The following is a 60,948-nucleotide window of genomic DNA, read 5'->3' on the forward strand; positions in this document are numbered from 1 at the left end:
TGAATTGTTGATGGAACAACACACTATAACAAGAATATTTATATTTGGGAAAAACTTATCCACTTTTATATGCATGCATCAAATCAAAGAATATATCCATCCTTTAATTTGAAATGATAAAGACACTGCATGATACATGTATAACATATTAACTTGTCATTGGTGCCACGTACTCTTCCATAAAATTCAATTTTTATTCCAAAGTTAATGGCTATAGGCATGGAATATAAGGATGCTCTCCTACGTAACCAAAATTCTTCAAACCCCACAGTTTCATTGCAGTTAAACCCTATATAATTTTGTCTCCTCATTCCAATTTTATCTTTTAAACAAACGAAACTTAATTTGCAATTAACCCGATTTGCAACACTTTTTATTTTTAATGCAGTAGCAGAAAGTATATATATAAGTAAAGAACAAATGGTACTTTAACACAATACACAAAGTAAAGAACAAAATAAAAAGAGGAACTCAGTTGTTAACATTATAAAAAAAAAATTAATTAAAACAGCAAAACTGATCGGCTAACATAAAGACATTACTCTACCCAGCGAAAACATTTAACCCCTCCCATCGGTTCTGCAACAGACACAAAGTGCAAAATGCTGGTAACCCATCTGCGGAGCCAAAACATACCAAGCAGAAAGTATATATGTATTAGTATCAGGCAGGTTTTGATTAATTAAGATGAACAAAGTAAATCATGAAATTTCCATATATAGCTAATTAACTTTTTATCTACAAATTATAGGTGGTCCATCTAAAAGTTGCCAGACTAACATATTGGGGTAAGTTGGTGAGAACAAGTTATTTTCCTTTAGAATTGGTTTGTGTGCTCAATTTTTGTTGTTAATGTGAGAGTTGTATCGTTAGGTAATTTATAAGTTGTCTATAAAAAAATGTAATTTGTATGTATTTCTATATATAAGCGGCTATGATCCTGGAGGCATGTGAAAATTAAAAAATGCCTCTAACTATTGGTAAGCGGATATGGTTCTCTAAGTATCTCAATAAGTAATCTAACATGTGGTAGTGGTCGAAGCTGATCTCGCCTAAATTTTTAATTTTTACCTATTGAAAAAATTAAAAATACTCACAAAATACACTTTCTTCCCAACGTTTCTTATTAATTGGTTAAAACTCAAGAGAATATAATGCAACTAAAAATATGTCATACTTCCAATTTAATTGACGCATATGAATTTCATCCAATCATTTAGAAATTGTATGAAAATCTGAAAATTACGTACCAATCAAGAATCAAGGAAGAGAGATTTCCTTTTCCCGATCGACATGGATCACTCAAAAAGCATTAATATAGTATTTTAAGTGAAAAATGGCACTAAAAAAGTATAAGATTCAAAATTAAACAGAGCACACTCTATAAAGATAAAGATTATTCCGGTACAATGGAGATTCTAAAAGCCGCCAGTAAAAAAAAGGGCTTTGGTTCATCAAAATACAACAAAATCAGCTTCTCGATCTTAAGGCTGTGTTTGGGTGTTCGCATTGTGCTAGATCATGAGCTCCATTTCATGTTGTCAATTAGAGCCAGAGAGCACCAGCATCTCTTAGCATTCTCTTCAGCGAGCCACTCAAGTGAAGGGTCATAACCGTGTTGGCTGAACCCACAAACTTTCCACCAATGAACACAGCAGGAACAGAAGGGTTGCACCCTAGTCTCATAAGAGCCCACTCCATTTCTTTCCCTCTCAACTCCTCATCAAGCTCATAGATTGCAGGGCCCACGCCTTGCTCGTAAAACAACCTCTTAATTGCATGGCTCATCCCGCATGAGCTCTTGCTGAATATCACCACCGCCTTCTGTGACGCCAATTTGGACACACGATCCATATCAAATAATAGTATATATGTTATATTTTTCAAAGCACTTGCTAAGCTAGCTAGCACTTAAATGTATGGTATGATGATATGGTTTTAGTTTGAGATGTTTGTGAAGGTTTAAAGGGTTGTGTGTGTTTATATACATGTGGAGTAAGGACATGGTTATGTTTTGATATGATATATCCTGAAGAAGTGAAGGGGGATATTGAAAAGTGAAGGTTCTTGTTCTTCCATGATGATGAGTTGATATGCCATAAATATCCTTGATTAGATTGGGACTTGTGTGGTGTTTGGTTACTCATGAGAATTTGGCTGCTAGTGTGACAAAGAATCTAGTTGGGTGTTTAGATAAGCCAAACATGGCCTAAAGTGGGACCACGGGAATTGGAGGGGGGAAATGGGGGAGGAATGTGAGGTAGTATATCGCATGTGGAGGAAAATGCCGTTGATTACGTGGGAATGATGGTGCGTAAAGAATGTCAACTTTATATAGCAGAAATTCTATTCTAAGATATTCAATTCCCACACTAATATTTTGATAAAAGGACTATTTTTTAAACAAAAAGGTTCCATTTTAAATTTTATGAGTAGAAAACAATAATTGAAAGAGTTTTTGTTTCCTTTACCAGTTTATTAACTTATTTGATTAGAATTGATTGAGACCTAAAGAAAATGCATGTATTGTACAATATTCTGACTTGTTCTTTACGTTTTAATGCGAGTATTCGCAATGAGAGGATTAGTCGGTAGTCCTCCTGTAACAAAAAAAAAGTCGGTAGTGGATAGTTTCATAGTGATACCCTAAACTCAAAGAAAATAATTAATATTTTTTTTTATCTAAACACAATAATTTTTTTTTGGTACAACACCGGAAAATAACACAATATTATTTTTAGTTTAATAATTAACATATATTTTTGGTACATAATAATTAACATATATATTATGTGACGTCGATTTTGCATTTTTAAGAGACAATTTTTTTAGCATTTTTGGAAGGAATCTCTTTAATTTTGGATAAGGGAATAATACATAACACGTGGGTTGCTCATGGAGGGACGTTGACACGCGGCGGATACGAATTGCTGCATTCCTTTTTCTTTGGTGTGAGTATCAGTGATTGAGATTTGGTTCGATTTATGTGGCAAGAACTGCAAAATAATTCTCACACCTAACAATATATATATATTTTTTAAACATCACGATATCCATTGACAATGGAGATTAGTTCTCTCATCATGAATGCTTGTATTGAGGGTAAATTTCTGTAGGCATGCACTAATCGAACTGTATAAGTAAGTCAGTAAGTGGGCTGATGTAACATAAAATGGGTGCCCATAAATTCAGGTGAATGTAGGCTACAGGAGTGAGATGTACCAGTAAAATAAGTATCTAAAATGACATGGATAAGTGAGTGATGACTGGACAATATTTTCTATTATACACTCATTCATTCAATATTTACTTAATGATCCCACATTTAATTAGTTAATTTAGTATTGACCCCACTATGTTATTCGTCTTCATACGTTTCTTCGTGTCCTTCATTTTTTTCCAACACTCATTATCAGAAATCAATGCATTCCATTTCCACTTTCAGACCCAGAAATCCTTGAAAAATCATTAAATCCCTTACTAAAAAGTAAAAACCATTGAAAATTCCCAAAGAATCTTAAGCTGTTGTAGAACTCCCAACCCACCGCCTGTGGGAACGAGAAGCAATTTGAAACAGATTAGATTAACAACAACAGATAAAAGGTTTCAACCGAATAATAGAGATCGAAAATAATTTACAATAGGATTGGGCGCAATTGAAAATAATTTCTCCTAATTCCATAAAAAAAAAATTCTCCTAATCGTACAGCTGCGCGCAACTCATGCTCCAACAACGGGCGGAGTCGAGAAGCCTCACCGCTACCGCCTTGGATCCGCCGCTCTACGATACTTCGGTCCCGTTTTCTCTGTGTTCACCTTCGAAGATCGTTGGATTCCTTGTTGATATAAGATTTCAGTGAGATCCGAAAATTCCAGAAGAGTACAGCTTGCGACTGCGAAATGTGAGGCAAAGTAGGATTGTCGAGGCAGAAATTAGTGTTGATTCGCACAGAAGGTGAGGCGAATTGATCACAATTGGAAAACCAGAGGCGAAGGGAACCCAGAACGTGATGCTAATTCGAACCCAGAAGGTGTGGCGGCCAAATCAGAAGAACAGATAGAACCCTAAAACCAGTGACAAAATGAAAAGAAGGTGAAAGAATTATCTCATTCAACATCCAAATTTTTCACCTAACATAAGGGCTGAATTTGAAAAATAGAAGGTTCTGGGTTTAGTTTATAGCTACAATAAACCTAAAAGGGTTGATTCAGAGTTTTAAGAAATTCAATATATAATTAATAAATAATCCAAGTGTAAATTTCCTACTGGTACACGTCACTCCTGTATTTGACCCAAGATTTTTTGCTTGTACCAGATCGAGGAAATGCCCATAAAATGATACACTAACAATACATTAAAATTAAACTCCAAAGAAAATGGGATGGAGAAAAAATATCTTATATGAAATCATAGAATAAATCCTTTATAGTTAGGGAACAATAAAATGTTTTTAAATGCAAAAAGCCCATAAATTTTGTTCCCCAAGCAATTATTATTTTAACATATTTATTATGTTTTGTTTTTCTTATTGTGGTTTTGGATACTGTATGAGAGGCCGGATTCTGTCTGTCTTGAATCTTAAAAAGCAATAGAAAAGGCAAAAAGAAATAACTAATTTTTATGGTTGTCCTTTCCCTTTAATTTTGAGAAGAAGAATATGTATGATGTTATGTATCTAAAAGACTTAAAAATTGTAAAATTTTGCACTTCTCCAACCCACAACACCCCTAGTTTGTAATGGCAGGATCCACCATCGCATTTATCTCAACCTTTTTCAGCTTATAGAGCCCACATTCTTTCAAAACTCTTACATCGCCTCTTCATATTCATTGGTAGTTTGGTACATTCTTTTCTCTGATTAATTATGTATGATTAGATTGCATTTTGGTCCTTTATTATACGTGATTGTAAAAATTGGGTCATGCATGGTGTTTTGAAATGAGTCATTAAGGTCCCTCACGTTTTTTTTTTGCCATTCCATCTGTATTTCACTAAAAATCTAATGTTTTTGCTTATGAGTCAATTTTGTAAGTGCTGACACGTGACTTGGTCGGCTGACCACAGCGCAACAACCCATATCCACTGTGACCCACCCCTTCTGAACCAAAACGAACCGTCCACGAACCTTTGCGGTGAAAAGATGCCGCCCCTTGCACCACCCTCATTTTCGTCACGAATGAGCCAACCAAAAACCCTTCAACTATAAACTATTAAAACCCTCGCGAACAAGCCAACGTACCCCAAAACCATCGCCCTGCCTTGACAGTGCCACAAATTAACATGAGAGATTTTTTGCACATACCCATTTATGGGCTTAGAGATTAAAAGAAAAGAACTTGCCTTCATTGATGGGTCCTATTCAAGGTGGGGTTTTGATTGGGGAGAGATTTTGGGGAAATTAGAATTTTGAGGTGTGATTGCTTCAACAATGATTATTGGTCATGAATAATCTGAATGTTTGGGTCGGTATGGAGGTGAGAAGAAGGGGTTGGAGTTCAGGTACTTTGAGGCAATGCTTCTCTGCGAAGATAGATTTTCCGATGAGCCTGTCGAGATTGAGCTTGCTGAGGTGGAAGGTGGCAACGATGAGGTTAACTTGTGAGTCAAGAAATTTGACGTCGGTAGGGGTGAAGTGAACGCGAGCAGACTGTTGGAGGGAAATGCTTGAGCATGACCTTACAAAAGCAAGGATAGTCGAACGGTGATGAACAATAGAACATGCAAACTATGAAGCAACTAGAATCAATCTTGAGACCGAGATTATCCACAGTGAGTCGCACGAAAGAGCAAGGATTTGTCACATGCAAGTTTGTATGGCTCTGAGAGGAAAGGAAAGAAGAATGATGATTGTTCGTCTCAGTCTTTCAAAAATATACATGTCCTGACTCATGATGGTGATTAGAAATAAATTTACCCAAACGTTTTCTTAAGAACAAATGATGATCAAGTAGTAGCTAGGGGCACTCATATTATATGTTTGAATTAAATTATTTATAATAAACTTTTAATTAAATTTTGTCAGGAAACTTTGTGGGAAAAAAACTTGCTGAAATATATCTTTTCTCCCAGACCCATTTGTTGCTATACATATATCATATATGTCTTGGACTCTTGGTGCGTGAGGTAGCTATGCAAGACGTGGCGCCATGTAAATATTACAAACGTGGTATTTATGTTTTGGACAAGAGAATCTAACTCTACTACACTAGTCGGTAAGAGAGGCAAGTAGCTTTTAAATTGACACAGCTAAGCATATATGCATTATGATGACATTTTCTTAGAATCTTATCATCGATCTTAATAAATAAGTTTAGAAGCTTCTAAAAATCTTTGTCGATAATCACCATCACAAAGTAAAAAATTGATGCGGATGGGCCAAGAGGGAGAGACAAGCCCAAATGCCCCATTACCAGACCAAGTTGGGTGAAGGATTATGTTTGAAGCAGGTCTTACATTTCAAATTAATGGAACAGAGCATTCATTAATTTTCCTTAATCTCTGTTTCTTGCTCTGCTAGAGTTTTACATTGGTAAGATTTCTCCTTACCATAATTACCGATTATAACAACCCAAAACTGTGGAATTGGCAAATTTTCAGTAGATTACCAAGGGTCACATAACGCCGGTAATCAGCAACTGTTTTTGATGATTCTTTGAAGAAGTTGTTGGTTTGTTTTGGGGCAGTTTTTATGCATTAGTGTTTAAACCACCACAAAATGTTTAGTGGGCGTTTAAACCGCCACAAAATGACACAAAAATGGATGAAGAGACTAAAATCAATAATTCGCTATTTTAGAGAGAACAATTCAATAAAAAAAAATTAAAGGCGGTCAAATTCAATAATTCACTATTTTAGAGGGACAAAAACATGTTTAACCTTATTTTTATATCTAAGTATTGATTTTCTCTCTCTCTCTCTCAAAAAAAATTTGCTATAAATTATATTTTAATTAATTAAAAAAATATTTTCCCGTAAATTAATTGCACAAACTAATTAAAAGAGAACAAGGGTTCTTTTACTTTGTAACCAAAAGAAAATAAAGAGAACAAGGGTGGACTATTGGATAATGTTTGGGACCCCTGGGGCATCTAAATTAATTTCTTGCAGGACTTTGCTCTCTACAACGTTTGATATAGAAGATTAATTAAGACACGGACTTTTTTAATATTCATGTCTATGTCTAGATATACAGTGAAAAATTAATATTGCGGTGGACAATCCCCAAAGCAAAGAAAATTGTTTCTGTATACTACAATTTAAGGTCAGCGTAATTTTCAATCAACACTTATCAATTGTCAGGTCTTGCTCCAAACATACATATGCAAATCCAGGATTGAAAACTGAAGTTTTCCTTATTTGTGTCCAAATACCATTTGGTTCTGGATTACCTTTTGAAGATTCGTCGACATGCATGAAATTTCAAAAAACTCAGAGATGAAGGAGACCATGTACATACCAACTCTGTAATTTCTGGGTTTTGCCATCATCTTATTGTCATTGAAATTCTGAACAAATTGTAGAGAAGTGTATTAACAGTTCTTCCAAAAAGCTTTTGCTTAAAGTAAGCTAGTGTTGTTAATTTTTCCTAGTCCTCTCTTCTCATTCCTTGGGAGAACTTGTAGTTTTATGTAGAACTATCTAGCTAGTCATCTCTTCACTACATTCATGTTTCCCTTTCTAGAATTAGATGCGAATCTTTGATATTGAAAAAGAGGTCCCGGCCAATTGGATAACTTCAACTTTTATTCCAACGCAGCAGATGCCTCCAAGATATATATAGCAGAATAAAAATATATTGATACATAAGGGCAGAAAAAACAATTATGGAAAAATGGAATATATAGAAAGGAGAAGTAAAAAGTAGCTAAGGTTAGTCTTAGAACAGAGCTATTTCTTATTCCCCATTTGGTTACTGGGGCAATACTGAAATGAAGATCATAAATAATCGAAAATGATTGTTGAAAATACAAAATTTTGCGGTCATAATTCATACATCAAACATATGCATTATCGGCGGTTAACCGCCACTAATCTTTGCTGTGGTTAAAAACCAACACTAATATATATGGCTATGAAATTTCTATGTCTACCTATAACAGCTGTTCATTAATTTTTCATACCAAGAATACATATATTACACTACAAGAAGCATGCATAAGCAACAATTTAAAAGGCTACAACCTTTTTTTTGGAAGCCGTACCAAAAGGATGCCCCTTTATTTCCGTATGCAAGCATGGAAGTTGATTCGTTGAAATGAAAAGAAAACTTGCACAAATCACTTTCAACTGAATGATGAAAGAAAATTTAGAAACCGACCCAATATCTAAAGGAACATTCTCCTCATCCACTCTTCTATCTCTTTTTTAATTTCTGTGTGATGCCAAAGAAAAAAACCGTACCTTCCTCAAACTCCTATATAAGCAAACTCCATTTGGCTCTAGAAGCACACACATCTAATATACATTTCTTGCTTTCAACTTCAACTTTTGGCATTAATTGTACTGTCCTTGATCATCAGAATATTTGTGTACTTAGCAACATAATGGACAGGGTAACAACATTGGCATCAGAGAGGTCAGTGGTGATCTTCAGCAAGAGCACATGTTGCATGTGTCACACCATCATAACCCTCTTCAGTGATTTTGGAGTTAATCCAACTGTTCATGAAATTGATGAGATGCCTAGAGGAAGAGACATTGAGCAAGCTCTTTCCAGGCTAGGGTGCAGCCCCGCCGTGCCGGCCGTGTTCATCGGTGGTGAGCTTGTAGGTGGAGCTAATGAAGTGATGAGTCTTCACCTGAACCGGTCCTTAATCCCAATGCTTAGGAGAGCAGGAGCCATTTGGGTTTAAGAAACTACCCATGAGTCATGACCTGCTTGCTTCTATTTTGGTACTAGTAATAAGTGAATAAGAGCTTTACACTCCTTTTACAATGAGTGTGATATGAAGAGAATAAAGAGATGCGGAAAGCAATGTACTTAAGAATAAAAAGAGAAGCAAATGCAGAGAAAAGTGTGAAATGGTTGTAAATTAAAAATGTATTGAGTGAGAATTTGGATACTCTTAATCAATCTTTTTTGGTTGCATGTAAAATGATGTGTGAAATTTATATACGGAGGCAGGAGAGGACTATTAACCTATAAGATCACATAACCCTATCTAAGTGGCTGATCAATAGTGTTATGTTCTAAAAATTAAGCAGAAAATTGAGTATTATTCTCAATCAACTTATCTTATGGAAATTATTGGTTAACACACACATTTAGACTTTAGCCGACATCTTTCTGACACATGCATTACCAGCGGTTTTAACCCCCCAAACTACCGTCGCTAATGTGTTTGTCTGATCGACCCTAATCTGCATGTCTATGTATAAGAACCTTATCTTAAACATTACTAGTCTAAAATGGAGTTATGATAATCTCATACTAGTTAATTAATGTGTAGTAACAAGGCACACAGCTGATCAAGGGTAGTATGATTTAGCTAGCCTTTTTAATTAGTATTGAATGTAGTGTTAGTATTTTTACTGATTATAATAGTTAAATTCAATGGAGTTGCAGATTTCATGAAGGTTTAATTCTAGAGCGTGTCTCCATACCAGTAAACAATGGTTTATCAGCAGTTTAGCAAGTTAAATTCAAAATAAGGCAGATATAGAGAAAAGGGGAAGATCTATACATGTTTTTCATACAGTAATATAATTGGATTCAAAGAACAGAGAAGAAAAGGGGAAAGCACAGAAATTGTTAGAGATTTGGGTATGATAATCCTGGATAACTTCGAAAATCGTGTTTGCACACTTTCCGAACAAAGTATTTCGACCCTATTCTTGTCTGGGTTCACGAAATCCTTGTTGGGATAATTTTGAAGATCAATCTGCTTCAGCCAGGGGCTCCGCCCCTTGGACCCCGGTTCGTATTCGCGGTCAATTATGCGTTGGCTCACCGAGCGTGCACTCCGCACTAACCTGACTCGATTCCGAGCCTAACGCGTAATTGCATCAGCCTATAGTAGATCACATTACTACTAAAATACATTGATGATTCTAAAATCACCAACAAATCCCCCCATTTTAGTGTAATCCTTGATCTACTCTGTTCATAACACACAGATATAACGATCAAACAAATGCATAAATGAAAATATCTTGCGATTGAATTTCCACTTTAGTACAAATACACATTCCAAATACTCGAGAATCGGGGTGTCTTTAAAGATTGAACCCGTCAACCCATTTGAATATCTAAAGATACTGTTGTTGAAAGGTTTTTACCACAACTACTTTCAAATCTCTTTCAAGATTCAATTGTAGTATAATAAAGGGTTTTTATCGTCCTCAGGGAATTGGAAATACAACGCCGTTCTTTAGTGAAAATACTTAAGCAATAAGTACAAGGAGTGTTTCGGTTGATTGTTTTGAGATTTGTTTGCAAACATAAAAGAAAAGCTGTAATGAAATGAGTTGTGAACAAGTTTAGAAAACAGTTGGAATTGGATTTCGCCGATTAACTTTTCAGTATCCTTATGATTTCACATATAAATTACTTCTTATGTTGGATTTCATCATATCATTTCTTATCCTTTTCACAGTTCCCTCATAAAAAGGATTATCACCTATCCTCACTTTCAAATAATCAATTCCTTGAATAAATTAGAAAATAAGTTGTTTTAAGCTTAGATATTTCTTGACTAATGAATTCCAATTTCATTCCTAAAACTGAAACTCACTAGATGATCTTATCTATTTCAGAATCAAAGGAATAGTTTCCACCATTCAATCAACTCCAAAATCAAGCTTTAGTTGATCAATCTAAAACTAGCATGAAGAACAAGACAAGATCATTGAAATCAACACATAGGAATATAAATTTATATATGAGAATCAAGTTGGATACATTCAAGATAAAAGACTACATCCAACCCCAACACAAGAAGTTTAGCTATCCATTTTCATGGAAGCTTAAAGCTTACAAGAGAATAGAGAAGATGGAGAAGATCCGTGCCGTCGTCGGCGTGTCCCCAGCTCAACGGAGGGTGCGAAAGCTCTCAATCTCCCTTTTCTTTCTTTCTTCCTTTGTGGGTTTGCTCTTTCTTCAAGTTCTGGTTCTCCAATATCCTTCCTGATGTGATTTTTTTGGCTCTTTTATATTAAATTCGTGTACAGGGTGCTGAGCATGTTTTCTGGGCGCTCAGCACCCTGATTCCTTCACTGATGGGTTTTGCCACCGCCCTAATCATGCTGAGCGCACTTTTCATGTGCTGAGCGCATTTTGCACAGATTACCCTATCTATTGAAAAGGTGCTGAGCACCTTTAAAGTGTGCTGGGCGCCCTTTTGACAGAACTTCCATTTTCCTCTTCTGTGGCAATGGTGCTGAGCGCTCTTCAAGGGTGCTGAGCGCTTTTTTGACAGAAGCCTTCAAAACTATCCACTTCTCTATCAACTCTGGTATTTCTTCCTAATCACCTTCCTACACCAACAATTGAGATTGGAATCATATATAAAACATCTTCTAAATCAAAACTCTCATTTCTATAAATTCTAATCAAAATGGGGTCAATTTGCAAGATAATTTCCATAAATCACATAGATAAGTGCCTTAATAACAATGGAAAACAACGTAAAATTGGCACTTATCAACTGTACACATATGTTTCTACAACACTCTACTATTCATACTTGACACTTTACAAGCCATGTGTCTTATCCATTAATAAGCATATAGGAAGCCAAGTCCAAGCTTCTTGAAGCGGCAAAACTTCATGCTTACATAGGTCATCCTTTTAATCTTGCACCTGCATTTACAATTTTCAAAAGAACCATTAAGAAGATATACTTCAACCTAGCCATCACTTGCAGGTCTGAGCACATACCTTGGGAAGATAAACACAAGTGCTCCAATCTCTAACTATGATCTTTCCACATTGAATTCAGCTTCTAACGTTGTATTAGAAGGGAATTGGGTATAACATAGGTAGTAGATTTAAATGGACTTTAATCCCATTCCAATTACCGACTTCTTCACTAAGTCTCTAGCTAACCCCTTCGTCAAGTGGTCAGCTAAGTTTTGTTGCGACCGAACAAACTCAATGGATATCACCCCATTCAAGATTAATTCCCTAATCATACTATGTCTAACACCCAAGTGTCTAGACTTTCCATTGTACATTTGACTATAAGCCTTGGCCAATGTGGCAGCACTGTCACAACGGATAGAAATTAGTGATATCGGTTTAGGCCATAACGGAATCTCATATACCAAGTTTCTTAGCCATTCCGCTTCTTTACCAGCAGCAGCTAATGCTACAAACTCTGATTCCATTGTAGAACTAGTTATACATGTTTGCTTCTTGGAAGCCCACGAGATGGCACCTCCCCCAAGCAAGAACACACAACCACTTGTAGAGGATGAGTCTTCAACATTATTTATCCAACTAGCATCCGAATAACCCTCTAATACCGAAGGAAATCCCACATATGACAATCCATAATTCATAGTACCCTTCAAGTACTTGAACACCCTAGTTATCGCATGCCAATGATGTCTACTAGGATTACTAGTAAATCTGCTCAACTTTCCAACCGCAAAAGCAATATCCGGTCTAGTGCTAATCATAGCATACATCAAAGAGCCTATAGCTCTTGAATATTCGAGCTGATCCACAGGTTTACCTGTATTTGACATAAGTTTTTCACTCGGATCCATGGGAGTACTAACCGGAGAACAACTTTCATGATTAAACTTCTTGAGTATTTTCTCAATGTAATGAGATTGCGTAATTACAATCCCCTTATTCTCCCGTTTAATCTTAATACCAAGAATAACATCCGCTTCTCCCATATCCTTCATGGAGAACTTTGATGACAAGAAATTCTTTGTTTTATCAACTTGATTTTGGTCCGTGCCAAAGATCAACATGTCATCCACATATAGACAAATAATAACTCCTTTACCGGATGTATCAAATTTGCTATATACACATTTGTCAGCTTGGTTTAGAATAAAACCACTAGACAAAACAACCTCATCAAATTTTTGATGCCATTGCTTCGGAGCTTGCTTCAACCCATACAACGACTTAACTAGCTTACACACCTTATGCTCATTACCAGGCATTACAAATCCTTCCGGTTGCTTCATATACACTTCTTCTTCCAAATCACCATTCAGGAATGTTGTTTTGACATCCATTTGATGGATCACTAGATTGTGAATAGCCGCTAAAGCAATCAACAATCTAATAGTAGTGATACGAGCAACTGGAGCATAGGTATCGAAGTAATCAATCCCTTCCTTCTGTCTAAAGCCTTGGATTACCAATCTAGCTTTAAACTTGTCAATTGTACCATCGACTTTCATCTTCTTTTTGAAGATCCATTTGCAACCCAATGGTTTACAGCCTGGTGGTAAATCAGATAATACCCAAGTATTATTTTCCATGATAGAACTCATCTCTTCATCAATTGCTTCTTTCCAAAAAGCAGAATCTCGAGATTTCACAGCTTCATCATACGTTCTTGGATCCTCCTCTATACTATAGCAATAATAGTATTGATTATCAATCTGATCCTTTGATCCCTCAACTAAATATAATTGAAAATCCGAACCATAAGATTTAAGTTTTCTAGCTCTTTTGCTTTTCCGAGGTTCGAGTGTCTCACTAGGTACATCAGTTGAATGATCATCCTTTGTAGGTTCATCCGACTTAGATATAAGGTCATTTGGTCTAGGTATAGAAGAGAAACAATTCTCATCAAATATGGCATCTCTTGATTCTATAATTGTGTTAATAGAAACCGAGTCATTAGGTTCTATAACATAGAACCTATAGGCTTTGGAATGTTCAACATATCCAACGAAGATGCAAGCTACACTCTTTTCACCCAAAGTTTTCCTTTTAGGATCCGGGAGTCTAACCACAGCCCTGCAACCCCAAACACGTAGAAATGTTAAGTTGGGTCGTTTCTTATACCAAAGTTCATATGGGGTAGTCTTGTTCCTTTTATTAGGAACCCTATTTAACAAATAGCAAGCCGTTAACATGGCTTCTCCCTAAAACCCTTCACTCAAACCAGAATAGGATAACATGGCGTTCACCATTTCTTTAAGAACTCTATTCTTCCTTTCAGCCACACCATTTTGTTGAGGTGTATAAGGTGCCGTAGTCTCATGAATGATTCCTACGGATTGGAAGAATTCAGGATCATAATATTCACCACCTCTATCCGTACGTAATGTTTTAATCATCACATTCTGTTGCAATTCAACTTTAGTTTTATAAACTCTAAATTTATCTAAGGCTTCATCTTTAGAATGCAACAAATAAACATAACAGAATCTAGATGCATCATCTATGAAAGTGACAAGATACTTTTTATGTCCTAATGATGGAGTAGCATGCAAATCACATAAATCACTATGTATCAATTCAAGTATGACAGATTTCCTTGTTATGCTTTTAAAAGGTTGCCTAGTAATCTTTGTTAACATGCAAGTTTTACACTTTTCTACATTTCCATCAAAGACAGGAATTAAATCATCTTTAGACATTTCAAGCATTCTTTTATAATGTACATGTCCTAGACGAGCATGCCATAAAGAAGATTTAATAACATTCGAATTGGTCATAAATACAGAACCAGAATCATTAGGAACTCCATTCAAATTCATCATAAACATACCATTATTATAATATCCAAATCCTACAAACACACCAGACTTTGATAATACATATTTATCGGATTCATACACTTGCTTGTATCCAAGCTTATTCAATACAGGACCAGAAACTAAGTTCTTACGTAGTTTAGGAACATACAAAACATTAAACAAAGTAATAGTTTTTCCAGAACTGAATTCTAACACCACGCTTCCTTTGCCTTCAACAAGATCAAAGTGATGATCTCCCATGTAGAGGACAGATCCATCTTCCACTGGAACAAAAGTCTTGAACCAGAAACGATCCTTGCAAACATGTGTTGTGGCGCCAGAATCAATCCACCACGCAATAGCATCATCCTGCACATAAAATGCTTCAGAAATTAATGAAACTGAATGTTTAATCAAAATATTCAAGTTATGAATTGATTTCTGGCCTTGTTCTTGGGATTGGTCCTTAGACCCTTTTCCCGAACCACTTGCATTCGCGTTATCATGCTTCTTTCCAGAACGGCAATCCCTCTTGAAGTGGCCTGTCTTACCACACTTCCAGCATTCTAGTTTCGGTTTCTTGTTAGAACCGAAACTTCCTTTGTTGTTCTTGAAAGCACGCTTCTTTCCTTTGTTTTTGTTGTTATTGTTCTTACTACCCTCCTCGATCATATTAACCGAGGGACCAGCAACTTCTTTTCCTTTTCCCTTGTCACTCTCCTGCGCTCTTAGAGATTCTTCTATGCGCAAATGACTTCCAAGTTGGACCAAAGACAGTTCGTCTTTTCCATGCTTCAAATTGTGTTTGAAATCCTTCCATGAAGGGGGCAACTTGTCTATGATACTTGAGACAGATATTGTTTCATCCATCTTCAATCCGTGCAGTGTGAATTGTCCAAGAATTCGTAGAAGTTCATTGTATTGTTCCATGACAGACCTTGATTCAACCATTTTGTAATTGTTGAAATCAGTCACCAAGAACTTCTTACTGGATGAGTCCTCTACCATGTACTTGGCTTCAAGACAATCCCACAATTCCTTTGCAGATTCCACATTTTGATAAATATCGAATAAAGGATCAGACATACCGTTAAGAATGTGTCCTCTGCATATGTAGTCGTCATTCTCCCACTTTGATCTGCTTCTTATATTTTCTACAGTTTCTTCCTCCAGAAGTTCAGGAATCGGTGTAGACAGGACGTATACCACCTTCAATGTTGTCAACAAGAAATGCATCTTCTTCTGCCAACGCCTGAAGTCTTGTCCTTGAAACTTGTCCAATTTCCCGAACTTAGTAGTCATCTCCTTGACAGCGCCTTCTCCAGCCATGATTATCAGAAAATACTTTGTTCGTTTGTTAGAGATTTGTGTATGATAATCTTGGATAACTTCGAAAATCGTGTTTGCACACTTTCCGAACAAAGTATTTCGACCCTATTCTTGCCTGGGTTCACGAAATCCTTGTTGGGATAATTTTGAAGATCAATCTGCTTCTGGCAATAGAGAACAGATCAGAAAGTAGAGAGCGATTATGGTTTTGTTTTTGTGTGTAGTTTCTTTAGGCTGCAAGCAACCTTATATAGAAGGTTGTGTTTGCACGAATGATCACAATTGTTCCGAAAAGTCACGATTCTTCAAACAATTTCAAACTAGGGTCACAACTGTTCAGAAAAAATTTCGAACGGGGCGCTGCCCCGCACCCAGCGGGACCCCAGCCAGGGGCTCCGCCCCTTGGACCCCGGTTCGTATTCGCGGTCAATTATGCGTTGGCTCACCGAGCGTGCACTCTGCACTAACCTGACTCGATTCCGAGCCTAACGCGTAATTGCATCAGCCTATAGTAGATAACATTACTACTAAAATACATTGATGATTCTAAAATCACCAAAAGAAATGAAACAGAACATAACTTGTTGGTTATCTAAGTGGAGCATACTCACGATGTGAACAGAAAACTAATCCTGTCCTTTAACAAAATAAGATTGTTAACTTTATTAAAATAGTACTCCCTCCGGTCCTATTTATAAGCATGAAAGAGAAGAAAAACCTTGGTCCTTTTTATAAGAACCAAATGAAAGTTTGAGCTATATTAATTAATTTTTTCCAATGATGCCCTTATTAATTCTAACTTGTAAAATGTGTCTCATTAATTATTCTCTCTCTTTCCCACTTTCCAACACTAATAACAAAGGGTAATTTTGGAAGTTTATTTTGATTTAAGACAAATTTAATGCATTTTATCTAGTTTAACTACATTTCTTAAACTATGTGAATTTTTTTTTTGTTGCTTATAAATAGGACCGGAGGGAGTAATGCGTTATGATTTCGGTACAATATCCAAATAAGATAAAAACCATTATCCCTATGATGATAAGTGGCATTAAATCCTGAAATCGTGTTTATTCTTTGACATAGTTGATGAGGGACAATGCACATAATGGAATAAATTTACTGGAATAAGTGAATGCAACATGTCTATAACATGGTTCCCCTGTCACCTCATCAGATAGTTACATACCTAAGTTGGACAGGAGACGAGAGAAAAAGAAACAGAGCATATCATAAACTCCTAAACATTATATATACACTTCATTTTTATATTTATCTCTATATGTTATGTGTGTATCACATTATATCATACTATCATATCAATTATTTTCACATTAATTTAGCTCAGGGGTGTGGGGAAGCTTTTGATAGTTGTTTGACGTTTGTAGCGATTAATGTATCATAAAAAAAAACCCAAAAATAAAGTCAGCACCCCCACAACAAAGACAGACACGTGTTTATTGATTTTTTTGTACAGTACTACTCCCTCCGTCCCTAATTATAAGCTATTGAGACTTTTTTGTGTCACTAAATATAAGCTAACCTTGCAAAAGTTAATATTTCTTTCCATATTCACCCTTGCATTTATTGATAGTGGAGCACCACCATTAGTAGTACAATGATGAAAAAGTGTTATCATAAATAGGGGTAAACATAGAAAGTTGTACATTTTTTTTGAAAACCAATGCATTAATTAAGGCTTTCTTAATAAGTGTGATTTTTACAACTTTAGCTTATAATTAGGGACGGAGGAAGTATATTTTTCTCCTCTGAGCCTGACTCAACTGGATCATCGACTGACTCAAGTCCCGAGGGGACACCCTATTCATGCATGCAAAATTGCAGGCCCTCACAGTACTGCTGCACTCATCAATGCACATGGGACCCCTTACCTTACCTTTTCTCTAAACTCCATTTAACCTTTTTTTTCCTTTTATTTTTCTCTTCTTCTAATTTTTATAAATAATTTCAATTTTTAAACACACTGATATTTTACTTACAACTTGTTTTCTTATTTCTCTTTATTTAATAAACAAGTTAGGCTCCCATAAAATTAATCAACTAATTACTTGATTCCTCTTAAACAAGGTTTTGAATATAAGTTTTGTGAATGGAAAAAACTTCTGTTTGGAGTTAATCCCACCATAATGTTAATGTTTCCGGCTCGAACAGTATTATCTTCGAATGAGGACACCTGTCTTAAAAAAAGTTCCCATAAAAGGGAAAATACAATTTCAAACCTAGAGAGACATTTATCAGAAAAAAGTCAAAAAAACAACTGCTCCAATCAGATACTACATTTTATTATCTCTCATTCCTCTTTTTGGTACATCTGAAAGATAAATTGCGCCCGTTAAGATGCGATAAGAAAATATTTATCTTCAACAAATGAAATTTTTAAAAATTACTATTGAGATAACAAATAATGTAGAAAAACAGGAAGTGTAATGATTAGCCTGAAGTGGGAATGGTGTTTTGCTATGCTTGGCTTCATCACAAACGGTCAATTCTTACACACAACACAATCATCTCATCTCATCTCGTCTCACCTTCACACAACAAGACAAAAAATCAGTGTTATAAAACTCGGACCGGACCGGCCGGTTCGACCGGTTGAACCGGACCCCTGACCGGTCCGAGCCATTTAATGGATCGGCCATGCAATTCAACCGGTATGAACCGGTTTGGACTGGCCGGTTCAGAGAATAAACCGGCGACTCGGCCGGTTTTTTATGAACCGATCAGTTTTTTTTTTCCTTTTCTCTGATTTTGCTTTTTTTTTCAAAACTGTTTTTAATGGTCAAACTGTAATTAATTTATATTTAATGTTAATTATTTGGTCAAATGATATTCAATTGAGAGTTATTTAAAAAAACTGTCATAGCTAGGACTTGAACACAGGACCTGGAGGGAAGAAAGCTAATCCAAATTTCCACTACACCACTTTGCTTCTTGTTAGGAAGAATGCATATTATTTTATATATATGATATACTAAATATTTTAAATTATTAAATTTTTTAATATAAACCGAGTCAAACAATCGAACCAATGACCCAGTGGTTGAACCATTGACTCATTGACCCAGTGTCTCGACCGAGTCGATCACCGGTCCGAGTCTGATAACACCGCAAAAAACTCCTCTCATTTGCTCCTAATGCTAATGTGCGCCTCCTCTCACTCCCTGCACTCCTCTGTTCTCTCTTCTCTTTCCTCTGTCTCTCTCTCTCTGACTCTGTCTTCACCGCTTCCACCTTTGATGTCTTGTTATACAGAGCAACCTTACCACTGACCACACTCCATTTTCAGTTCCTTTTTGTTTCCCAACAACTTTCTTAACAATCAAACAGCCTGAGATTTCTCATTACTACAACAATGTTGTTATTGTCATAGTTGCTTTCCTTTAGTTCCACCCCACAATTTTTCTTCCACCATCATTTTGATTTTTTGAGTGTGAACTAGCCAAGCTTAGTAGAATAGAAGAGCTTTTTTGATGTGCCCATGAAAAGTAGCAGTCAAAGTTGCATGCTTTAGAGGGAAAGTCTCTATCTTTGAGGATAATGTAGCATCCCCTTTGTGGGTTTAGGGTTTAGTTTCACTTTGTCTCTTGATCACTCAGTGTTCTTACATGATTTGAGCTTTGAAGAACAACAACAACAAGATGTTTGGTTTCTCTCGTAGGCACATGAAACTTGGCAGGTGGAGATTTTTCCCATTTTCATTGTTTCTTATGGAATTTGAGAGAGCTCTTTACAGTGTTGATGTTTGTTGTTGTGGCTGTGATGTGTTTAACTCAGCAGATTGAAGGTTCAGCTTTCTGACAATACCCAGGGAACTAGAAGTCCTGTGAGGCACCACAAGAGAAATGGAAACTCCAATGTAAGTTTTTTAGTTTCATTCCTTCATTTCCTTGTGTGGGGTTGAATTTGAACCTGTTTTGTGTGGCTGCTAAGTTTTTAACTTGTTTCAGGGTGATGGAGTTGGGAGGACTAGTGGTCATTCTCCTGAGGAAATTGATTCTGCTGCACCTGAGATTAGTGTCAGTACACCAGGTAGCTCAGAGAATTGGATGGTGTTGTCACTTGCAGGGGATAAGCCCACTCCTAGATCCTATGTATGTAATTCTGTGATTCTTTTTCATTTTATTTATTTGGTCATAGCTAGTTTTGTGGATGTGTTATGGCAAAATACTAAACTATAGTTCATTGTGAATAGCATGCAGCAGCTGTTATTGAGAATAAGATGATAGTGGTTGGCGGCGAATCTGGGAGTGGATTGTTAGATGATGTGCAGGTGAGAGAACGTTTCTAGTTTTGTAATTTAGAATTATATGGTTGGGAGATTGTTGTTTGTTGTTCTGTATTAACTAACTAATTATGATCTGGATATTATTCATTTTGTTTTCAGGTGCTTAATTTTGACACATTTTCATGGACCAAAGCATCGTCTAAGCTTTACTTATCACCAAGTAGTCTGCCACTAAAGATTCCAGCTTGCAAGGGTCACAGTTTGGTACTTCAATCTATCCATTTAGCAGTTTTTTTTGCACTTTTAGCAATAAATTCTCAGAAATGGGACACGACCAGTCAAGTTTTTTTTTGGGATTGACATTAGTATTCTCATTATTTTTAGCACAACATTGTTGTATTGGTGCCTGAGATGGAGTTATGTTTTGATTATCTTTTTCATCGCAAACAGATTTTTTTTTGTCAAGGAGAGAAAGACATTTTTGATTGTGCTGATGTATAGTTTCTATCTACAGTTGTAAACATTCCATTATGATCTATTCCATTCTGTTCCCCTCTCCATTAGATATCCAAACATAGTTGTTAGTCTTTTTATCATTGTATGCGTTCATAAAGTTAAGGCCTTGCATAACATAAGGTTCCGGAGAAAGTTGCAAGAATGAACCAGAAAAAAGAGAGGGGACATGATGAAAATTTATGCATGATATTGAAAATTTTCGACCTCCAACTTTGAACGTAAAGTTAATCAAAAGAATTCCAAGATATATGTGAGAAAGAATAACAAGAAAATGACACTGTTCTATCCTAAAAATCAGAGGAAAATTGGCCAGGAACACTGTTGAAAGTATGTGCTTGATAGGATTCACCAGGACTTTTCTGATGTGCTCTTATACTTGAGCTTACTTCAGTTTTGTTATGCTTCCCCTGAACTGGATTCATATCAACTAATGGTCTTCTGTTTTAAGTTTACGCCTGATAGGATTTATACCAATCTAAATTCATTTTGCTTGATGATACTTTGACCAGATTTCTTGGGGGAAAAAGGCACTTCTTGTTGGAGGGAAAACAGACCCGGGAAGTGACCAAATATCTGGTTCAGCCTCATGTCCTTTACATATGTAATAGCGTTGTCCTGATTCATGATGTGAAATTGTTCTAATAATCTTTTTGGTTTTTGTAGTATGGGCTTTTGATACAGAGACAGAATGCTGGTCACTCATGGAAGCAAAGGGAGACATACCGGTAAGAATTTCATTTGATGAAAGTGCAAATACCTCTGTTTTAGGAAGTTGATCTTGAGGATTCTTTCTCTAGATTTTAGTCATTCAAATGTTAAGGCATGTGCTACTGGACTAAATTTTCATATGTTTCCCTATCATATTACTTAATATTCCCTTTGGTCCTCCTAACTTCCTATTTATAAGTCAGTTTCAACTTTCAACTAATTCACATGAATTACGAAAATTAGTTAAGATTAGTTATTAGACTCAAATTTATCTAAAAATATGTAAACTTTCCTACCCTTATTGAAAAGCTGAAAAAATTATTGACGAGTGTTAGATAGTGCTTCATAGGTATTTAATGATACATGAATCTAGAACATGACTTATAAATAGGAACAGAGGGAATAGATCGCAAATCATGAAGATTATTGAAAAATGTGTATTCTCTCTCTCTCTCTCTCTCTCTACCTTAATAATTCTCTATCAACTAAAATATGTTTAACAAGTTTGCAATAGATTTTTTGTTGTTGAGGATTGCCTAGTGGACGGAACAGTTTTTTTTGTTTGTTTTGATTACATTGATATTTTCATGCATGAAGAGGATGTGATTATCACATCACATTTGAGCACCTATTTGTCAAGAAGACATGAGCTCAAACAATTCCAGACAAAGAACCAGGACTAAAATCGTAATTTAATTTCTTCCATCAATATCTCTCTAGGAAGTACTGACCAATGATTTTGTTCTTGGCAGGCTGCTCGCAGTGGTCACACTGTTGTTAGGGCTAACTCTAAATTAATATTGTTTGGGGGAGAAGATGCTAAAAGGAGGAAACTGAATGATCTACATATGTTTGATCTCAAGTCCTTGACATGGCTTCCACTTCACTGCACGTAAGTGCCCATAGGCCTTGTTGTGATCATTTTCTTAAAAAATGGTTCAAAAACAAAAGTTTGGTATTCCATGTGAGTATCTACGAGTAAGCACCTGGTATAAATGTTTCATTGCATTTGAATTATGTTAATTTGACGTTATGATACTCTTTCATTCTACTACCTCCTAAAATATTATATTACTTACAGGGGAACAGCACCTTCTCCAAGATTCAATCACGTAGCAGCACTTTATGATGGTAAAATTCTTCTTATATTTGGTGGAGCTTCAAAATCCAGAACCTTGAACGACTTGTATTCACTTGACTTTGAAACGGTGTGTGAACTCTCTATACGGAAATAAGTGAAAGTTATTGATTTCCATTTTCCAAGATAAAGATAAAAAATTCATTCATTATAAATTTGATGAATATATCTTTTCCCTCAGATGGCATGGTCAAGAATAAAGATACGGGGTTTCCATCCATCACCTAGAGCCGGTTGTTGTGGTGTTTTATGTGGCACTAAATGGTATATTACAGTGGGTGCAAGCAGGAAAAAACGTATGTTTTCTTATGAAGATGCATTTGACAGTTATGTCAAGTTTACTTTTTGAACTTATCCTTTTACACTTCAAAGGGAAACCTAGTGCTATAAAGCTTCTACCATGATGAGGTCCAAGGGAGGGCCAGACCCAGTGTGGGTCTGTATGTAGGTAGCTTTACCTTCCATTTGTAAGATGTTGGTTCCACGATTAGAACTTGTGACCTCCTAGTCACGCAGCAGCAACTCCAATCATTGCATCAAGCGCCCTTCATCCCATGCATAAATATAACTGATTTTGTTTTTGGTTACTATGTCACATTGAAGTTATTCCTTGTATCTTTGTTTCCTGTCATAATTTCATCTATTAAGAACTATTGCACGTTTGATCAATGTAGACTTTGAGAGCATTCCTTGTATTTTGAGTTTCAAAATTTTGGCAACTTTTAAAATTGGGCAAATCATTGAATCTATGTTCCTTGAGAATGGAGACCCAACACTTATTTTGAAAGATCAAATTACTAGGAGATTGATTCCAACTAAAAGAGACAGAAGGATAAAGGATTGTATATGAATCAGCAAACAAGCATGAGATTTTAAAGTAGGTTTTAAGTTATCACTGGATTGGTACTGCATTGCTATTCTCTGCAACTTAGTTCCACTGCTTGTATCACTACTTGTCTGTTTCACTCTTGTTATATTCTTTATATTCTATTTCTTAAGTTTTAATTTTCCCCAACGTTTTGCAGGACATGGAGAGACTTTGATATATGATATTCTAAAAAGTGAATGGTCTGTGGCAGTTGCTTCGCCTCCGTCTTCTATCACTACCAACAAGGTGAACTTTTTATTTTCCCTGTCACATTACCTATCATTTATCTGCTGCTAGCCTCATGCTATTAATTTCACTGTTTATTCATTAACAATGATGTATTAATGGTAACTTTCCTTAGTGCATTCCATTTAGCCTTTCGAACTTGTAACTCAAATTTTTGTGTCAAGGTAGTGGGAATAAGTACTACAAGTTTTTGTTACATACAAGACTTCATTTGGCCTGTTTAATACAACTGATAAAATTCCTGTCTCATTTTTTGAATATGAAATCTTGGTTCAACCTATAAGCTGTTAAGCTCAACCTATAAGCTGTTAATTTTCAATTCATTGACCATGTATCTTCTTGATTATTAATAAAATTATTTCGATGCTTTACGTTTGGCTCTAGGAGTCCAACATATCCTTTCCCTCACTTTATACTAAATTTTATTTGATAGCAGATATTCTTAGTGTTCTTGGTCATGCTCTCCTCAAGATTGTTTGAAATCATTCTTATGATATCTGTTGTAGTAGCAGGGTTTTAGCCTGGTACACGTGCAGCACAAGGAAAAGGACTTTCTTGTTGCATTTGGGGGATCCAAAAAAGAGTCATCAAATCAGGTTTGGCTTAAATGTGTGAAGTTAATGTATTAGTTAGTTCTGATCGAACTTGTGACCTTCATCTTCACTTCAACAGGTGGAAGTATTGATAATAGAAAAAAATGAATCAGCACTGAGAAGACGGCTAACTGCTACCGAAGTTCCTGGATCTATACTACATGACAAACATCCATCACCAAGTGGATTGGCCTCTCAACGTAAAAATGGCTCTTCCCAACGTTTCATTGACCTTTTTTCTCAACACAATCTATCATCTGGAATTGGTCATGGTTCTGAAAGGAAGTCTCTTTCAGAATCCCTGCTTGTAGAAGATTCCAGCTCTCTCCCTACTAAAATCACCCTTGGCAGGCAATTTGATCATGATGAAGAAATCAACGCACATATTAGGATTGACAAGCATTCAGAAGATGAAAGTTCTTTACCTCAGGTAAAACAGAAATTCCCTTTAATCATATGCTTTAATACAAAATGCTTCTTTGACACCGGGAAGCCGTGGATACTCTGCTAATGTAATTTTGATGCATGTTGATTAACTACATATCCTAGAGGCTAGAACCCCCCCACCCGCACCAAGGTGGGTTTCAACATGCATAAATATACATAAGTTTATTCACCTCATCTGCTTGTTATTTTAACATTTAGAAGTCACAGGCTACAAGCTAATGGTCGTGATAAGCTGCTAATGGTGCCATCTATCACCCCTTCTCATTAATTGAATGTACATCTAAAGTGAACCAATTATTATGGTGTTAAGAATTTCCTGTCTCGAAATATGTGTACTATTCCATTCCTGATACCAACATTTGTGACCAGAAAAAAAATAAACCTGATATTTTAACTTATTATATGGTTCAGGCAGCAGATCATAGAACAAATCAAAATGGCTCTGGAAGTCAGAGGAACATGAGTGGAGCCAAGATCAACATGGAGGAGCAGGTGTTTGTAACCGGAAGTTCAAATCAACAAAATCTAGGTCTTGGAAATGTCATGCTAGAAAGTGAGGATGTGTCATTCCCTGAAAACACTAAATCGGGATCGCACTCTGCTGCTTCAAACATATATCATTATTACGAAACTAAAGTGGCTTCCCTGATAAGAAAATTCGGCATTCTGGAGGGACAATTGGCAGCTGCGTTAGCAGGCCGAGAAGCTTCTGAGAAAAGCTTAGCATCAGCTTTTAAAAGCAGGCAGGAGGTGGAGAAAAAATTAGCTGACACGCTGAAGGAGGTAGAATTACTGAGAGAGAAGGTAGCTGGTTCAGAGTTGGCTCAAGAAGAAGCCAACAACCTATCCAACATTGTCCACTCTGACAATGTAAGGCTTGAGCATGATGTGGCATTCCTCAAGGCTGTTTTAGATGATACACAAAAGGTATGTTTGGCACTTCATTTGATGGAAGTACTTGCATTCCTGTATAAAAGCCAATATTGAGTTGTCAATCTTAGTAGGAATTGCACTCAACAAGAGGAGTTCTTGCTGGAGAAAGAGCCAGGGCATTCCAATTACAGGTACCTTCATTCTTGGATTAATTACAAATCGTAGCCGTCTTTTATTCACATTTTATTAGTCCAATTATGTTGTTGAAATTGAGGAGTTCAGTATGTTACCATATTTGAATTTCTTAACCACATTGCCATCATTTTTGAGTGCACAGGTTGAAGTATTTCATCTCAAACAGAGGCTGCAATCAATGGAAAATCGAGCACCAACTCCGAGGAAGCCTTTTCATGTATGATGAATGAATGAAGGTGTTCTGAATGGTGAATGGATGATACCAATCAAATTCAGCAAAAATGATGATAGGGACAAAGCTCACTCCTTTCCTAGAATGAGGACAAAGTGAATGCATAAGACAAGACACGGGCATTTTGAGTTGAAGACTTGGACAATGCTTGGTTCTCAAAATGAAAGTACGAGACAAAATTGGATCCGCACTACATTGTTTGATCAAGTGCACCATCTTCCACGGTCGTAATAGAAGATTGTGAAACATAAAGAAAGTGGAGATATTATTAGTTTATAGTTCATTGATCTCAATCTAGTTGAATTGTGATCAATTTAATAACAATTATATATACATTTTGTAATATTATATAATATATAATTAATACCTCTAACTTGTGCAATGAGGTGTCCGTGAATTAGAGAGTTACAAGAACTTATTTTTTAAAATAAAAATATAAGATTCAGTAACATTTTTTGGGCGGGGCATAAATTTGCCTCCACCCATTTGAGTTGTGCACATGATGAGTGCATTTAGATAAATAACAATTATTAAACGCTAGCAATAAGCACTTGTGCATGGATTTATTTGGGACACTTGTACAAGTGATTCCACTTAAAAGAAAAGCTCTAATAAGCTCTCAATATGCGACCTAAATCTTAACACTTAGCCAGACTGTAAAGAATAAATTTATACTTGAAATTTCACTTTGACTAATGATGGAAACAATTAAATGAGGAACTTTTACACATTGTTACAGAAAGTGAGAGAAGTGTTTGTAATACTCACTTAAATTAAACTTGTCACTAAAGATGACAGCTTCAAAATAATCTTACAATGGAGATAACAGATGCCTCCAGCTTGGCCTTACCAACTGGAACTCAACCTTCTGGCCAAACTCCAACTCCAACCACTCATCCCACAAGATGCAATAGTTGACAATAATTTAATTTCTGTATTCTGATGTGAACTCTTGCTGTGAAAGCCAGGCCTTGTAGCCACCAAGGTAATTCTCACCCTACTGCTAATGCAGTCTCGACATTAAACTATTTCCATGAGTAATTTTCTCAGCATAACAGACTCCTTTGGACACTAATACACTCAGAGAAGTTCAGTCTCGTCTTGATCTCCGTCAGCATCTTCAACATCATCTTCATCTTCTTCAGGTGCATCAGGATCAACTCCCTAAACAGATGCAAAATCACAAATTTTAACTTCACTCAAACTTGTCCTCTCGTCATCAATGAAATTACACTTTTGGAGTAGACCATGGATCTACTTCAGATAAAAACTTACATATAATCCAGCAGTACAAACGATGTTTGTGATTAGAAGTTGAGAGAAATATAAATAAGGATAGATTAAAAACAACACTAATAATAATAATAAATAAGAAGGGCAAACCTTCATCTGCTTCTCTAAACGCTCTAAACCCCGTTTTGCTGCTTCGTTATGGGGATTTAATCTGCCATTTATGCTGTATGTTAGCAGCTTAATAAAATCATGAACAAAAAGTATGCAGAGGAAAGTTATATCATGAAACCAAATTTTTGTATGAAGGAAATATAAAATGCAAACCATGTCATAAACTAAAAAACACAGTACATGCTCTCCCACTTTAATCCATCCATATGGTGTGCATGCCAATTTACACCAAGTGATGCCAAACTAAATTCTTTTCTAACATGTTAAAAAAAGCAGAAAAGTGCACTATTTACACCCTGATAGATGTTTTCAGAATATGAGTCAACCTTAATGCAGCTTGATAATGTGACAAAGCCTCCTGCAGCATATTAGTGGCAGCAAAAACTTGTGCAAGTTTAACATGAAGAGAATCATCAGCCCAGTCTTTAAGATATCGCTCAAGCAGAGACACAGCATCTCCATTTCGCCCCTCAATAACATGGAGCTCAGCCAAAGCTAGAGCAGCTCCAAGGTAACCAGGTTCCAGCCTTAATGCAGACTCGTAGAATTTTTTTGCCTGTATGAAAAATGCGCGAAACTTCACTCATAAGAAAACAAAGAAAGTAGTCTACAATTACTTATTTTTTAAGAGCTGAGAACTTGCCTTTTCTCTGCCACCAGAATTACTGGCATGAACATCACCTACTAATTTTAAAGCCTTTGCTGATTGAGGCATTGCTTTCATTGCCTCTCTTGAAGCATATAAAGCCTCTTTAATTTTAGAGAGAGCCAAGTACGTATGAACCAACCCTGGAATATTCAGATTAATGTCAAAGTCTGTAAATTTTTACATTCACATAATTGGGAATTTGCAATGGATAATGGCAGGAGCAAACTTGAATTTCATTGCAGGCAAGAGATGCAAATCACGCAACTAGATATTTTTTACAGTTCAAATTAAACCTTGATATGAGCGTATGTCAGGCCTCAATTCTTGAGCTCCCCTGAATGCAGACACAGCAGCTTCTGCCCGTTTCATTGTCAATAATAGATGTCCCTGAATAAACTCAACGTGTCAGCTCAAATTCATAATACTTAAAGAGAGTAAATAGACCCCATTTGATCTGTGATGCAAAACCATTATATTACCTTTATTAGGTAGCCTGGTATGTGCCTCTCATCCATTCGGATGCTCTATTTACATGAAAAAGTAGTCAAATGTAAGAAATTCAGCAATAGATAAAACAATTGAGTCCATTGTGCATCAAATAAAAATACCAACCTGCTCAGCATATGATAATGCCCTTTTCTCATCTTTCCTTTCCCATAAAACAGATAAAGCTACAAAAACCTCTGGTCTTGCAGGATCAATACTCAATAAATCATGTACTAGCTTGTTTAGCTTTGAATATTCAGACTTCAGCTTTAGAAGCATTGCATACTCATCCATATATGTTATGATGTATGGATCAATTGATCGGGCCTGTGATCACCATATCATCAACATAATTATAAGTTAAGTAAACACATAAATAAGGAAGTTGGAAACAGAGATAAATCTATGAACTTAATAAAGTATAACTCCATATTACCTTCTCAAAATTCATTATGGCCTCTTCATTCTTTCCAATAATAGCCTCAACCTTCATTTAAAATATACATCAGGTTTTACTTATTATACAATCAATTCAAGGAATTTCTAGTGCAAAAGTAGTAATTAGAGGAAAGGAACCCCCACCTAGGGAAAGGATGCAATCCTTTGCCCAGGGGCTGCACTTAGTTAAAAAAATTTAAAATTCAAAAATTCAAACAGTCAACTCAAAGAATAATAAAGATATAACTAAGCGCAAAATCTGCCAGGTTGAAAGAGTATAGTACACAAGTTCTAAATCACTGCATAGTCTTACCTTTGCAATCTCAAGTAGTAAGTGTATATTATTAGGGAAACGCTGTAAAAGATCCGCATATAGTTCCAAGGCACCTGTCAACATTGGAACATAGTAAAATTGCATGTATCAGAGAAACATCACAGAAAGTAGTATAAAGCATGATAGAAGGTAGTATGAAGTGTGTGTGTGCGTGTGTTCGTTAAAATCTCGACCAGGTTTGATTAAAACTGAAGAACAAAAGTCTGATGCAGAAAAAATGAGTCACATGAACAATATAACAATTTACAGAAGGATTTATCATTTGTTAACTTTGGGTGACAGCAATTGGCCTCAGGATTATGCCCATAGAACACATTTTACCAATGGATCCTTCAGGTCCAACGGACAAGCATGGAACCATACTGACTACATATAAGATACAATATCTCACCTTTGTAATCATTTGAAGCCAAGCAACACTGAGCTTCAACGTAGCGCTGCAAAAGAAAAAAAGGAAAAAGTTAATCAAAAGTTGCAAGTTCTAAGGGTTCGCCTGGTAGTATACAAACACAATCCATGGAACAGATGATACCATATTTTCTTGTGCATGTTTTTATGGTGATTATCTTTAGGAATAAGATCTTGTGATATGGAATACATGCTCCTTTGGCAGTAACATTTAGATCTTATTTCCATCGCAACTGATAGTTATATTTAGATATGCATATCAACTGGCCAAGCTCAATACAATCTAATATACCACCAAACCATCAAAATAGTTTGTAATAATCTTTGTTAATTCAGTATACTAGCAGTCACCTTTTGTTACTTCTCAAGGATTCTTTACAGCATATATGCTATGCAGGGTAAGAATGATGCCATCTATAGAGGCTTATGTCTTATCATAAAAAGGAAAGATCAATAAACAGAAAAATGGCAGCAAGTGCCTTCCAAGCACGGTGACAAACAAGGATTTGAACTAATGTCTAATATAGTATTATGTAAATGTCTAATATAGTATATGTACAAACTTACTTGAAGCCAACGACTTGAGTCAATATGATCAGATGAAGCCCTCCCACTTCTATTTGGAGTCTGAAGTCAAATGTTTACACACCAATTATATCTCAAATTATTTCTAAACTGTACAAGTTGATCAACTTACAAAACTGGAAAGAAAAAAATCAAGATAAAAGGGATGAATCTGTATTTAGCTTCAGTTCTGCTTTTTATTACCAACTAACCTGAGGAAACAACGAAATGATGTCTTTTGCAGTAACTCCCAGTTCAGATAAAGCAGTGATAGCCTCAAGTACATAAGGACAATGTCTGGCAAAAAGACAAGTACAAAAGTCAATTTAAATCCAGTAGCAAATTAATAATACATCATATGAAAGATGAAAATGCACATACAAAAAGGAATCAAAGCATGTAGCCAATTCCACAAGTCCATAACACATTTAATACTGCCTAAAGGGAAAGCAAGCAGTAAGAATTCAGAAACGGAAAGGGGCTCCACAAGATGCAGATGATATATGAGCTTTAAGAGAATATGAGTGTGTGAGAGAGAAGTCAAGCCATCAACACATATGATATATGTAGGTTTTTCATGCCTCACCCCACATATAAGCAAATTTAAAATGAGGTTTTTCAACATAGGTGTACTAGACATCTGAAGGTAAGATTCTTGCCCTAATTTTATACCAAAATGTCATTCCATTTTCCATGCTTCTATACTTCAGCAGGTCCGTCAAGGACTCAATAACTAAGTCTAAGATACAAAAAAATTCTCTGGATGAACAAACATATAAAAGTTAATAATTGTAATTGATGTGAGCTAATTATATCGGTTCAAGCATAAGGATGCTGCTAGCAGGCATCACACCTGAAGGTTGAAGGTCAGTATTCAATGAAATATTGGAATTAGGAGGATTTTAAATTAATAAATAAATCCATAAAAGCACTTAAAGATAGCCTATTGGTGCCATATCAAAGGTTCACTTAGTGTATGAGAAATTTACCAACCTTAGACATTCTTTGTAAATAGCAGCAGCAGCTCGACTTTGTCTACAAATTCGATATAGCTTTCCTAATAACAAGTTCATTGCCAAATTTCTAGCTTTGACTGGAATTCCATCCATCTGTGATGAAAGTGCAACACAAACAGCTCATAAGGGATGACAAAAATTGAAAAGAAACCAAGAATGTAACGGCGAACGTCATAACCTTTGTTTCTCATTAAAAATGACACATTCAGGACTGACAAAATTCCATTGTTAATCCCTCAATAAATATAGAACTGGCCTTCCTTCACATGAAAATATAATAACGGGATTCCTTTTTTAAAAATTTAAGATAAACTGTTAGTTGGCAAGCACTCCAATGAATCGCGCCTGAGGAGAGAGAATGAGAAACAAACCTCAGCCAAAGCCGCTTTGTTCTCATTCAGAGAACAGTGACATGATGCAATTTTGAACTTGACCTGTTAAAGAGAGATTGAAAAGGAACCTTCATAAATAACCTACACAATCAAAGTCTTAAAAGCAAATAAACCGAATCCAACTAATTAGGTTCAAAGAAGCACATTACACCAACACACCTCATTCTCATTGATTACCGATACATTGCACGAATTTGGAGAAGAAGACCTGTTCGATGACAACGCAGTCCGAGAAGACGCCATGTTCTGTTTCGGAATCATCTTGTAGTGTTGCAAAGCTTGCTTATAGGTATGCTGCCCATAAACAAAAGATATGCTAATTAGTAATTAATAAGACTTCACCACTTCACTCTCTCACAAAGATATAACTTTTCAATCATCCATTTCATAAAGGGCATTGCTTCGGTATCCACCGAAAAATAAGAGGGTGCTATACCCTTTAGTTCATTTTTTACCATACCAAGGACTATATTGTAAAATTAAAAAAGTTTAATATGAAGAAAGGTACAGAACCTTTAAAGGGGTAGCAAAGAAATTGCCTTTCATAAAAGCCTCAACAGAATAAACTAACAAATAATCAATAGTTCACAACAGCAAAATGCAAAAGGGAGAAAGAAAAAGAGATAGCACAGTCTCTTACAATGGCTCTACGATACTCCCTTTCTTGGAAGAATGAATCACCAAGTAGCACCTGCACAATCACAAATAAATAACCAACCAACATTATAACTTCAAAAAAGTTGCAGAGATTGAAAATCATGGAATGAAAAAAAGGGTCATATTAATTTATGAAAAAAATGAAACTTTCAGAGACCAAGCTCTCAGTTTTGAGGTGAGGGGCCGATTCAGCATTGGCAGCAGGTGAAGAAACAAGAAAACAACCCTGTTGAAAACAACAACTTGGGATTAGACCCATCAACCTAAAAATGAGAAAGCAAGAATTTTTGATGTGGAATCGAAGAAGAAGAAGAGGGTTACGAGCATCTGAGCAGAGTTGTAGAGGCCATGGTCGAGAAGAGTGGCGATTTGATCCTTCGGAACTTCCATTGTTGTGTGGTAACACAAGGCGCTCTTGTATTTGAAACACTCTCTTTCTTTCTTTCACTCTGTTTCTTTCTCTTCTCTTCTCTTCTCTTCAATTTGCAATTCCCTTTTATTTATTTATTTTTGTCTAGGTATATATATAGATTTGAAATTTGATTATATTAATGTTTCCCAAAAAAATTCAGAAAACATATTGGCAAAATTTAAATTTAGAAAAAAATAAGAGTATATGGAATCAATTTTTGTATCCCTTAAAATTTTATAAGATAATGGTACTAGTCCAACTTAAAAAAAAATTGTACAAATAAATATCTATGCAAAATGAGTTGATTTTATAATTTAGTATGAAAGATACCATATGACACTCACTAATCTATGAGATAAAGGCTAGAATTAGGCTATTTCAATTTAACTAGTTTTCTTCTCTTCTCTATGATATTCTCACTCATCCTTGATTTCAAGTTGTGCAGATCGTGTGTGTGCTCCTCGTGCAGTATATAGCAACACTTTAATAAGTTTAATTACCTTCATAGTGTGTTAATTAAAACTTATTGCTAATTAAATAATTTGTATAACATGGTGTTAATACTCAAATTTTGAATCTAGTTGGATAAAGAGAAGATTGTTGCTATGGCAAGAGGAAGAGCTTGGCAAAGTTGTTTCAAAAGCCATGTAACAAGGTGAGAGATTGGAGGTCACACTCGAGATTGCTTATATAAGGGTAATTCGAAAAAGAGATAGAAAGAAGAAAGTGACTCAGGCTTTCAATTGGTTCGAAGCCTCACTTACGGAAATCATAAGTTAAGGTTCAATGTTATCTTGCACAAATACAGAGTAGGTATTAAAATCAAAGCCCGAACGATTCAATTTGGACTAAGATAACAATGCCTTGAGTTGCTCGAAGTAACATTCAAGATCCAAGCATGCTTGGTCAAAGACACGCTCTCACGATTCGGTTCAGAAGCACTGACTCATGATGTAGTTGTTACACATGATGGGAGTAACTAGCCCTCGTCCACAATAGTTATGGATCTCGATGATATGACAAGCAAGATCAAGATACTCTTGAGGAATTCGAAGCATCATGCTCGAAGCATCATGCCCCGTTTGACGTAGATCATACAATTTTTTTCTTTGCTTTTAATTTTTATCCATATGATATGCGTAGTAGTTACATTGTAAATTCTGTAAATTGAATTTTGTAATTTGAACAATGGATGGAAATCTTACTAATAAACACTCAAAAAACGTCTACATCTAGTGTTACAATACACGACCACTAAGAGTCGCATGTAAACAAAATCTACTTCCATTTTACAGCTTTCTTTCAATCAAATTGTCGTTTATTTCTTCATTTCTCTATGCAAGTTTTTCTTAGCTTTTGTCCTTTTTCACTTTTGCCAACATCAAACACTCCTTGAAGTGTTGGATTTTCAACTTATTAAGTCTTGATCTTTGTTTATCGGAACATTGATCCTTCAAGTTATCACCTTCAATTTCACTACTGCAACACATTTCAAAATCCCACAAATGCATAGTTCAATTGCTTGAAAATACATTACATATTATATAGTAACATTAATCTGAGACTAAATACAACTAGGACAAATTTCTAGGGATCAAGTAAAGAAAAACATTTGTCCAAAAAAAAAAAAGTAAAGAAAAACCTTTTTTACATGTAAGTTCAAAGTTCAAACTAGGACTAAGGGAGTGATTATTGATCACCAGGCTCTACTGTGAATGACAGAACAATTGATGGATTAATTAGGTTTTTAACCATAATTTCAGACGTTTCAGGTTACCATGAATGTAGGAGGCATAGATATAGTGAATGTTTGGAAATCCTTTCAACAATTTATTCTAAAGACAAGATCAATTCTAGGAGAACCTCTGAGCAATTCTTTTTCTTTTTGCTTTATCTCTATACAAGGAAATGGTGATTAATGTCTCCTTAAACTTTGACTATTCCCCAAACTCCTCTTAATCTTGACTATCAAGTATCAACTACAAAATCATATTAGTTGGGGTTCCTCTTAACTTAACTATAAAAAAAATTACAAAACCATACTATTTGATAGGAGAACAATTTACATGCATGATGGTATTCAAAGAGATAAGCCTCTCAATTATGCAATCTAACCAGAAATCATATCAATGACTTCTCCAACCATTAACCAAGTGCTCAGGAAAGAAATCCTTCAAGACTAACAAACAAGTTGTCACAATTTCATTGAGAGACCAAAAAGAACTGCATGCCCTAGTTTATTTCCTGTTTTATTCTCCACTTGTGTACAATACATCTTTTTATATATAACATGTTGAATGTATATGTAGTATATAGATATAACCAGTGCATACAAACGTTAACAATAACCAGTAATGACAATATCCCAACCAGAAATTTAATTGTTTTGTATAATCTGCAAATTTAGTAGATGAATAAAACTTGTATATCAAAATGCAGAGAACAAACTACTAATGATTGTGCCGAAGCCAGCAATTGGTTCAATACTAAAACCAGCTATTTGTTCAATAATAAAATGAAACAAGTTTTTTTTCTCATAATCATAATTTGTAAAGTAATATAATAACTGAAGAACAGAAAATTTGTGGATTATGAGACCTTACATTTTACAGTATAACTTGACCTAATGATGCAGAGAAATGGAGCTACTACATGTATGTCAGGAAGCCTCTTGACAAAATAGCACAGAGGTGATAAAGCACCAAGTCTGCCGATCCGCAAAGCATGAAATTGACTGTTTATTCAGAACTTCAAACCCAAAATAGGACACGGACGCATCTGCATCATTATTATCTTGGACGACATTTTTTCTCTTCATACAGCTTCAAGAGCTGAGCAGCTTCCTCCTCCTCAAAGCAATTCACAAATTTCTGCAAGAATTTCTTCTCAGAAATTCTAAACGGCGTGGCCGATTTAACATCCTTAACCAAACCTCTGGATTGAAGAAATTGCAAGACAAAAGACCTGGGAACAACTCTTTTCTCCAAACTCAGCAGAAGGAGTATTGGGGTTTTGGAAAGCACCAAAGAGTCCCAACCCATGCGGTTGACCAAAAACTCCATCATGGTATCAATTTTCTCCTCAGATGCCAGCATGCACCACGGATATCTCGCGAATGCCGAAACAACCACTTCTTCAGACCAACCCCATTTCTTATACAAAGCAATCTTCCTTTCCCACATTGCATTCAGCATCTTCGCAGACAGCGCTACCATGAAAACCGTACTGTTGGGTTTAAATCCCATTTCCTTGATTTCTTCCACTGCCTTCTTAAAGTTATCAGGCTGCTCACAGGCTGAATAAGCACAACTACGAAGTAAGAACGCGATCTTCGATTCAGGGACGCCATTCTCAAGCAACACTTGAACATTAACCGATGTGTGCTTAGAATAAATCAAGCAAGTGCAATACTTGAGAGAGCGAATAGTGGACTCATCAGAAACCAAGAATCTTTTGAGGAAATCATAACAAGTGGTGATGGTAGTCTCCAAACCCAGGTGCAAAACAAAGGGGTTTCTAGTGACGATTTTGACAAGATCAGAATTTGAAGCACCCTTTGAGAGGAAGAAATTGAATTTGGGAAGAACGGTTTTGTTGGGGTCGGAGGAAAGAAGCTTAGGGTAGCTTTGGATGATGCGAGATAACTGAGAGTTTGTGAAACCGTGGGATTTGAACAAGGCGAGGATTGAGTCAGGGTTTTGTGAGTCGGTGAGACGAACTCGGGTGGAGATGGTGGAAGCGGTTTCAGGGGAGAAGTTGAAGTTGTTGATGAGGTAGTTGGTGGTGAAAGAGTGTTGTTTGGAAGAGGAAAAGTGGTGAAGAAATGAGGGGGTTTTGATGATGGTGATGTTGAGGTTTGGGCAGAGCAATGCTCTGCGATTGAGAACACCAAACATGGTGGAAGATGAAGATGAAGATGAAGAAAGGGTTTTAGGGTTTTAGGGTTTTGCAGTGATGGTGCATTCTCAATCATATGCAGACACTGATTCTAGTTAACATGTGTTCGGTAATTACTAGAAAAAATGATGGGATTGGAATTCGATTCATACCATGATTGTTGCCAGATACCACGGTTGTGTCTTTGTGTTCGGTCATCTGTGCCATTAGATAAGATTATAAGGTACTTAAAAGTATTTAATTCACTGTCATGGCCACCACTATATCCGCTACCACCATGGCAGCTGTCGCAATTGCCACCACCACTTCCACCACCATCATTACCACCACGGCACCACCCTTCGCCAAAACCTCTATTGTCATTGCCACCAACCATTGCACTACAACACTACTACCACCACAACCAACTCCACCACTAGCTGTCGCGGCTACCACCACGAACCATCACCACCGCCACCGCCACCACTGCCATAATCACCACTATCGCAACAATTGTGTCCTTCTACCGCCACGACCACCTTTACCGCTACCTTTACCACCATTCACCATCCGCTTAACACATGATTGTATTAATTTAAACAAATGATAAGTTACATAGTTTATGACAAAATGTTGAATAGTGTTAAACTATATCACATCTTATTATATAAGTAACAAACTCGATACTATCATACATTATACTATCACGCTTTATATTATATAACATATCAAACGGACACTAAAAATTATCAGGCACACTGATCACATTTTTAGGATGAAATCTGATTTTGTACATGAATGAAATTATCAACTATTTTTACAACTCATTGAACTCAAACGTCCATTATGTACACTGCTCTACTTAAGCCTCTAGAAATTTCATAAACAAAGAGTATTACTCCTTCAACACCTTAAGAAGTACACACATTGAATCTCATCTGGTGTCATCTGTCTTCCCTATTTCACAAGCAAAGGAGGGCAAAACCTCATTTTCCTTTCTACATACTCTTGTTGGTGGGTGGGTGAACCCGCCGCGCTTAAGTTCGATCGAAAGTGGGTTAGGACGAGCTAGCCCACTTTATCACCCCTATGTCCTCATCGGTCCTCCTACCACTAAACCAACACAAAAGAAAGTAGTAATTCAATGAAGATGTCTAAACTTAGAAATGATGTAATGGGGACTTCTGTCCTCAGAATTATGTAGTTTCTTTGGGCTCTTGCCCCGAAAATTAGCAACAAAAAAAAATGTAAACATTAAGGTCTATTTGAATAAATGTAGCAATTTAAGAATCAATTGATACAAAATAAAGTTTGGAAGTGCCTATTTACAAAAGTCATAAATTGAAAGAAGTCTTGCAATATTTGCAAGGTTGGGCTCATAGAGTTCTTTCTGCAAGTAGAATTCGACAACCTGAACACCAAAGAAAATCATCAAATCTATCATAAATTCAAGATTTCTCAAATACAAGACCATAAGCCATGGCAATTACGGTCTTTTTCTTTTTGCTTCATTCCATAGATTTAAAGTCATTATTCTTGACTTTGAATTTGACTATCAAATACTAAATCACATTAGTTGACAGCATGAGTTGCTCTTGAACTTACTATCAAGTTCAACAACTACAAAACCATATTATTTGACTTGAGAACAATGTACATGTATGATGGTATGCAAAGAAGTGAGTCTGAATTGTGAAATCTAACCAGAAATTGTACAATGATATTTCCAACCAATAACCAAGTGCCAAGAAAGATATCCTTCGAGATTAATAAATAAGCTGTCCCAATTTCACCAAGAGAACAAAGAGAAAACCTTGTAGCTAAAACATCAAACATAAAGTTAAACTTAAGCAGATAGGTGAGTGAAACAACACAACTAGAAAATGTGGTCTGAGCTGAGTTGTAAGAACTGCATGCCCTAGCTTCTTTCCCATTAATCTGTTCTATTCTGCAATTGTGCTGCTAATTTTCTACAATACTATCCTTTTCTTATATATATACATAATTGTCATATGTAGTATATAGATATAGCCTACCCATGCATCAAAATGTTAGAATAACTAGCAATGACCCAATCAGTGATTTACCTTCCTTGTATAATTATAATATGACAAGCCTACAAATTTAACAGATGAATGCAACTTGATTATCAAAATGCAGAGAACAAACTACTAATGATTGTGTCGCAGCCAGCAATTGGTTCAATTCTAAAATGAAACAAGTGCTTTTTCCCCCACAATTATATATACAAACAAATTAAGCAATCTTATGTGATCAAGTAACATAATTTGTTAAGTTCAAATTAGATTACCAAAGACTTGAACCTCAAACAATACAGCAATGTTAAGTTAATAACTGAAAACAACAGATACAATATGAATTGAGAACTTAAATTTTACCATATAACTTGACCTAATGATGCAGAGAAACCATGCTACTACTTGTATGTCAGGAACCTCTTGACAAAATAACACAAAGGTGATAAAGTACCAATATAGTTCCAGTTTTCAAATGCAACAAGCACTTCCCTTTGAGCTAATTCTACAGGATCAATTAATAGAACTCAGTCAGCTAAATGACCATACAAATCACCAATTTCAATTGACTATTTATTCAGGTCTTCAAACCCAAAATAGGACAAAGATGCATTTTCATGTCTTGGTTGATACATTTTCTCTTCATACAGCTTCAACAGATGAGAAGCTTCCTCCTCAAAACAATTCACAAATTTCTGCAAGAACATATCATCAGTAAGTTTAAACGGGGCCGATTTAACATCCTTAATCAAACCTCTGGATTGAAGAAATTGCAACACAAAAGCCCTGGGAATAATTTTTTTCTCCAAGCTCGACGTAAAAAGCACCGGGTACTTAGCAAGCATCAAAGAGTCCCAACCGATGCCGTTGACCCAAAACTCCATCACAGCCTCAATTTTATCCATAGATGTCCACATACAGCATGGATTTCTCAAAAATGCTGAACCAATAACTTCTTCAGACCAACCCCATTTCTTATACAAATCAACCTTCCTTTCCCACAAGGAACTTCCCATCAACTTAGTAGTCACTGCTACAATGAAATGTGTCGATTTCGGGTTGAATCCCAAACCCTTTACTTCTTCCACTACCTTTTTAAAGACATCAGGTTGCTTACAAGCTGAATAGAAATAACTACGGAGTAAGAAAGCAATCCTTGATTCAGGGACACCATTCTGAAGCAGAAGTTGAACATTAATGGATGGGAGCTTAGAATAAATCAAGCAAGGACAGTATTTTATAGAGTATATAGTGGACTCATCAGAAACCAAGAATCTTTTGAGGAAATCATAACATGGGGTGATGGTATTTGCTAAGCCCTGCTTCAAGACACTGGGATTCTTGGTCACAATCTGCACAAGGTCAGAAGTTGAAGCACCCTTTGAGAGAAGGAAGTTGAACTTGGGAAGAACGGTCTTGTTGGGATTGAAGGAAAGAAGCTTTGGAAAGGTTTGGATGATTTTAGATAACTGGGTGTTTGAGAAGCCGTGTGTTCTGAACAAGGCGAGGACTGAGTTGGGTTGGTCTGAGTTTTTGAGACGAACTCGGGTGGAGAGTTTGGAAGCGGTTTCAGGGGAGAAGGTGAGGTTGTTGATGAGGTAGTTGGTGGTGAAAGAGTGTTGTTTGGAGGAGGAAAAGTGTTGAAGAAATGAGGGAGTTCTGGTGATGGTGATGGTGATGTTGAGGTTGGAGCAGAGCATTGCTCTGCGATGGAAAACACCAAACATGGGGAAGAAGATGAACAAAGGGTGCCAGATGTAGGTATGGTGCCTCCGCCTAGTTGGACCAGTAGCAACATAACATAACATGTATTAAATGAGGTGTTTTCTCCAATTATCCTGAAATGATTTTTAAATAATATTGTTTTAGAAAAAAAAAGTTTATATATTTGCTAACTAGTCCCTAACTAAAACAGTTACCATGGTAAAACTAACTTTTTAACCTCCCTCATATTCAAATGATCTGACTATTGTTCTTCTCATGGGAAGGAGGAGAAGACGAAGTGGCAGAGGAGAACATTCCAGACAAGAGAGGGAGAGAGGAGTAGGCGAAGTTGCAGAGACGACAGAGAGGAAAGATGAGCGTGCGTTTGCGATTTGCCTCTGCTCTCACCGATCAAGGTCTGTTTCTCATGTTTTCCTTGCTAATATTCGTTATTCATCGTTTTTGGGTTTGATTGTTTGGTATTCTTCGCAAACATCGATTGATTTCTTCTCTTTTTTCCTTGCCTTTCGTTATTGCTTCATGATCTTCATAAAATCTTGATTTTTGAACGAATTTCCGGAACCGGGTTCAGAAATTACTGGGTTTATGTTCATAAAGTTTCGATTTTTGATCTAGTTTTTAACCTTCTGTATTGCACAGCTTTCAATCTAATGGATAGTCAATGTATTAGTAGCAGATTGGTGTCCTGGTATTGGTGTTAGTAATTTGGGCTTATTTCATCTCTTTTGGGTAGTCACACCAGCTGTTTGGTGATATGCCTGAGAGAGGGAGAGGAAAGTTTAGATCATTTACTTTTCTCTTGCAGGTTCATGTGGAATATCTGGATGAAGTATTATATCTGGATTGGCCTCCAAACTGCTCTGCCCCAAGACTATAAAATGCATTTCAATCATCATTGTGCTGAGGTGGGATCAAAGAAGAAGATGGGATGGTTATTAGTTTGGTGCACTTGTGTTTAGACTCTATGGCTGAGGTGTTGTTTTAGTCTGCAGGTGCAAGGTAAAAGGATTCTCACTTTCCTGATCTTGTAATCCTACGGTGTGTATGGATGGTATAACTTGAAAGATGATGGAATGCTCTGTTACTTCTAGGGCTTTTCTCAAAGTGGGGGTTGGTTTAGATGTTGTTAACATATTGCTGGAGATGTTATATATTTGCTATTTTATATATGTTTTTGCTGTTGCAGTGGTTCATAAGGCGAAGTAGGGTATTTGAATGAGAGCGCAACAATTTGGTTCGCAGGCAAGATAAGGTGCTTCTAAGGTCAAGGAAGGTGGTTATGATCAAAAGGTCAATGAAACTGTCACTGTTGTCACTCAAAAGACATCAGAGATTGGACAGAGGACATGGAGTATAATGAAAGGGGTCATGGCTATAGCTTCACAGAAAGTTGAAGAGTTCACCAAAGATAACCCAAATTGGAAGACTAATAACTGGCAACAAAATGAGAATGATAGAAATGGTTACTATCAGGATTTCAATAGTGAGAATAAAGGCGGGAGTTAGCTCAAGCTCTTGGGATGATTGGGACCTCAAAGGTAGTAGGAAGGAAGAACCGCTTGAAAGATCGACTCCACTATCATCTGGTAAGCAATTTGGTACTATCAACTCAAGCTCTTGGGATGATTGGGACCACAAAGACTCTCGGAAGGAAGAACCAGCTAAAGGATTGGCTCCTCATAATCATGATGATGGTTGGGCTGGCTGGGATAATAATGCCAAATGTGATGGATTTGATAATTTTTATGAGGATGAATCTAATAAGAAAGCTACTGGTCATAATGGGAAATCAGATGCCAATTGGACAGGGGTAGGCTTTCTCTAAGGTTTGTAAATTATGCAATAGTTCTTAGTAGACTTCAATACACACACACACACACGTCTATTTATGTCTGTTTCACTTTTTATCCTAAATTCCTAATGGTTTACACCAAAAAGTATATTTTAACCAAATATTATCATTTACTCAAATGACTTCTTGACAAACCTCCCAATCTTCTCTGTGAAAACCATTGACTAACAGTTGGTCTTTACTCCCTATTTAATCTTCTCATCTCAGAATTTTGTGCAATCTCTCCAAATAGTGTTTATCAACTGTTTATCTTCTAATGTATGGTATATGTATGGCTTTGGTCTTTGGTGGGGAAAAGGGAAGGTAGATGGAGTGGGAAGGGAGAAAAGGAGGGGATTGGCTGTATGAAAGGACTCTGGCAATTTGAAATTGGATATTGTTATTTGTGTGTTAACTTTTTGTTGTTTAATGTATGTTTTATTCTACTTCCAAATTATATTTCTGATATGTAGATCCTCTACTGTTTGTGGGTGTCAATGTTAATTTTGTATTTCTGATATGAAGCCAGCACCAACCATCAAAATTGTAAATCTGCATGTGCTCTATTAGTGGCGGTTACAAACTGCCAAAAAATTAACCCCAAGCCGCCAATAAAAAATTAATTTCAAATAAAATTGTGTTTATACAAAGGAAAAGAAATAATTTAGTTGTTTCTTTTTTTATAGACATAATTTAGTTGTTTCTATTAGTGTATATATATATATATATTATACACAAATTTCAAAAAAAAATTATATGCATTATATTCTCAAATTGTAGATAAATAATATTTATACACTGTTAAAAATGATAATGCTTTATTTTTATTTACACTGTAGGATGAAATAATTTATAAAATTCAAAAAACTAGTGTTTTTTTAGTTCAAACATGAATATGAAAAATATTTTGCGATTATTTTAGAAAAATAAGTGTTCAAACATTTTTTACCAAAAAAATATGTTTAAGTAAAGCTATAAGAAAATAATTTTAAATTGGTAAAAATTCTTATGTTAGAGACTCGTATTGGACCATCCTTCATTATCAGACTCGTTAAGGGTAAATGTCAGTCCTGGTCATGTTTAAGGCTCTTATTGGGTCATCCCTTCCTTTTCATGTCCAGGGTAAAAGTTAGTATTGGTGACAGGGAAGTCGAAGAAATACCATATTGGGCCTCATAAGGACGAGTGGCCCAACATGAGTCCGGTGATAAGAAATTCGAAGAAAGGCCTTATTGGGCCTCATAAGGAGGAATGTTGGCCCAACATGAGCTCTGATGATAGGGAAGTCGAAGGAAGATCATATTGAGCCTCATAAGGAAGAATGGCGCAACATGAGTCCCGATAATGGGAAAGTCGAAGAAATACCTTATTGGGCCTTATAAGGAAGAGTGGTGGCCCAACATGAGGCCTGGTGATGGGAAAGTCGAATGAAGACCACATTAAGCCTCATAAGGAAGAGTGGTTGCCCAACATGCGTCCCGGTGGTGGGGAAGTCGAAGGCAAACCATATTGGGCCTCATAAGGAAGAGTGACCCAACATGAGTCCGGTGATGGGAAAGTTAAAGAAAGACCTTATTGGGCCTCATAAGGAAGAGTGGTTGCCCAACATGCGTCTCGGTGGTGGGGAAGTCGAAAGAAGACCATATTGGGCCTCATAAGAAAAAGTGACCCAACATGAGTCCGGTGATGGGAAAGTCGATGGAAGACCTTATTGGGCCTCATAAGGAAGAGTGGTGGCCCAACATGAGCCTCGATGATGAGAAAGTCGAAGAAAAACCTTATTGGAGATTATTGGGCCTCAAGAGGAAGTAGTGGCCCAACATGAGTCCTGGTGATGAGAAATTCGAAGAACTATTTTATTGGGCTTCATAAGGAATAGTGGAAGCCCAACATGAGTCCTAGTTAGTCATGAACCCAATTAATTCTATTTTTTGACAATTAATTATTAAAATTGTTGCTAGCTTAGTGGTTGTTAGAAATGTATGTGTTAAGGTCCCTAGTTCGATCCTTTGTGGCTAACTTTTTTAATGTCAAGCGTTACCATTCAATTTTAACACCATCTTGCACGGTTGTTCTTCATCGGGACTTCCCCATCACCAAACTCCACAAGTTTCTATTTAAATCATATTTGCAATTTTTTGCGGCTGTAACGCATGCAGGTGGGGGTTTAAAACCGCCACTAGTGCACAAAATGATTTTCTACACAAAAACTGATATGCGAATAACTCTGCAACATAATCAATTGAAATTTTTAACATCATCTTGCATTCCTCACCGGGACTTCTACATGACCAAACTCCACAAGTTTATATTTAAATCATATTTTCATTTTTGGCGTCTGTAACAAATACAGGTGGGGGTTTAAAACCGCCAATATTGCACAAAATGATTTTCTACAAAACTGATGCAATATAATCAATTGAAATTGATGAATAAAGAACAAGGACTTTCCAGTCTAAACATCACCTTCCATACCACATAATGGGATATATCATATAACCCAACTACCCAACAAACAGCCACCTCAACCAAATTTATTCTTCAGTACCCCCACCAAGTAACGAGAATCTGCACAACAAAATGCAGATTATGCAGGAACAATGCATCTGACTAATTGCCACAGTCGAAGGATAGAAAACAGCAGCAGGTATACTTATGCAGCAGAAGTTAAAGCCCACCAAACTGCAATTAAAAACCTGATAAAGAAATCACATTCCAATAAGCCAATGGATTAAGTAGAGAATTTTGGTCCCTGCCACTCCAAGAGGATAAGACCTGATTTCTAATGTCATATAGGTAAATTTATTCTAAGCAAATTTGATAAAGTAGACAATATAAGTTAGTAATGTGTTTTTAGAAGATAGAAAAGAATTCAACAGAAACACACAAACCAGAAAAAAAAAAGATTGAGCTAAGCCATGAATGTGCGCATACCTACTAAGAAAAATAAATGAAGTAATCTGTAAGATGTAAAATCTCATCCACCCACCACAAGCAAACAAAGAAAGGAAAGAAACAATAGAAAAGCCAAAGCTTCAAACTTTGAGACAAAACAAGGTTTGGTAAAAATTGGAAGGTGATTGGAATCCAAACAACTAAGAGGGCTTCACAGTGGATTTTAAGCTCTCAGTGATACACCATTAACAACTAAGATAAAAGTAAAGCTAAGAGGTGTTTTGTTAGTTTGAATTTTTGGAATTGCAATTATGTATTTATCATGTTTTATGAATTCAGCAGTATCATATTTGTGCCTTATCACTGAACAAGGACATGCATAGATTTCATTCAATAATCAATTTCTGGAAGTTCCTCACAAACTCCACTGAAACATTATCAGTTTTAAACCACATATAAACAAAGGGCTAATCCTCTTACAACTTGTTACAGGCCACAACAAAAAGCGAAGTGGAGTAGAAAATTGCTACCCGGTACTCTATTCACACAAGCTGCAAGCTTCTCCCTGGCAATGCTTTCAGCTAACTTCTTACCTGCAGAACCAATCAACACACAAACATCAAATAAAAGACACCATTTTCCTTCATAGGGGAGTTCGAAACACCAGGAAGATCTACGTCCAAGGGACTCATAGAAAATCACACCAATGCACAACCTCAGTTCATCAATCCTTATGTTTCACATGGTCCTCACTTCACCATTCATTTCAATACAGGTATTCTTCACCTACATATCCACGATCACTAGAATTACTAACCTAAATCACTACCCAAAGGCTTATTTCAGGATCAACAGCTTAAAAACCTTTTTTTGTTCAAACTCACAACCACATGAAAATTACAAACAACACTTCAACTCAGACCCATCAAGCTGAGATAACCCTAACTGAATTTCTCAAGCTTATAACAACAATACTTCCATCACACCAACCAGAATCAATTCTCAAAAACTCAAAATTGACACACAGTCATTAAAAAAATGCAAAATTTATAAACAAAACAACCAAACCAAAACCAAAATTTCAAACAAAAACAAATGGGCATGAAGGGAAACTGACCTGAAAGACAGGAACACTCAAGGGCTCATAGCAAATGCAGCATCGGAACCACCAAGCGAGATTTTCACCATCTTTGATTGCTGCATTTACAACAAAGAACATAAAACATTGCTCATCGTGCAACCTGCTTCTTTGTCTGAAACAGATGAAATCGAACAAAATGAAAAGAGAGAGAATCGAAAACAGAGAGAATAAAAAACGGTAAGAGCGATGAAACGCGCCCTGTTTTGAGAGCAGAGGAATACAAGGGCCTGTAGATATTCGAGAGCCCTAGAGTTAGCATGCAAAACGCACCGACAAAGGGTAAACAACGCCGTAGCGTGGAGGAGGAGACGGCGGCGGAGGACGAAGAATGTTATTTGGGTTCCTCCGCCTCTGTCGTCCTCCGGAAGTTCAGCAATCTGGCCTGAAGATGAGTGGAAGAGTGAGAGGTTGAAGATGAGTCTGTTTCAATCTTCAATGATGGTAAAATCTGATGTTTACCACTGCCAAATTTCAAACAATTGCTAAAAGGCCCTTCCTTTTTTTAATTTCTGAATATTTTCATATTATTGGAAAAGGCTAAAAATAGATGGAAATTTAAAAATTAGATATAATAGTGGCCACATGTCACTTTCCTATTTGACAGACCTCATGGAGGCACCACACCCACATTTTCCCACAGACACCACAGAATTCACCTTTATTTTTGGGTCTACCTAATATGCACCACTTTTTAGTGGTGTAACTTTGCACCACTATGTTAATTGTCCATTTTACCCCTGTTCAAAAAATTAATCCCATCAAAATCCACCCGGTAATACCAATATTTTTTTCTTTTTATAAAATAATTTTTTTTAACAAGGGTAAAATTGACAATTGGTATAGTGGTGCAAGGTTGCACCACTAAAAAGTGGTGCATATTAGGTGGCACCTTATTTTTTTATTAAATCTTAATTAGTTAATATCGTTTTTTAACTCACCTTGAGTCAATCAATCATGTTCATGTACCCAAAAAAAAATCGAGAAAAGCATCTCTATTCTCTACATTAGGGATGGCAATTTTTACCCAAATTCATGAGTACCCGCCCGAACCCGATCCATTTTGACGGACAAAACCCAAGTTGACTGAATTTGGGTTTGGGTTTTACCCGTACTGTAGCAGTTTATGGGTTTGGGTATGATATTAGTTAAATCTGTGCTCATACCCGCCCAAACCCGAACCCAAAGATACCCAAAACATAAAGGCTTAATACATCAGAAGGCCCCTGAAATTGTAAAGGGAATCAGTTTCAGGGCCTGTAAAATTTTTGCATCAAATTGGATCCCTAAGAAATTTTTTTTAATTCAATTAAGGCCAAAGTGTGTCTGATGCTGAAGTAGCTTCAATTTTAGCCTAGTCAGCTTTCCCACGTGGCATTTGGAATTATTTTTTAATTGAAAATTTTTAAAACTTAATTTTTTAATTCCAAACCCTCTCAAATTAACCCCAAATCATCTTCTCATAACTTAAAAAAAATAAAAAACTTAATCTAACCTAATAACTTAAAATAACTTGATCTAATCAAATACTAATCCCTAATCTAATCTGAGAATCCCCAATTAAGCCCTGACTATTCATCTTCATTCTTCATCCCCAATTTCAACCCTAGAGTGGATGAAGATAGAACCATCTTCTCCCCACCTTCATCCCCATGTGGCCAACCTCGCACTGTCTGATTCCCCTGTCTACTCAACAACCCAGATCTGCAACCCTTCCCCTTCGTGGCATTAATTTTCGCTCTCATTAACCAGATCTACAACGCGATCAAAATACAGAGAGAGGGATGGAGGTTGTGATCAGTGAGAGGGAAAGAGATCAAGGAGAAGATGGCGGTGGTGGGAGGGAAGAAGAAACCTCATTCAAGCCCTGTATTGCTTCTTCATCTCCCCAGCAGCCACGATTTCTTCAAATTGAAGAAGAAGCTTCTGTTTCATGACAGCAGAATCGAAGAACTCAGGGAGGTGACGAACCTCACATTGGTGAATTGAATCCATGAGAACCATCTGGAGTGGCTGGGGACCAGGATTACGTTAGCGTCTGGAGTGGCGGAGGGTTTGGGTTCTGACGGTGGGGCATCGGGTTTCGCCGGCTGTGGTTGGTGAAGAGGAGGAGGAAGAGGTGGTGGAGGTGTTCCGGCGGAGGAAGACGGAGGGGTTTTCTTCCCCTGAGTACAAAGTGAACAAACAAGCATAGAGCCCAGTGAAGATTTTTCCCCATTTTTCAAAGAAAATGAACTAGCAAGTAGCGATTTCACTGCTCTGATAGTTACTCACCAACCATGTACTTTCCCATGTGCAATAACCTCGCAAGTTCTATTTTTTCCCCATCTTTTATGATTACTGGTATATATATCCATTTCAATACTGGGTTCGTGATTAATCTGAATGCAGTGAATTAGTTATTGGTCCTCTCTCTTGTTCTTATTCCCCTATTTTTTAATCCCTAAAAGTTTAGGTTTTGTATTAGGAATTTATTTTTAATTTAGGCTTTAATATATGAGTTGGAATTAAAAAATTAAGTTTTAAAAATTTTCAATTAAAAAATAATTTCAAATGCCACGTGGAAAAGCTGACTAGGCTAAAATTGAAGCCACTTCAGCATCAGACACACTTTGGTCTTAATTGAATTAAAAAAAATTTCTTAGGGACCCAATTTGATGCGAAAATTTTACAGGCCCTGAAACTGATTCCCTTTACAATTTCAGGGGCCTTCTGATGTATTAAGCCAAACATAAAATTACAAAATAATTCTCATACATGTATATATTTATAAACGTTGTTCTTAGTGTTTGATGAATAATTGTACTTTTGTATGTTTGAGAAAGTAATGGATGAGGATGAGGAATAATAGTATTTGTTTTTTTTTTCTCTATGAATTTCACTTTTTTTAATGAAAGTAAATTATGGATCGAGTTACTATTTCGCGAAAGGAATGAGTTTGAGTTTGAGTTTCAGGTAAATTCGAAACTCAATGGGTTTGGGCATGGATTTCATTTTATCGCTCATAAGGGTTTGTGTTTGGATTTGAGTTTGGGTTCTAAGATTTGGGTTTGAGTTTGGTAATTGTAAAACTCGTGTCCGATCCTACCCATTGTCATCCCTACTTTACATAAACAATATTGTTCGAGGCAAGTACGATGGGTGGGAGAACTCTCCCACGCAGATGCATTCATAAAGACTTAATCCCGATGCATATCTTTTAAGTTAAAATAATCTCCCATTAGTTGATCTACTGGATGTGGAGTTTTTTTATAAGCTAATATAATAGTATGGACTATGGAGTGTTTTTAATTTTTGGGTTAAAATCTATAACCGTCCTTGAACTTTCAGCGAGTTTTGAAAATCGTCCCTCGCCGGAAAATTATCTGAAAATCATCCTCATACTATTGAAAACAATTCGGACCTGTCCCTCTGACAGTCCCAGGTCCGACCAGCGCTTACGTGGCTCTCCACGTCAATTAATGAGAGCCCGACGTGAATTTTTTTTTTATAATTTAAAATTAAAAAAAAAAATCCTAATTAGCAATTGAAACATGGGAGAGGGAATCTGCTCATTTTAAACATGGGGGAAAGACTTCACACAACGGTGAAAGATGAGAGAGTAAATGTGCAATTAAGTCTTAACCTAAAATATAATCCTCTTCCAAAGATTGCGTTTAATAATCCAAGGCCTTTGTACTATCTCAATAGTCTATTAGAGCCTAATTACCTTTGTGGGGGTTGTCCCCACCTATTTTTATTAAATTTCCATAATATATACATGATCTGGTCTAAAAAAATTAAAATGATTCATACAAAACAATTTGGATATGGCTATGTAATAAATAAAAAATTACTGTGAACTTGATAGTACTTTTTAGTAACTATTACGACTCTTTAAAAATAAGATAATACTAAACATTAAGTAAATTTCTGAATTAAAATTATATAAAAAAATTTCCTAAATAAATATTATTTGTTGTTGTTTGTTGAGCTTTTTTTAAGTTGGGCTAGATTTTATTTTATTGCTTCATTCTAGAAGATGCTTTTAACAAATCTTACTTAATGATAATGTTTTTATAACAAATCTTACTTAATGAAGAAGCGTATATTTATCCTTTTAGTAAGTAAAGCTATAAATTAAAGCAAAAAAAGCAAAACAAAATCTCAAATCTCAAGACATGAAAGTATTTGAGGAAGATATATTTGATATACTTAATTATCTCAACATTTCAACCTCTTATTACAATAAAATAGATATCATACCCGTGCGATGCACGAGCTTACTTAAAATATTGTTCAACATTATATAAAAATTATTATAGTTAAATAATTAAAATTAAAATATTTTCACTATAAATATATAAAAAAATTATGTCAAGACATTTCAATAAATATTATTATAGTTCATTTTGTATAAATAATTAATATTACTCAAGTTTAATTATTAGCATAAAATAATTTTAACAATTAAATTTTTTATTTATTATTATTTTTTTTGACAGCAAAGAGAATATATATTATTGATAGAAAGGAACATGAACAAACCCACACAGAAAGGTACCACCAAGAAAACCCCACCCAGGCTCTTGAAAACTATAGTGTGTACCTCATTAAAACCTTACTAGGAAAAACTCATTTGGGATAAAAAACCAAGTGAAGAATAATTTTTATTTATTTAATAATATGAAAAATTATTAAGTTAATTTGAAATATTTAAATTACTAAAAAAATGTTAAGTAGTAAGTGTTTAATGTCTTGAAATAAGTTTTAATATCATCTTTTATATTATTTTTACCTGGAAAAGCCATTTGGTGTGACATGTCAAAACCAAGAATAATAAATTAATTTTAACTTTTTGAACTATAATAAGTGATAACTTAAATAACTTTTTTACAAATTATAAATATTAGGATTATTAAAAGTTCAAAAAAAATTATTAATATTATTTATTTTCAAATTATTTAGTATTTAAATTGTAAATTAGCCTGAAAGTAAAATAGTTTTAAGTTGTTTTTTTAAAACAAAATAATATTATTAATTGGAATCAAAGCATGAGGACAATCCTCTCAAATAAGAGAAAATTAGTCATATTTCATATTAATAAGTCAATGTTTATATTGTTAGTTAATAATCATTTTAAAATTTTAACATCATAATATAAGTTAAAGAATTAATACTAACATGTGATTAGAAAAAAATGTTTATTTTTATGCGAGTAAGACCAATACCTTACCCATTTGTATTTGTTCATTTTTTGATTCAATTTATATGTGTAACTAAGTAATTTTAGATTTATAGTACAACTATACTTGATAATCAATAAAATAAACGTATTATTAAAATTAATATTTTTACATTAATAAATTAAAAATTATGAAAATATAAATATTCAAATAATATTATATGTGGTTGGGTTAAAATCTATAACCGTCTCTGAACTTTGAGTGAGTTTTGAAAACCGTCTCTCGCCGGAAAATTATCTGAAAATTAGATATTCTTCTTCAACATCTTTTTCTCCTTCATCAACAATCAATGCTACCAAACGTAAATCTCATTCTTCAAACATATGGGAGCATCGTTCAAATCAAACTTTGGTGTATTCTTAACAGAACCGCTGTTAAGCTTGCAAGGCACCATTGCGTCTTCGACATTTACCCATTTTCTTCTTCCTTCTTTCTACTATAACCTTGCAAGATTTATGGGTTCAAAGGGGGTTTAGGGTTAATTTGGGGATTTAGGGTTAATTTAGGATAATTGGTTAAATAAAATAATTATGATTTTTTTAAATTTTAAATAATATTTTTTTTTACACGTAAGATCATTAATTGACGTGGATAGCCACGTAAGCACGTTGGCCGGACCTATGGTGGCCAGAGGGATGGGTTCAAATTATTTTTAATAGTCTAATGATCGTTTTCAAATAATTTTTCGGTGAGGGACGGTTTTCAGAACTCGCTCAAAGTTCAGGGACAGTTATAGGTTTTAACCCAAAATATAATCCTCTTTGCAAAGAGTGTGTTTAATAATCCAAGCCTCGAAGGCCTTTGTAGTTTGTACTATCTCAATAGTCTATTAGAGCCTAATTACCTTGTGGGGGTTGTCCCCACCTTTTTTTTTTTATTAAATTTCAATAATATATACATGATATGTTCTAAAAAAAATTAAAATGATTCATACAAAACAATTTGGCTATGGCTATGTAATAAATAGAAAATTACTGTGAACTTGATACTTTTTAGCAACTATTATGACTCTTTAAAAATAAGATAATACTAAACATTAAGTAAATTTCTGAATTAAAATTATATAAAAACTTTTTCTAAATAAATATTACTTTTTTGTTGGTTGTTGGGCTTTTTTAAAGTTGGGCTAGACTTTTAGTTTATTGCTTCATTCTAGAAGAAGCTTTTAACAAATCTTACTTAATGATAATGTTTTTATTACTATCGTTAATGAAGAGTATATTTATCCTTTTAGTAAGTAAAGCTATAAATTAAAGCAAAAATGCAAAACAAAATCTTAAGACATGGAAGTATTTGAGGATGATATATTTGATATACCTAATTATCTCAACATTTCAACCTCTTATTACAATAAATAGTTTTAGAGACATTGAATTATTGTTTTGAACCATAAAATGAGCCTCATCATAACTTTATTCTGCTTAATATTTTTGTTATCAAACATGTTCTTTTGGCGGATGACCACAATGGCATTCACATACTCCTTGAAAGCATTTCGCAAGACAATTACCGGGGCATATCAAATGATCGAAACAATCCTTATTACTTTTGCAGACCACTTCGTATGCACTGACCTGGGCCTTAAAACCTGCAAAAAGCGATTCACATTATCAAAACCTTGATATTCATTGCACACGATTTTACATAGCATGAAACCAAGCTAATTAATGTACATATACTACTTAATTTTTTAGCCTAGATGATTATTTATTGGTACACGAAACATAGAGAAATACCATGTTCAGATGTGATGAGAAATAAAACTGTGAAGCAAAGAAACAAATATGAAACTTTAACTGCCATTGTGCGCCTGAGAATGAAGTATTTTTTTGAGAATCAATGTGTTTTGCAAGAATGCAGAACTGAGTTATACATGGCTATATTTATAATGAAAAGAAGACCCTATTTAGTGGTCTGAATATGATAAGAGTACGATATGACAGAGAGTTGGATAAGGGGATGATAGGATAAGATTATGATAAGATCTTATCTTATCTTGTGTTTGATGTGGACAAGATAATTATACGATATGATATAAACAATGAAAGTTCATATTTTTTCCAAATAACGACATCATTTTATTATTAAGAAAAAAACTTAAGTTGAGCACATACTATTTATAATTTATTTTTTTCTAAATTAATAATTTTAAAAAATAATTATGATAGTATTTGTTTTATAAAAAAAATTGGTTACAAAAGGAATTTTTTTTATTTTTATAAATGAGTCTAAATATGGTTTTGTTATTAGGCTTAATACATCAGAAGGCCCCTGTAAGTGTAAAGGGAATCAAATTCAGGGCCTGTAAAATTTTTGCATCAAATTGGGTCCTTAAGAAATTTTTTTTAATTCAATTAAGGCCAAAGTGTGTCTAATGCTGAAGTGGCTTCAATTTTAGCCTAGTCAGCTTTTCCACGTGGCATTTAGAATTATTTTTTAATTGAAAATTTTTAAAACTTAATTTTTTAATTCCAAACCCTCTCAAATTAGAAAAAAAATGCACAACTCCTCCCTCTCTTCATAGATCTGGACTTATCTTCACAAATATCACTCCTCCCAACAACCCAGAACTTATCTTCTTCAGACCCGTATGATTTTTTTAGAACAAGGTGGGTGAAAATTAAATCCTAAAAAATAAAGATGGTTTTTTTTTTCTCATAAGCCATCCACTAACCCAGTAATCAAACACCAAATCGCCCACTGTTAATAACCCAGTAATCAAACACCAAATCGCAGAGACTGAGAAGATGGCAAAACCCATAACTCCAACTTCAACAACCATTCTCGTTTAAGCTCAACAAAGCTTCGAATCTGCTTCCGCACCTTCGAATCACCACCAAAATCTTGAAAAGACGCAACCTTTCGTTGACGGCCACCAGATCGGTGAAGGGTTATGCAGCGGCGGTGAAGACTGAACCAACACCACTAATTTTCCCTGCACCGGCTTTGCACCTGGTGGCTCTGACGGAGATCGAAGCGGAAGAGGCGTATGAAGACCAGATCGAGGAAGAAGGAAGAAGGAAGAAAAAGCAACAATCAACTTTATGGATCTGGTGGTGTTTGAAAGAGAAGATTGAGGGCTGACTTTCGGAGTGGTTACAGGGAGTGGGTTTAGCTGCGAGTTTGGGGAGGAAGATGGTTGTGTGGTGGCCGGAAGTTTCAGGTGAAGGTTGAGTGTGATGGTTCACGGTGGAGGTTGGGGAAGGAAGAGTAGGTCTGGAGTAGAAGAAGAGAGAGGAAATCAAAGATTCAGAGAGAGATATTTTTGGATTAATTTTCTGAAGATTAAAGATTAATGTTTGATTAATATTTAAATGATTGAGTTGGAATTAAAAATTATTATTTTTTAATTTTTTAATTAAAAAAAATTATAAAAGCCACGTGTAATTGATGACTAGGATAAAATTGAGATCTGGCAGCATTTGGCCTTAATTGAATTAAAAAAAAAATTCTTAGGGACCCAATTTGATGCAAAAATTTTCCAGGCCCTGGATTTGATTCCCTTTTCATTTACAGGGGCCTTCTGATGTATTAAGCCTTGTTATTAACTAAAACAAATTATTTTTTCATTGAATAGTCCCTTTAATTTCATAATATATAAGTAACAATTGATTCTAAATTTGAATTAATTTTCAAAAAATGAAGTAGAAAGTTATAAATGTTAGGATTATTAAAATTTCAAATAAAATATTAATATTATTTATTTTCAAATTATTTAGTATTTAAATTGTAAATTATCCTGCAAGTAAAATAGTTTTAAGTTGTTTTTTTTAACAAAATAATATTATTAATTGGAATCAAAGCATGAGGACAACCCTCTCAAATAAGAGAAAAATAGTCATATTTCATATTAATAAGTCAATGTCTATATTGTTAGTTAATAATCATTTTAAAATTTTAACATCATAATATAAGTTAAAGAATTAATACTAACATGTGATAAGAAAAAAATGCTTATTTTTATGCGAGTAACACCAATACCTTACCCATTTGTATTTGTTCATTTTTTGATTCAATTTATATGAGTAACTAAGTAATTTTAGATTTATAGTACAACTATACTTGATAATCAATAAAATAAACTTATTATTAAATTTAATATTTTTACATTAATAAATTAAAATTTTTGAAAATATAAATATTCAAATAATATTATCTGTGGTTAGGTACTGAAAAAGAATAGAAAATAGTTATCGTATCATGTCAAAATAAGTTCGAACCCACCCCTCATGATAAAATTTGCACATGATAGAAAAGATAGGATAAGGGACAAGATTGCATTATCATATCCGGTTAGCACAACAAACATCGGATTACAACAAAATAAGATTACATTATCCTATCTTGTCTCTTTCTTGACCACCAAACACATCCTAACATTTAATAATATTTTTATACTGATATAAATTCGTACAAAACTAGTAGCCCATGTAATAAATAAAAATTACACTGAATTTGAAACTTTTTACCAACTATTATGTATCTTTGAATATAAGATAATAATAAAAATTCAGAAAATTTGGATTAAAATTTGATAAAAAAAACTTCCTAAATGAATATCATTTTTTTTTGTCAAAAAATGAATATCATTTCTTGTTGGGTTTTGGTGTTTTTTTAGTTGGGCTTGATCATTTTTTTTTTCATTCTAGAAGAAGCTTTTATCATATATGAGGGAGTTGTTCTCATTCCTTTATTCAGATAAATATATCTCTTACTTTTGAAAAACAAATGCAATGAATAATATATAGAAATAATCTTTGAACATAATCGATTGTTTTGCTTATGTGTCATATGCATAGTAAAATTTATCATAGTAAAACATAAATTGAGTTATTGGAGATAGATTTGATAATAATATATTTTATTTCTTATATATAATTTTATTTTATTTATGAAAAATATTTTTATCATTTATTTATTGATCTTCATTTTTTGAGTTAACGCTTTAACTTTTTAAATTAAGGAAAATGCTGGATTGTAAGAAATGAAATGCAAGAATTAAAAATATCATGAGTCGCTTGTTTTCCCCAAAATGGTATTATAATAATAATGGTTTGACTTTTAATTAAACTTCAGTGAATTTTAGATACTTGTTCATTCTTATGTTTCGTAACTTCTACTTTCGTACTAAACAACATGGCTGTTAAATTAATTCATGTTTGTTACTTTTTTATATTCACTCGTAATAAAAATAATAAGTATTGTTACATTGATTTTGGTTCCTCTTAAGCAACAGTAACTTTAAATGGCCAACTAGATGAGGGATAAAATACATGCAACTAGACGTGGCTTGGATTGATTTGATGGTTGACCATATAATAGTTTCATATATATGGTTTGGTTTTAATATCTGCCAAAATTGATAATTAGTAATTAAATAATTTTAAAAAAAGTTAATTTACATTATACAATAACTTAAAAAACTTCTTGAATTTTGTTATTAAGCAATCAAAACAAACTAAATGAATTAAAAGAAACTAGATTCGGCGATGAAAACGAAGACCTGAACCATATGTTCTGTTCAGGACATGCCCCCAGGCCCGAGCCTTGTGGAGACAGTTGGAAGCTATCTTACCTTGCATTGATGGAGGGCAATCGTTTCAACAGTGGCTCGTTGGGACTCTGATGCAACGTGAAGCGACACTGGCTGTCGCGGTAATGTGGTGGAATTTGAGATGGGGTAACCAGCAGGTGTTCGAAGAGGAGGTTTGGCATATGACCCAAATCCGGAGGAACGTGTTGTTGGACGTGGGAAGCTGGAAAGGAGACGCGACTCATCTTGTGTAGATGGCGAACGCATCGAGCAATAGCAGTGTAGGTGCGAGGTTGGCATGTCCTTATCTCACTGTGGATGGGAGTTGGGATCTAAGTCCAACTATGAGGAGGATGGGTGGTGCCAGTGTTGTCAAACTCGCGAGTTAACTCTTAAACTCGTATGAGTCTACGTTTCTAGGTGACAAAAACGAGTTAACTCGCAGGTAAACTCGAAATTTCCTTGACTCGAGCAAACTTGTGTCAAACTCGGTAGACTCGTACAAACTTGCGAGTTTACTCCGCGTTTACGAGTCAAGGAGGAAAAATGAGTAATATTTTTTAGCGCAAGTTATAAAGAGAATTGCACCCCAAAAAACCCAACAAAACAAAACGTCCAAGCAAGGAAAACCCAACAACACAAGAAATATAATTATTTATATTAAATTTTTTACACCGAAAAATGTAGTTATCGATATGGTAAGGGATTATTTGGGAGAAGTAAGAATTTATATTAAATTTTTTACACCGAAAAATGTAGTTATCGATATGGTAAGGGATTATTTGGGAGAAGTAAGAACGTATGGTTGTGAATGAATATTGCATTGGACCACTCCTCCTTGGAATGGCTCTGTATTTTCATATCACATCGATCAGGTGGGCAATGGTGATGAGTACCTGGTATGCAATCCGGCACTAAAGTCAACAAAACATAATGAAAATAAGGATAGGGTTAGAAAGTAGTGTGTACATGGGGTATGCCCATGGTGTGTATTTAATATTTATATACTTATTGTATATCAAACCCGGGAGGAAATCAATGATATGATAGAGATATGCCAAGATATAACAGGTATTGTCCAGTAAAATAAGATATCACCTTGATTCAAGAGTTATTATGCTCATATGCGTGAAAAGTTGCCGATATTAGACCAAAATACACGAGCCTACAATTTTATTTCGTAACACTTGCCCCCTAATTCTAGTATTTGAGACATTAGGATGCTTGGGGTATCAAGTTCAACAACTACAAAACCATAATATTTCACTTGAGAACAATATACATGTATGATGATATTCAAAGATGTAAGTCTCTTAATTGTGAAATCTAACCAGAAATTGTATCAACGATATTTCCAACAAATAACCAAGTGCCAAGAAAGATATCCTTCAAGATTAACAAATAAGTTTCACCAATAGAGCAAAGAGAAAACCATATAGCTAAAACATCAATCATAAGGTTAAAATTAAGCTGATAGGTGAAACAATGTGTAGTATATAGATATATATGTATCAAAACGTTAAGTATAACTAGTAATGACTAATGACCCAATCAGATTCAGCTGTCTTGTATAATTATAGGATGCGTGAACCTACAAATTTAAAAGATGAGTGCAACTTGTATATCAAAATGCTGAGAACAAAATACGAATGATTGTGCTGCAGGCAGCAATCGGTTGAATTCTAAAATGAAACAAGTGCTTTTTCCCCCACAATTATATATAAAAACAAATAAAGCCATCTTATATGATCAAGCAACATAATTTGTTAAGTTCAAATTAGATTACCAAAGACTTGAACCTCAAACAATACAGCAATGATAAGTTAATAGCTGAAAACAACAGATAAAATATGAATTGAGACCTTAAACCGAACCGAACTATATAACTTGACCTAATGATGCAGAGAAATTGTGCTACAACATGTATGTCAGGAAGCCTCTTGACAAAATAACACAAAGGTGATAAAGCACCAAATAGGCCTATCAGCAAAGCATGATAGATGGCTAACAAACAAGTATTGATGATCACAGCAACCCATATGGTTCCAATTGTCAAATGCAACAAGTTTCCATTCAGGCTATGAATCAATCCTATAGAATCAACTAATAGAACTAGATAAGCTAATACAAGTCAGTGAAGTCACAAATTTAAATTTACTATTTATTCAGATCTTCAAACCCAAAATAGGACAGACGCATCTGCATCTATCTTATCTTGGTTGATTTTTTTTCTCTTCATACAGCTTCAACAGCTGAGAAGCTTCATCCTCAAAACAATTCACAAATTTCTGCAAGAACATATCATCAGTAAGTTTAAACGCTGTAGGCGATTTAGCATCCTTAATCAAACCTCTACTTTGAAGAAATTGCAAGACAAAAGCCCTGGGAATAACTCTTTTCTCCAAGCTCAACGTAAGAAGTATCGGTTGCTTGGCAAGCACCAGAGAGTCCCAACCCATGTGGTTGACCCAAAACTCCATCACAGACTCAATTTTCTTCTCAGATGCCTGCATGCACCATGGATGTCTCACAAATGCTGAAACAATAACTTCTTCAGACCAGCCCCATTTCTTATACAAATCAGTCTTCCTTTGCCACAGGGAATCGTTCATCATCTTAGCAATCACTGCTACAATGAAAAATGTCGAGGCGGGGTTGAATCCTAATCTCTTTACTTCTTCCACTGCCTTCTTAATGATAGGATGATGCTCACTGACGATATGACCCCAACGACGAAGTATAAGAGCAACTTTTGATTCAGGGACACCATTCTCAAGCAGCATTTGAACATTAATGGATGGAAGCTTAGAATAAATCAAGCAAGGACAGTATTTTATAGAGTATATAGTGGACTCATCAGAAACCAAGAATCTTTTGAGGAAATCATAACATGGGGTGATGGTATTTGCTAAGCTCTGCTTCAAGACACTGGGATTCTTGGTCACAATCTGCACAAGGTCGGAAGTTGAAGCACCCTTTGAGAGAAGGAAGTTGAACTTTGGAAGAATGGATTTGATGGGGTCGGAGGAAAGAAGCTTTGGGTAGCTTTGGATGATCTGAGATAACTGAGGGTTTGAGAAGCCATGGGTTCTGAACAAGGCGAGGACAGAGTCGGGTCTGTCTGAGTTGTCGAGACGAACTCGGGTGGAGAGGTTGGAAGCGGTTTCAGGGGAGAAGGAGAAGTTGTTGATGAGGTAGTTGGTGGTGAAAGAGTGTTGTTCAGAAGTGGAAAAGTGTTGAAGAAATGAGGGAGTTCTGATGATGGTGATGTTGAGGTTGGAGCAGAGCATTGCTCTGCGATGGAAAACACCAAACATGGGGAAGAAGATGAACAAAGGGTTTGTGAATAAGGAACATGTATTGAGAGAAATTACCAAAAAGAAGAGTATATTAATATGTTTTATTTTTGGGTCTACCTAATATGCACCACTTTTTAGTGGTGTAACTTTGCACCACTATGTTAATTGTCCATTTTACCCCTGTTCAAAAAATTAATCCCATCAAAATCCACCCGGTAATACCAATATTTTTTTCTTTTTATAAAATAATTTTTTTTAACAGGGGTAAAATTGACAATTGGTATAGTGGTGCAAGGTTGCACCACTAAAAAGTGGTGCATATTAGGTGGCACCTTATTTTTTAATTAAATCTTAATTAGTTAATATCGTTTTTTAACTCACCTTGAGTCAATCAATCATGTTCATGTACCCAAAAAAAAATCGAGAAAAGCATCTCTATTCTCTACATTAGGGATGACAATTTTTACCCAAATTCATGAGTACCCGCCCGAACCCGATCCATTTTGACGGACAAAACCCAAGTTGACTGAATTTGGGTTTGGGTTTTACCCGTACTGTAGCAGTTTATGGGTTTGGGTATGAT

At 35.4% G+C, this 60,948-nt stretch overlaps 7 protein-coding genes and 3 long non-coding RNA genes across 14 annotated transcripts; 3 read left to right on the forward strand and 7 right to left on the reverse strand.

The window, feature by feature from the left end:
- Nucleotides 1-1,337: 1,337 nt before the first annotated feature.
- On the reverse strand, nucleotides 1,338-2,040 carry LOC130723489 (monothiol glutaredoxin-S10). The gene has a single exon (XM_057574558.1). It carries the CDS (start codon nucleotides 1,852-1,854, stop codon nucleotides 1,546-1,548), a length of 309 nt encoding a protein of 102 aa, XP_057430541.1. The 5' UTR covers nucleotides 1,855-2,040; the 3' UTR covers nucleotides 1,338-1,545.
- Nucleotides 2,041-8,435: 6,395 nt separating this feature from the next.
- LOC130723499 (monothiol glutaredoxin-S4-like) lies at nucleotides 8,436-9,096 on the forward strand. Its single transcript, XM_057574568.1, has one exon. It carries the CDS (start codon nucleotides 8,545-8,547, stop codon nucleotides 8,851-8,853), a length of 309 nt encoding a protein of 102 aa, XP_057430551.1. The 5' UTR covers nucleotides 8,436-8,544; the 3' UTR covers nucleotides 8,854-9,096.
- A 10,066-nt stretch (nucleotides 9,097-19,162) lies between these two features.
- Nucleotides 19,163-26,589, forward strand: LOC130722765 (acyl-CoA-binding domain-containing protein 6-like). Of its 3 annotated transcripts, none has more exons than XR_009014093.1 (16): nucleotides 19,163-19,682; nucleotides 19,781-19,862; nucleotides 19,954-20,097; nucleotides 20,199-20,276; nucleotides 20,391-20,495; nucleotides 21,257-21,323; nucleotides 21,411-21,472; nucleotides 22,208-22,347; nucleotides 22,537-22,663; nucleotides 22,775-22,889; nucleotides 23,619-23,707; nucleotides 24,220-24,303; nucleotides 24,380-24,730; nucleotides 25,159-25,674; nucleotides 25,749-25,811; nucleotides 25,958-26,020. XR_009014093.1 is itself a non-coding variant. In XM_057573597.1 (16 exons), the coding sequence occupies exons 1-16, from the start codon at nucleotides 19,645-19,647 to the stop codon at nucleotides 26,036-26,038; spliced, it is 2,139 nt and encodes a 712-aa protein (XP_057429580.1). In that variant the 5' UTR covers nucleotides 19,163-19,644; the 3' UTR covers nucleotides 26,039-26,589. The 3 variants fall into 3 exon arrangements, 2 of the variants coding, with proteins under 2 accessions (XP_057429580.1, XP_057429581.1); XM_057573597.1 differs by having other exon boundaries at nucleotides 25,752-25,811; nucleotides 25,958-26,589; XM_057573598.1 differs by having other exon boundaries at nucleotides 19,784-19,862; nucleotides 25,752-25,811; nucleotides 25,958-26,589.
- Nucleotides 26,590-26,711: 122 nt separating this feature from the next.
- LOC130722766 (anaphase-promoting complex subunit 7) lies at nucleotides 26,712-32,883 on the reverse strand. Its single transcript, XM_057573599.1, has 18 exons — nucleotides 32,717-32,883; nucleotides 32,553-32,621; nucleotides 32,379-32,429; nucleotides 31,898-32,032; nucleotides 31,718-31,780; nucleotides 31,324-31,439; nucleotides 30,543-30,627; nucleotides 30,334-30,393; nucleotides 29,750-29,795; nucleotides 29,338-29,411; nucleotides 29,023-29,073; nucleotides 28,713-28,913; nucleotides 28,580-28,624; nucleotides 28,394-28,487; nucleotides 28,095-28,240; nucleotides 27,778-28,007; nucleotides 27,431-27,491; nucleotides 26,712-27,211 (listed from the first exon to the last, which is right to left on the reverse strand). Exons 1-18 carry the CDS (start codon nucleotides 32,783-32,785, stop codon nucleotides 27,128-27,130), a joined length of 1,680 nt encoding a protein of 559 aa, XP_057429582.1. The 5' UTR covers nucleotides 32,786-32,883; the 3' UTR covers nucleotides 26,712-27,127.
- Nucleotides 32,884-35,596: 2,713 nt separating this feature from the next.
- On the reverse strand, nucleotides 35,597-36,703 carry LOC130725745 (uncharacterized). Its single transcript, XM_057576948.1, has one exon. The coding sequence runs from the start codon at nucleotides 36,701-36,703 to the stop codon at nucleotides 35,597-35,599; it is 1,107 nt and encodes a 368-aa protein (XP_057432931.1).
- A 2,439-nt stretch (nucleotides 36,704-39,142) lies between these two features.
- On the reverse strand, nucleotides 39,143-40,490 carry LOC130726669 (uncharacterized). Its single transcript, XM_057577970.1, has one exon. It carries the CDS (start codon nucleotides 40,444-40,446, stop codon nucleotides 39,289-39,291), a length of 1,158 nt encoding a protein of 385 aa, XP_057433953.1. The 5' UTR covers nucleotides 40,447-40,490; the 3' UTR covers nucleotides 39,143-39,288.
- Nucleotides 40,491-40,710: 220 nt separating this feature from the next.
- LOC130724103 (uncharacterized) lies at nucleotides 40,711-42,800 on the forward strand. Its single transcript, XR_009014432.1, has 3 exons — nucleotides 40,711-40,839; nucleotides 41,250-41,443; nucleotides 41,631-42,800. It is a non-coding gene; the product is annotated as an uncharacterized LOC130724103 (long non-coding RNA).
- A 1,717-nt stretch (nucleotides 42,801-44,517) lies between these two features.
- On the reverse strand, nucleotides 44,518-46,757 carry LOC130721902 (uncharacterized). Of its 3 annotated transcripts, none has more exons than XR_009013689.1 (4): nucleotides 46,533-46,757; nucleotides 46,288-46,423; nucleotides 45,701-45,763; nucleotides 44,518-44,971 (listed from the first exon to the last, which is right to left on the reverse strand). It is a non-coding gene; the product is annotated as an uncharacterized LOC130721902 (long non-coding RNA). The 3 variants fall into 3 exon arrangements; XR_009013688.1 differs by having other exon boundaries at nucleotides 46,582-46,756; XR_009013687.1 differs by having other exon boundaries at nucleotides 46,288-46,753.
- A 6,058-nt stretch (nucleotides 46,758-52,815) lies between these two features.
- Nucleotides 52,816-53,389, reverse strand: LOC130726577 (uncharacterized). The gene is made up of 2 exons (XR_009014906.1): nucleotides 53,270-53,389; nucleotides 52,816-53,121 (listed from the first exon to the last, which is right to left on the reverse strand). It is a non-coding gene; the product is annotated as an uncharacterized LOC130726577 (long non-coding RNA).
- A 5,605-nt stretch (nucleotides 53,390-58,994) lies between these two features.
- LOC130723737 (uncharacterized) lies at nucleotides 58,995-60,400 on the reverse strand. Its single transcript, XM_057574862.1, has one exon. It carries the CDS (start codon nucleotides 60,381-60,383, stop codon nucleotides 59,277-59,279), a length of 1,107 nt encoding a protein of 368 aa, XP_057430845.1. The 5' UTR covers nucleotides 60,384-60,400; the 3' UTR covers nucleotides 58,995-59,276.
- Between the last annotated feature and the right edge of the window lie 548 nt (nucleotides 60,401-60,948).

Source organism: Lotus japonicus, chromosome 6 (genome assembly GCF_012489685.1).
Source record: "Lotus japonicus ecotype B-129 chromosome 6, LjGifu_v1.2".
NCBI lineage: Eukaryota > Viridiplantae > Streptophyta > Magnoliopsida > Fabales > Fabaceae > Lotus > Lotus japonicus.

Bases quoted from the DNA above. Each gene is read 5' to 3' on its own strand.
- LOC130723489 (XM_057574558.1), bottom strand. From the start codon at position 1,854: ATGGATCGTGTGTCCAAATTGGCGTCACAGAAGGCGGTGGTGATATTC.
- LOC130722766 (XM_057573599.1), bottom strand. From the start codon at position 32,785: ATGGAAGTTCCGAAGGATCAAATCGCCACTCTTCTCGACCATGGCCTC. The intron at 30,394-30,542 runs GTTAGTTGGTAA...ATTTGACTTCAG, and splicing joins TCATTTCGTTGTTTCCTCAG to ACTCCAAATAGAAGTGGGAG. The intron at 27,492-27,777 runs GTTGACTCATAT...CATAAATGGCAG, and splicing joins CATTATCAAGCTGCATTAAG to ATTAAATCCCCATAACGAAG.
- LOC130726669 (XM_057577970.1), bottom strand. From the start codon at position 40,446: ATGTTTGGTGTTTTCCATCGCAGAGCAATGCTCTGCTCCAACCTCAAC.
- LOC130725745 (XM_057576948.1), bottom strand. From the start codon at position 36,703: ATGTTTGGTGTTCTCAATCGCAGAGCATTGCTCTGCCCAAACCTCAAC.
- LOC130722765 (XM_057573597.1), top strand. From the start codon at position 19,645: ATGTTTGGTTTCTCTCGTAGGCACATGAAACTTGGCAG. The intron at 21,473-22,207 runs GTAAGAATTTCA...TGTTCTTGGCAG, and splicing joins AAGCAAAGGGAGACATACCG to GCTGCTCGCAGTGGTCACAC. The intron at 22,348-22,536 runs GTAAGTGCCCAT...TATTACTTACAG, and splicing joins TGGCTTCCACTTCACTGCAC to GGGAACAGCACCTTCTCCAA.
- LOC130723737 (XM_057574862.1), bottom strand. From the start codon at position 60,383: ATGTTTGGTGTTTTCCATCGCAGAGCAATGCTCTGCTCCAACCTCAAC.
- LOC130723499 (XM_057574568.1), top strand. From the start codon at position 8,545: ATGGACAGGGTAACAACATTGGCATCAGAGAGGTCAGTGGTGATCTTC.